The 72,089-nt window shown below is 39.4% G+C and overlaps 1 long non-coding RNA gene across 1 annotated transcript; it reads left to right on the top strand.

Moving 5' to 3' along the window:
* Positions 1–1,859: 1,859 nt before the first annotated feature.
* On the top strand, positions 1,860–28,000 carry LOC129146820 (uncharacterized). The gene is made up of 3 exons (XR_008554083.1): positions 1,860–2,032; positions 2,346–2,406; positions 27,753–28,000. It is a non-coding gene; the product is annotated as an uncharacterized LOC129146820 (long non-coding RNA).
* Positions 28,001–72,089: the final 44,089 nt, after the last annotated feature.

Here is a 72,089-nt window from a genome sequence, read left to right on the forward strand (position 1 = left end):
TCGGGAACGCCCGGGCGGGGGGCTGAGGACCCATGCAAAACATGTACCTCACGAGGTATGTCTGGAATGCCCAGGGGGCTGAGGACCAATGTATAACACATTGGTCCCGACTTATACATCACGAGGCATGACCGGGAACACCCAGGGGCCCATATGACAAGGGACCCCAGAAGCTGATCAGTGGAGTACCTTGTTGATAAGATTAGCCATGGGGGGGGGGAATAAGGCATGTCATCAAGTAGATAAGAAGTGCCTGGAGGGCAGACTCACAATCCCTAATCTTCTACACCCTTCCCCTTTCTTTAAACTCCTTAATCTCCTTACAATAGATTATGTGTGTCAATAAAAGGGCCAGGATCTTGCTCTTCAGCAGCATCCTGCATTTTGTAGCCTGCTCCACGATTCCCGTTTGTCAGTGTGGTGTTGTCTGACGCAGCAACATGCAAATTAAATTGCCATAGACTTGACCTTGTACCACTGGATTCAAAGTCTAATGTACTAAATGTCACATCATTGTCAGCACACCAAATATTTTAAATAGCAAAGTGAGGCTTTTTACTCATTTTCTTCAGCTTCCTGTACATCCAAGATGATCTTACATGGTGTTGTTCATACAATTTTGAATGGCATTAGGACATGGGCTACATACTAGATCCTTCAGAAATAATCAGAATTCTGGGGAGGATAACAGACCCCAAAATAAAATGTGGCTAATTTAGGTTGATGTTTCTGAAGTCTTATTGATAGCAACAAGAATATATGCTGCAAATCCTCAAGTCATCTTTGCCACAGAGTCTCCTTCCATTGTCTTCTCCAAGAAGCCAGATCCATTCCAGTTAGATTTATCATCCCTTGCCACCAAAAGAACACAACAAATTCCATGCCCTCATGGAATTTAGAAATACATTGTTAAATTAGTATTAAAAATTGCAATTATAAAGACTAGGTATTAATCTTTGGTGATCTTTATGGTCCATAAAAAAATAGTAGGGGGCCTCCCTGGTGGCGCAGTGGTTGAGCGCTGGGTTGTGAAGCTGCCCGCAGCCTCTGGCACGCCAGTTCGTTCCCCTGGCTGCTCCCCAGCCACCGGAGGAGGGTCCCACATGGCGCGCAGACCTCTCCTGCCACCCGCTGCTCCCCTCAGCAGTGTATCTCAGTCCTTCTGCCTGTTTTGCTCCCTGCTCTGGCTCAGGTGAATTCTCTCACCCTCCTGCGCTTCTGACTGTACCCAGTGCTTGTATAAATAAATAAATAAATAAATAAATAAATAAATAAATAAATAAATAAACTTTTTAAAAATTAAAAAAAAAATAGTAGAAAGACAAATTTATCATGCTATTGTATTAGAAGTGTATTATGAAATATTAACAATTGCCCCCAATATTTCCTTTTCTGACTTGACACTTCCCTCTGTTTAAATACCAAATGAGATATTCTTCACCTTGAGAAAAGGTCAGAAGAGCATCGAGCACAGAAAGGTGGTCTTTTCAGTTTTCCTAGCCTAGTTCCTGAGGGTAACAGAAAGAACCCAGGAATAAAAAGATTAGAAAAGGAGCTTTATAGAAGCACAGAGTGCAGAGACCTTGCTGGGTGCCAGAAGTCACTGGAGGAAGACCCCACTCTACAGGCAGAACTCTAGAAGTACGGCAAGACCCAGAGAAGATATGGCAGCATGGCAAGCCCTGCAGAGCTCCCGTGGCATGGGAGTGGAACAGTGATCCTCCCACACCTAAGACTGGCACTGAGGGCACCCTGATTTCACACAGGGCACATGGTCAGTCACAATGGGGTTTCATCAGTGTTGGCATCAAAGAGTACTCAAGGGAAAATCAAGGTAATGTGCTTCTCAGCAGATACCAGTGTGGCTAGACATAGAGAATCCAACACAAGTCCCCTAGAACACAGAGGCAGCAAAGGAGAAAGGGGGAGAGTCATGGAAAATTGACTGCAATTCTGTTTTGCCACACTTAGAAGAATGGAATTAAAAACATAAATCTAATATATTGAATCAGAGAAAAGTAAAGAAAGTGAGGTAGCTTCTGCATTTTAGGACTAAATTTCATATCTACTAACCTGTGATTTCAACTATAAGTGAGAGCTGTGAAGTAATATTTAAAAATGAGGAAATTCATGATTGCTCTGAATATTTGCTTCTTCAGCTTCAGAGGGGAATAACGAAAATGTCTATAACCTAGAACTAGTATGCATATCAAAAATAAAAAAGTACTATCAAATGATACTATAGATTATTGCCAAAGTAATAATTTGTTGGGGTTGTTGTATTATGAATTCTTCTTTTATTTCATTTTTATTTCTCATGTTTATGGGATTTCTTGTTGTCCTAGGGTTTTAAGAAATAAAGATGAAGAAAGAGCAAAAGAGAAAAGGAAAGAAAGAAAAAAGGAGGTAAGAAAAGGACCTTTAAGTAGTATTAGATAGTTCAAACATGGGGCCAGTGGTAAAAGATAAAGTGAGAAATGTTGGGGGAAATTTTAGAAGACTTAAATCTCAGTTTACAATATTAACTCTGTATCTGGAACCAGTAAGGAGTCACAAAAGGTATAAAATCTGAGAGTAACCTGGTCAAATCTAGGTGTTAAAAAAATGCCCTGGTAGTTTGGGGTTGGGGTTCCTAAGAACAGAGGTAGGGAAATCAATTCTTGAACTATTTATTGCAATCATCTACACATGGACCATAGGGGAAAAGCCCAGACAGAGGCAGGAGGAATAGAAAAGCAGAGGCAGAAGAAAGAGCTATTTAGGAGGGAGTAATTAAGTGAACAATTGTTCTGACAAAAATCATTGCCGAGAATGACGTTGAGCTATTGAATCTTCAACCTTATCTTAAAGAAACAGTTTGAAGGAGAAGTTGAGCAGCTTGGGTGTCATTTTGAAATTGGACTGAACTGAAGCCTGCTCAGGAATCTACTTAGTGACTGCAGCGTTAGCAACTTTAACCCACAGCTTAGACGTTCTATGCTGGGGCCCTTGGCCTCCTATCCCCCCACCTTAACCCAAGCTGCCTCTTAGAGGAGGGTTAATGTCTGCAACTAGATCAAAAACAGGCAGTGAAGCCCAGGTCCTCAGTGAGGGTAGGGGGTGGAGCGGAGGATACACTCTCAACTAGGAAAAGAAAAACGTAGGAGAGCTGCATGGAGAGCGCCTTCCCCTCTTCTTGTTACATATATCTTCACCTTAAAGTTTCTCTTTACATGGCTTTCTAGGTTGTGGCACGTGGTTTTTGCCAAAAAGGGCTGTAGATCTCTTCCCTTTTTGCCGCACAAGAAGCTCCAAATGAAGCCATTATGTCAAAATAAGACTGTACTGAAGGCTTGGGGATAATAGATAGTAAATATATTTGGAGAAAAACATGATCCCTCAGTCATAAGCTACAGCTTACTCTCCTAGATCACAAAGTCCATGTCATTCTCTTGAGCCCCAAGACAGAAAAATGAACCCCCTGCACACACCATCATCGGCCTCAAACTCCTTCCTTTGGTAGACACTATCTCTAACTCCCCCACCCCAAATCACAGCATTCGGCAGAAGGGATTTGTATAGGGAATTTATTGTTTTGTTCACAGCTCTTCTTAGTCCCCAAGAATCCTGAAAACATAGTTGTATCATTTTGATTATATTTTAAATTTAGAAGTAATAAAACAACCTAAAAAAAGATAAAATTTGGAAAAAAAATTAAACTGCTCATACATTTTAAAAACCTTCAGAAAACATCAAGGATTCGTGTTTTGTATATTTTCTTCAAGTATGTATACATTTCTAGATAGTTTTAATCATATGTGTATACATATATCTGCTTTTTGTTAGACTTAGGGTATCATGCTTAGGTTTTCATTTTGAGTTTTATGCTCTTTATTGTATCTCTTTTAACGATTCTGAAAGGACCACAGTTAGGCATTTCTCTAGTTGGGACTATTAGATTGCTTCCATTATAAAATTATTTTGAAGTAATTACTTATTTTAAGTAACTATTTTCTGATTAAACATACTAACTGTAAAAATTTGGATTATAAGGAAAATAATAACACATTAAATAATAAAAAATCACCTGCACATGAAATTGTGATATACAAATGGACACCTTTGATTTCAACTTGTCCCACTTACTTCAGCCTTGAATATACGGGTTATATGGTCATCAGGATTTACCCTTATATGGTTATTCCTCATACAGGAAATGTATTCTAAGGTTATTGTAAATCATTTGAGTCCGTTGAGGCTCTTGGCTCAGCACAACATCCCAGGCTCTCTTTCCCTCACGGAGCTCAGCCTGAACCTGTTTCTAGACAGCACAATTGCCCTCCCAATGGCCTGACCCCTAGGCACAATTCTCCCCACCCCCTTCTTTAGAAGAAACAGGTTCTAGGAGACTTCTACCCCTCTTGCGAGACCCACAGTATCTCCAATAACATGTTCTCCCTGGAGCTGGTTAGCTGTGGCACAGGAACCCCAATCTGAAATGCCCTTAATGCTGGAGGAAGGAAAATGCAGATTTAACAACAGAGGTCGGAAGTGTGAGAGCAGGCTGATGAAGAAACCTTTCTACGTTATTTTTCACATTGCTGAATGTTTTATAATTGCTTTCCTCAGCAAGCCTGGGAAATATGTAAGTAGTCATCAGTTTTACAGATGTGGGAATTAAGGTTCGGAAAGGTTAAATGACTTGCCTTAAATAGTCACAAAATTATATCATTAGAGAGTCAAATGAGAACTCTCTTTTCTATCAAAATTACACTCTTCTTGGGGCAAAGATAAATGATACTATAATAAAGTACATGTGTTGACCTAAAAAAGGGTGGGGAGTTAAATAGCAGAGAGAACAAGCTGAGAGAAGAGTAGAAGAGCAGAGAGATCCAAGTAAAGCCAAAGGTTATAGGGGGGAAAAATTGTAGTCCTAACAGCTTAAAAATGCTTACTGTGTGTTTTGTGGGGAGCATGGTGGTTCCTGATTTGATACACGTGTTTGCCGCTTAGTTGGCTCACCTCCTTTCTTGAACAGCAAGATGGAGCCCTCCCACGCCTCTCTCCTTCAAGGATCACTTTTCAGTTGTACAATTGGAGACGTGGACATTGGTCTCACGTCAGATTAGTGTCAGTGCCCATCGCAATCTGTGGCTGCCTTACACTCTTAATGGCTTCTCCATGCCCTGTGCTGGTCTTCTGTTCACCCTGGCACTTGTCCTGTCTCATCCTCCTGCAGAGCTCGCTCTCTCTCCTCACCCACACCATGCTGCCACCACAAGCTGGCTTCAGAGGAAGCAGAGGGCCAGGAGGCCACACTCTACTTCCAGCCTCAACTCTCTGTCAGAGTGTCACTAAACAAGGCCCTGAGTATTAGATGCCCTAATCAAGGTTTGAGGCTGATTAGAGGAAATGTCTCTGGGTGACTGAGGGGGAACGGGAGAATTCCTTTCACTATATACCTTTACAAAGTTTTTAAAGGGTGTGTTCAGTGTATTTATTACCTACTCAAAAGTAAAAACTAAAACAAAGCCACAAATGTTCTATATAATTGTCTCCAGAATTCAAGGGAATACAAGAAACCTCTTGTAGAGTTCCACCCACGGCATACCTCAGTTCCTGGTCAAGTTTTATTGTTAGAGGGTTATCTCTCTACTCCCCCCTTCTCCCAGTAAGAGTCACATTTCAGTTCTTCACAGTATGAATTTCCATCCATTTAAAGAAACACCAACCGCCTGGACAAGGTGGGATGCCTTGCCCTACAGCCTGAACCAGCAACTGTAGCAATCTATAGACACAATAATTTACAAGAGTCTAGTTGGCAAAATCTGAATATTTTAATCTAGAATAAACATTAAAGAATTATTTATCCACAAAAATAATAATTGTTTATCTACCACAATAATCTAGTGTGGCCTCTGCAAATCCATTTCCTAATCATTGGGAGGTCAGGGAGAATGAGTTCTATCAGGTCAAGTGGAATCGTGACCCCTCCTTCTCATTGTGGTTTTCTGACCTTGATTCTGTGCACCCTGTAGGTAAAACACACATCCACACATTTCTGAAAGAATAAATAATAATGTCTAATCAAAAAAAATCTTCCTAAAAGCTCTGACAATCTGTAAAGACTTATCCTGGAATAAACCATGAAAGCAGACCTTTGGATTAGTACCCACGGCCATCATACTTTTCCATTCTTCAAGCCCCAACTTCGGATTGTAGGCAAAGGTCATACAGGTAACAAAGACATTGTCCATCACAAGTCCTGCTCAAACAAAGATTTACCCCAAGCTTGATCCTTAACTACATTGAAAAAATAAAATAAACTGACAGACACATTGAATCACAAGTTTATACTCATGCCAACCTGAAATTTTAGGCAGGGATTTCTAGCACATCAACTATGTATGCAAGTAGAATGTAATCTGTAGATCATTTTCTTACCCTTCCCTGCCCACCACCCAGAGAAAGCTCCTAGCAACCATGGTTTGGGTTTTGTTTTCATTTTCCATTTCGTTATATGAATTGGAAGATAAGTATGGGCCTATTGTAAAGAATAAGTATGAAACCTCCAGTTGTTGCTTTTTTTCCCCTATACCACTTTAAAATAAAATTGGGATTCTATTGCACAGATTATTGCAGGACTATTTCTTATGGAAAGAATGTTCCTGAGTACATTTCCAAAACACCATCCAGATGCTCATTTTTACTTTAATTCAAATATAACTCACATACCATAAAATTTACCCTTTTACAGTATAAAATTCAGTGGTTCTTAGTATATTCATAAATTTGTACAACTATTATATTTACTTTCATTTGATATTTCTAATTCCATTACAAACAGTTCATTAGAACCATTGAATTCTTTTAGAGCATAGAATTCCTTTGGAAATATTTTCATTATCTGAAAAGAAATCCCATACCATGAATAGTCCTGCCCTCTGCTCTCAGGCCCTGGCAGCCACTAAACTGCTTTCAGTCTCCATGCATTCGTCTATTTATGATATATTATATAAATAAGATATGTACATGAAATCTGCAAGGTTTGAGCTTCCATGACTGCTTTATTTCACTGACCATGTTTTCAAAATTCAACCATATTGTAGCATTCATCAATACTTCATTCCTTTTTATGACTGAATAATACTCTATAGTATAGATATGGGCATTTTGTTTATTCATTAGTTGATGATCATTTGTGTTGTTTCCAATTTGGGGCTTTTATGAACTATGCTGCTAAGAACATTTGTGTAGAAGTGAACATGTTCTCATTTTGTTTGGATGCATAGCTAAAAGTAGAATTACTGGATCCTATTATAACTTTATATTTAATTATTTAAGGAAATGACAAGCTGTTCTTCTAAGCAGCTGCATTATTTCATGGAGTTTCTAATAATTTCAGATTCTTGTTAACACTTGTAAATGTCTGTCTTTTTTACATAACCATCCTAATGGGTTTCATAGTATAATCATTCATTGTGGGTTTGCTTTGCATTTCCCTACTGCTAATGATAAGCATCTTTTCATGTACTTATTAACCATTTATATATCTGCTTTGGAGAGTATCTACTCAGACACTACTCATTTTTTAATTGGGTAATTCTTTTTTATTGTTGACTTTTAAGGGTTTTTAAAAATATATTCTGAACATCAGACTAATCAGATATATGATTTGCAAATATTTTCTCCTATTCTGTGTGCTATCTTTGCTCTTCCTTCATAATATTCTTTAAATCATAAAGTTTGATTTTTAAAAAGAAACTTTTTAAAAATTTTTAAAAAGAAAAAGTTTTCTTTTTCACAAGTGTCAATTCAATCAATTGTTTTGTTTTTCTTTGTGATTTTTGGTGTGATATCTAAGAAGCCATTTCCTAACCAAAGGTTAAGAAGATATATACCTATGATTTCTGCTTAGTTTGATAGCTCTTATTTCTGTCTTTAATCATTTTTTAAAAACAGCTTAATTATGTATAGTTGAAATACAAAAATTGTACATGTTTAATGATTTCAGTTCTATGAGTTTGGATATAAGCATAAACACATTAAATAATCACAAAAATCAAGGGAATAGACATGTTCATCACCTCCAGAAGTTTCCTGTAGTAACTTTGGCATTTTTATTTTCTTTAATCCATTTTGAGTTGATTTCTGTATATGGTATAATGCAAGAATCCCACTTTGTTGTCTTACATATAGATTTCTACTTGTCCCAACACCATTTATTGAAAAGATTTCACTTTCATCACTGAATTGTCTTGCCTCACTAGCAAAAAATCAATTAATCATAAATATAATGGTTTATTTCTGAATTTTCAGTTCTATTCCATTGATCTACTACCCTATACCAGTAAAACAGCTTTTTTTTTTTTAAAGAAAAAAGAGATGACTACTATTTGTTAGGGATTGCATTGTGTCTATAGATCAATTTGAATTGTCATAAAAAGATTGTTATTTTTTAAATCCAGGTACACAGTGTATTTTCCCATTTATTTAGACCTTTAATTTCTTTCAATAATGTTTTGTAGTTCTTACTGTACAAGTCTTTGCTTCTCCTCTCTTGAGTATTTTATGTGTTTGATGCTATTATAAATGGAATTACATTCTTAATTTTATATTCACATTGCTCATTGCCAGTGTATAGAAATAAAATTATTTTTGTTTTTCACAGATATGTGTATGTGTGTGTTTGTGCGTATCCTCTCTCTCTCTCTCTCTCTCTCTCTCTCTCTCTCTCTCTATATATATATATATATATATATAATTTACACACACGCGCGCACACATACACACACTCTAAATCACCCATGCCCCATTTCATCTGCCTCCATCCTTTCCCCTATTCCCTCTAGTAACCACTATTTTCTTTTTGCCAAGTTCAAATTTTTATTTCTTCTATTGTTTGTATGTAATTTGGATTTTTTTTTATATTTCTATTCCACAGATGAGTGAGACTAGCCAAAATCTCACTTTTTGACTGAATTTACTCAGCATAATCACCTCAAGATTTTTCCATTTTGTCCCAAATGCCACCATTTCATTTTATTTCACTGCTGTGTAATATTCTCTTGAATTATGCTCCATAGTTTATGCATTCATCTATTGAAGGGAGCTTGGATTGGTTACATGATTTGGTGATTGTAAACAGTGCTGCTTTATGAAAAAATGTTCAACATCACTTATTAGAAGAAAAATACAAATTAAAACTATACTGAGATACAACCTCACCCCTGTGAAATAGCGCATGTAAAAAAAGAATGGAATTAACAAATGTTGGAAAGGTTGCAGTGAAAAAGGACCTCTCCTCCACTGTTGATGGGAATGCAAGCTGGTACAGCCCCTGTGAAAAACAGTATGAAGATTTCTCAAGAAAATAAAAATGGAAATTCTGTTTGACCAAGCAATACTGTTATTAGGCATTTATCCAAATAACATGGAAAATCTGATATGAAAAGATCACCTACTCCTATATAAATTATGTGTACATTGATCTGCCCTGAAACATTGCTAGTCTTATTTACTGACACTAGTAGGTGTTTTTATGACTCCTGTAGGATTTTTCTATATACATGGTGATGTCATCTGTAAATAGAGACTTTACTTCCTTTCTACCCTGGATTCCTGTTTTTTTTCTTTCTTTGTTTTTTTAAAGATTTATTTATTTATGAATACAAGAACTGGGGTACAAGCCAGAGGTGTGGGGAGGTGAGAGGATTCACCAGAGACAGAGTGGGGAACAGAACAGGCAGGTTGACTGAAATACACTGAGGGGAGCAGCGGGCAAGACAGGAGAGGTCTGCTGCACCATGTGGGTCAACTTCCTGGCTGGGGATCAAACTATTGTGCTGCAGTGGCAGCAGATAGCTTCACAGGTTTCATCTTAACCCATGCGCCACCAGAGAGCCCTACCTATTTTCTTTTTTTTAATTGCTTAGTTCCCCTAGCTACAACCTCAAGCATAATGTTGAATAGAAGTGGTAAGAGCAAGTATTTTATTTTGTTCCTGATCTTTGGAAGGAACTTCTCAGTCTTTTGCTTTTAAAGTAAAGTATGATAGCTTGTGGGTATTGTGCAAATGTCCTTTATTAAGTTGAGGAAGTTCCCATCCATTCCTATTTTATTAAGTTTTTTTATCATGAAATCTGTATTAGGTTTTTGTCAAACACTTTTTCTCCATCTATTATAATGATCATGTTGTTTCTTTCTTTTATTATTCTATTAATGTGGTATAGTACATTAATTGATTTTCACATGTTGAGCCAACCTTACATTCCTGAGACAAAACTGACTTGGTCACGCTGTACAATCATTTCCATATGCGACTGGATTTGGTTTGTTCATATTTTTGTTGAAGATTTCATATAATTTATAAAGGATATTGGTCTTCAAATTTCTTACCTTCTAATGTCTTTGTCTATATTTAGTGCCAGAGTAATACTGGCCGCATAGAATGAGTTGGGAAGTGGTCCTTTCTTTTATATTTTTGTAATGTGTTTGCTAAAGATTCATGTTAATTCTTCTCTAAACATTTAGTAGAATTCACCAAACAAGTCATCTGGGCCTGAGGTTTTCTTTGTAGGAAGTTTTTATTTTTATTATTATTATTATTACAAATGATTAATTATTTGCTTTGTTGAATCTATTTAAAATTTCTATTTCTTCTTGAACATGATTCAGTACTTTGTTAATTTCTAGGAATTTTTCAGTTTCATCTAGTATCTAACATCATATTAACATCATATTAAATGTTCACTGTATTCCTTCATATTTTATGTAAGATTAGTAGTATTTTCACCTCTTTTGTTCCTGATTTTAGTAAATTGAGTCTTTTCTCCTTTTTTGTGGTCATTGCTGTTTTAACAATATAGAATGATTCATGCTTTCTCAGAACTCCACTTCACCTCAACTATTCATCTAAGATTGAGTATAAGGATTATTGTGGAAGAGGTTGAATATTATTTGTTCATTGGCCTCTAAGTTAATTTCTAACTCCTTTTGGTGCTTTTTCCAAATGAGAATTTTTAATTTATCTAACAAAGAGAGTCAAGGACATGGGTAACAATAAGAAAATGAGAACTGCACCATCAAACATAGCTCAATTTAGAAATTTTTTTCCAGTATGATTTGCCAAAAAAATTATATATAATATTTATAAATGCAAAGACCTATTTACTTTGAATCCTCATTGATAAATATTATTAAAATTTTAATCTAGGAAGTTGTAAAAAGTAATCATGGATACATATCTGTGCTAAAAGAATAAAAGTATGCATGGGAGGAATACAAATAGAGTATGAGCTATTTCTAGAGAGAGTGAGAAAGGATTGCAGGTGAGATTTTAGTTGTATAAAGATTTGGTTTTCTTTTTAAAGAAAGGAACACAGAAATCAAAAGCAATATGGTATTTATATTAACATGTCACATCTGGGCAGAGAATTTTGAATGTCTAGTTCTTTTTGTTTTTTTTTTTTAAAGATTTATTTATTTTTATACAAGAGCCGGGGTACAGGCCAGATGTGTGGGAGTGTGAGGACTCACCAGAGACAGAGCAGGGAACAGAACAGGCAGACTGATGAAATACACTGCTGAGCAGAGCAGCGGGCGAGACAGGAGAGGTCTGCCATGCCATGTGGGACCCTCACCTGCTGCCCAGGATCGAACCCACGCTGCAGAGGCTGCGGACAGCTTCACAGCGCTGCGCTCAACCGCCTGTGCCACTAGGGGAGGTCCTGAATGTCTAGTTTTGATGGACAAATAAAAATGGAGTATTTAAATAAAGGGAACATTGAAGTTTTATAGTGTGCTTTTATGTTTAATGTTAAGTTATAATAATGCAAAGGAAATGAGCAAATAACAAAAGAGAAAATGAAATTGCCCCACCCAGATTATCCTTCTGGACTGAGGGTTTTACTCCCAAAACTCAGGAACTGCTTTGACAGAAGAGAGCTGTTTACCCTACAGACATGTTCCCTTTACTTTCTTACAACTACTGGTCAACAAACAAGGGTCATAAATACTTGTTTTTCTCATCTCAACTTGAGACAATTCTAAAGAAACATCAAAGCTTTAGAATTCCCTATGGTTCACCTGGATATTTGTGGAGACTGCCCCTCAGCCCAACACCTCCCAGTGTCCAGTCCTGCTTTCTTCCCTTCCCCCACAGGGAGCGACCCCAAGGTTTTCCCTATTGACAAATCTCCATGCGTCCTGGAAAACTCTATATGCCAAATGTATGTATATCTATAAATACAAAATCTCACTAATATCAAAAAATCACAAATTTAAACCCAGGAAACATTAATTAAAGTGAGAATAAAATAGTAGCTATTTCAATGTGATAGAGTCTGGTAGTTTTCTTCTTTTTTTAAAGATTTATTTATTTATTTATTTATACAAGAACAGGGTGCAGGCCAGATGTGTAAGAGGGTGAGAGAATTCACCAGAGACAAAGTGGGGAACAGAACAGGCAGACTGACGAAACACACTGTTGAGGGGAGCAGCGGGAGAGACAGGAGAGGTCTGCGCACCATGTGGGACCCTCCCCGGCTGCCCGGGATCGAACCTGCGCTGCAGAGGCTGCGGACAGTTTCACAGGGCTGTGCTCAACAACCTGCGCCACCAGGGGAGGTCCTGATAGTTTTTTATCATGTCTATATCTTCCTTTTCCTTAGCAACAGAATCCTGATTTTATTTGAGTCAGCAGTATGCCCTAATGAAGGGATATATTTTCCAGCCTCCCTTGTAGGTGGTGTGGCTATCTGGCTAAGATATAGCCAACGAGAAATGAAAATGTTGCTGGACTTCTAAAAAGGATCCTTTAGGAAAGCAGACTTAGTGTGTATTCCTCTTTGGACATACTTGTTCTTCCTTCCTGTTACCTGGAATGGGAATACAATGACTACAGGTCTAGTAATCACATCGTAACCCTGAAGATGGCAGCCATGACAGACCATACAAAGATGAGTGCCTATTGATTTCATAAAGCATAACATCATACTGTATTGCTTCCTCTGGACTTAACTTAAATAAAAGAATTTTTGGGTCTTTATATGAAATTTAGTCAACCCTAGGTATTTTAGCCACTGTTAGTTTTTACTTTTATATTATAAGCTACTAGATTTAATTATAATTGAAGCAGATGGGGATTTTATGCTGTGCTGATGAATGGAAATGAAAAATATTTTAGAAAACAATTAAGTTTTGGGCTTGCAAATGTTCTTATAGAATAATTCTATTTTCAGAAATAAATACTAAGAAATCTAAACAAACGTGTGTGTGAAGTTTTAAAAACAAAGACATTTACATTGTGACAAAAGTAGAAACTACCTAAATAAATAGTAACAAAATGGAATGGATAAAAAAATATGACATTTCCAATGAATTAAGGAATTTAAAAAAAAACAAGGGATATTTTTAATTTTAAAAGCATTTTTGTGGTAACATTTGAAATAATACAGAAATTTATAAATTAAATGTAATAGTTTCCCTCTCCTACCATAACCCCCTGTTTGCAAAGAGATTATTTTTCTTTTGCCTATATAAAGATGTGCTCATACATAAAGAGATATTTAAAAATTGGATTTAAAAGCTTTGTAAAAGAAAAATTATCAGTAACACGAGGCAATGCTCATAGTCCAGTAAGTTTTATAAATAATAAATAAAATTTAATATATAGAATGATCTCAATTACATTTTTAAAAACACCTTATAGGGCCTCCCCTGGTGGCGCAGCAGTTGAGTGCTGGGCTGCGAGGCTGCCCACAGCCCCTGCAGCGCCGGTTCGTTCCCCGGGCTCCGGCAAGGGTCCCACAAAAAAAATAAATAAAAAATAAATAAAAATAAAAAATAAAAACACCTTATAAAAGGAGTGTGTAAATGTAATGGGTCTAGACTGCAATGATATAATGAACAAATGTGTACATAAATAAGTATTAAGTGCCAATATTAACATAAATAATGTTTACTATTAATAATAAATATCTTCTCCTAGAAATAAGACAAAGTTTTCTACACAATCCCCACAAGGATGAAAGTAAAAACATCTCATTGCATTTCAAGGGAAATAAGGGAGGCTGAGAGCACATATTTGAACCACCTGCTTCCCAGGCCCATCTGAAATGACCTAGAAAATTTTAAAATATGTAAAATCCTAAATCAGTACTGGAAGCTAAGGAAGGATACCATCCAAATGCCAGAAACTTCAAAGACTTTCTTCTAAATCCGTGGAGTTGGGGCCAGATTTTTAAAGGACATGCAGGACCAATTTGCCAATAACAAAAGGATCTGCTTGAGCTGAAGGTATGAGGACTGGAGGCCAAGGGCAGAATCCACTTCCCACCCCCCTACCATGATTATTTTGACTCTTGAAAATTGTGTGTGTTTGATGGTAGCAGAGGTGGCAATCCATGGTGAATGTTTCAAACACAAAACCCTGTGGCACTAAGTTGTGCTATTGGACAGTTTTCCCAAACTCTGAATTATGTCACTGCCTGGATGGAGCTGAGTACGAAGGCAAACTAAACTGGCTTCCCCAAGCTGAACTTTTTCACTGGCAGTTATGCAATTTATGAGATGTACAATAGACTTCTGTTAAAAAGAGGAACGAGAGTTGGAGATGAAGTTTCCCTTCCAGGATTGCACATGCCCCTGACTCTGAGGTTGTTAGATTAAGGAACAAGCCATACCACTCCTTTTCAGTTATTTAAAAAAAAACAACAAAAAAACAAAAAAAAAAAAACCAAGAGTGAAGAGATTTTATATTTTAACTGGTTTCTGGGGGAAATAACTAAAAATAATTCTCACAATTTAAGTATAAGAAAAAAGAAAACTCAGCTCAAGTAAGACTAGTTTTGGCTCTGAGAGAAAACTCAAAATAATAGTAAGAGAGGGTAGAATTTCTTTCCGCATCACCTGAGTGTCCAGGGGTAGACAGGGTAGGCTGATGTCATGCTGCTTGGTGCTTCCAAGTATCTGGGCTCTTCTGTTTACTGTTCTGTTATCCTTGGCTCCTGATTTTTACCTCACTGTCTAAGAGTGCTATTTGAACTATGGTCCACATTATAAGAAAATATAAAGTTGTACTCTTTTTCCATTTAGAGATACTTCCCAGAAGTTGCAAATAGCACTGGGTGGAACTTGGTTTTATGAACACAGTTAGCTGCAAGGGAGTCTGAAAAGCTGAGTTCTATTATGAGGGACAAAGGGACAACAGATATTGGGGAACATCTAGAAGACCGTCATAACACCACAGAATAATTTGTAGTAGAAAGGAAAGAAAACATAGCATTAGGAAAGTAGAGTAAGATCATTCTGGAGAAAACTATTTAAGAACAGAAAATTTTAGATGCCTCTGTATTGTAATTTAATTTTAAAAAATATGTTTATACTCTGAAATGAGTAATCAAAGGTAAACTTGTCACACAAACTTGAGAAGGCGGTTAGCTGAGACTTGGAAAGAGGGTGGAACTGGGTGACTAAGGAAAGAACATTTTGACATTGATCATGCAGTTGTGAAATTTTGTACTGTATTAAGAGAACAATTGGCAAATTGTTCTTGCAGAAAATATTTCAACTTTAATATTATTGAAAGCTTGATGAATAAGAAAATGAAAACAGAGCAGAGAGATGGTATTGAAGAGAGAAAGATGGTAATACCAACAACTTTCACATGGATAATGGTGGTTTTGAAGAAGAGATCTAAAGATAAATGTAATAAGAGCACATTTAAGACCACAAAGAAAATATTTATAAACTGTAGGTAATCTGTAACCTGCACATCAACATAACTTCCTAGATACTAGGGGGGAAAGTAAATGAAAAAAATCTGTATCTCAGCACTAGTGTGATGTAAGTTTGCATGTCAAGGTAAAATAAAGGCTCCCATAAGAAGCCAGACAGAAAAAATATTGATTACCTATAAAAAAAGGAAAATAATTTTCTCAAATTTCTCCCTTACCAAATTATATGTTTAAATTATATCCTGGAGCAACATCTATGGAGTGAAAAGGTGAGAGGTTGGAAAAAGTAAGTTCCCTAGTCATAGTATTAGAATCAGAGTATGGATATTGTGTACTAATTTTTTTTTTTTTTAAGATTTATTTATTTATTTATACAAGCACTGGGGTACAGTCAGAAGCGTGGGAGGGTGAGAGAATTCACCAGAGCCAGAGCGGGGAACAGAACAGGCAGACTGAGGAAGTACACTGCTGAGGGGAGCAGTGGGCATGACAGGAGAGGTCTGCGCACATGTTGGACCCTCGCCTGGCTGCCAGGGATCAAACTGGCACTGAGGAGGCTGCGGGCAGCCAGAGCTCAACCACTGCACCACTGGGAGGCCCTGTATACTAGTTTTTTAAAGGATAATGCTCCTTTTCTTGATAGAACTATTAAAATTTACATTTCTAAGTAAAAACTTAAAGATAAGAAAATGCGGGTACTTGTGAAGAAATCCAAGTGATTTCTGCTAGCTATTATATAGCTGAATAAACAAGTAATTGGAATAAATAACAGACACCTTGTCACAACAGCACTGGAAATTTTTAACTCAAAAAAGTTTCATCAGGGCCTCCCTGGTGGCACAAGGGGTTAAGATGCTAGGAAGCTATCCGCAGTCTCTGCAGCACGAGTTCAATCCCTGGCCAGGGAACTACGCACATGGCACAGCAGACCTCTCCTGACTCGACTGCTGCTCTCCTCAGCAGTGTGTTTCAGTCAGTCTGCCTGTTCTGTTCCCCACTCTGTTTCTGGTGAGTACTCTTGCTCCCCACACCTCTGGCCTGTACCCCCAGTTCTTGTATGCATAAATAAATAAATCTTAAAAAAAATTTCATCAAAACAAGTCTAGAAGAATGGAAGTACTACTGTTTCATATGAACTTAAAAGATATGCTCAAGGATACGCACTCAGTTCCTGAGCCAACCTCTCCCACCTGCTGTTTAATTATAAGTCAATATTGAACAAGGGTGGAACTTTGTCTAGACCAGGATGGGGGTCCATACATTCATTTAGAGCTCCTAAGATTTAAAGGGTTGGTCGTATGCCTATTGGCCATTTGCATTTCCTCTTTAGAGAAGTGTCTTTTAAGTTCTTCTGCCCATTTTTTAACTGGATTGTTTACTTAGTTTTTGTTCAGTCATGGGAGTTCTGTGTATATCTTTGTGATCAGTCCCTTATCAGCCATATGGAAGAAAAATTTTCTCTCAATCAGTAGGGTGTCCTTTTGTTTTGGTTACTGTCTTTTTTGCTGTACAGAAGCTTTTTAGTTTGATGTAATCTCAGTTGTTCATCTTTTCCTTCACTTTCTTTATTTTGGGGAATGAATCATTAGAGATATTGGTGGTGGAAACTCAGTGGGGACTACACCTGCGAAAAGAAAGCAAACATTGTACAAAAATGAACAATGATGTAAAATATATATCAATAAATTATTTAAAAATAAAAAAATTGGCCTCCCTGGTGGCACAAGGGATTGAGCACCGCACTGTGGGGCAGTCCGCAGCCTCTGCAGCATGAGTTTGATCCCCGGCCAGCCAGGGAGCAGCCCACATGTCGTAGCAGGCCTCTCCTGTCTTGCCCCCTGCTCCCCTCAGCAGTATACTTTGGTCAGTCTGCCTGTTCTGTTCCCCACAATGTCTCTGGTGGATCCTCTCACCCCCCATACCTCTGGCCTGTGCCACAGCTCTTGTATGCATATATAAATGAATCTTTTAAAAAAATTTTTTTAAAAAATAAAAAAAAAATTTAAAAAATTAAAACCTTTACATTAAAAAAAATGAAGGGCTGGTCAATGAATTTATAACAAATTTTTTGATGCAACCATGTTTTTGAGAATAGGATATAATTTCAATCAATTTCTCAAAAGAGTCTATGACCCCGAAAAGACCTAAGAACTAATATTGAGTGTTTGGTAAAAATATGTCAATTAAAGAAGTTGTAGTATTAAAAGCGAAAAAAGGCAGACTTCATTCAGGGAATCTACTACAGCAGGATCTTTAAGTAAGGAAGAGAGATTGGGTTCAACTTTGTCTACAAGAAAAAGTGGAGATTTCTAGTCAAAGGAGCAGGGTAGGAGTCAGTAGATGGAAAATAACTAGGAGGAAACAGAGGTAGGAGAGGAATATTAACCTTTGTAGCCAACCTAATGTGATTCTTGCTGAAGGCAGGCCAGGGCGGTCAGATATCACCTGGGGGCAACTGGAGTAGGAGGAATCCAATCAGATATCAAGGCTGGGGCAATCTTGCTAAACTGACTGAGTAGGATTCTTGTATAAAATGAACAATGCAGAGGGGAGACAACAAAGTCCAAAGGTCAGGGCTCATTGAGAAGAGAGGTCAGAGGCACTTGATGAAAGTTTGGTCAAGGAGAGATTCTATCAAACATAAATGAATCCAACATAATGCAGTAAAATGCACACATCCGCCTGAAAAGTCAGTGAAAATGTCTTCTGACAATAATAGGAAGAAATTTAAGGGAATTTCTCATTTATAGTCTCAAAAAAATTATTTTTATTTATAAAATTAGAACATGCAAAAAAGAAACATCTTGAAATTTAAAATAAAGGAATTGTCTGGAAATGAGAAACACAACCACGGAATTACACTGTCAAAGGCAATAGAGAGTAGATTGGATCACATAGAAAATAAAATTAATGAATAAGAGTATAAATAAAAAATTCACTCTGACATCACAAGATAGTGATAAAATGATGGAGATGTGAGGGACAGATCTAGGAAATCCAATCAACATGTCCTAAGAATCCAAGAAAGAGAAAATAGAAATGGATTTGGTGGAAGCAATATTCAAAGGAATATTAAGCAAAATTGCTGAGCTTATAGAATTAAAGGTTATTACTTAGTAATGAAGAAGCATGGGCACCTAGGCATGTCATTTTGAATGTATCAAAATTTAAGTAGAAGAAAAATACCTCTACAAGCATCCAGGCAAGAGAAAACAGCTAATTTTTGGTGGTGCAAGGGGTTAAGAACAGCACCATGAAGCTATCAGCAGCCTCTGCAGCATGAGTTCAAGCCCTGGTCCACCAGAGAGCTACCCACATGACACAGCAAACCTCTCCCTCCTGTCTTGCCTGCTGCTCTCCTCAACCATGTATTTCAGTCTGCATGTTCTGTTCCCCACTCTGTCTCTGGTGAATCCTCTCCTGAATGAATCCTGGTGAATCCTGCACCTCTGGCCTGTACCCCAGTTCTTGTATGATTAAATAAATAAATCTGTGGAAAAAAATCACTGGGTAACCCTTTAAAAATTACTAGTATTTGGACCCTAGCCTTAAGGTTCTGATTTAATTAATCTGGAATGGAAGCTAGATTTTGACATTTTTAAAAATCTCCCCCCAGTAATTTGAATGTGCAGCTAGTGTTGAGAACCACTATTTCAAGGAAAGAAAACTATTGACTTCTCCATAAAACTAAATAACAGCCAACCAAATAAATGGATTGAAAGCCAAGAGAGGGAGAAAAAATATGATGCACTTAGTCAAGAGGTCATGTGTAGAAAAAACAAAATTCTTCTATAACACAGTGCACAGAAAGTATTACACTCACAGTTTACAATCCAGATATAATCTAAACAATCCAGATACAATCCAGACAATGTAGGGATGGATCAAAAATTTTAAAACACATCGAGAAAGATGGCAGAATGCATCTGCCATCTGGAAAATGCGCTTGCAACTGTAAAAAAGTTAAATTAATATGGCTATGAAACAAATAAAAACAATCTCCAAAGAACAATTAATAATGTAAAATAGTAATAATTGATATCTAAATCCCAGAGATAATCAATCAAAATATGAAGTGGAAAGAGATAGCAAAAACCTGCAGGATTTTTTTATTTTATACAGATGATAATTAATAGATTTAGTTACATTCTTGACCTTGATAAGGGCTATAAAATATTTCAAAATGTTTTTTAATAAAAAGATAATTAATAGAAAAAATGCAATTCTATCTTCCAAACTACCAGAAAATTAGGAGCTAACAATATAGCAGTGAAAATATAACAGGACAAAAATCTACTAAACATTATCTTATTTCACTATATGTATGTATAATATGTGCAGAACAACACAAAAATGAAACCTCCGCAAATTACAATAGTGAATGACTCTAAGGGGTTGGGATTCTGGGTTTTGTGGTTTGTTTTCTAATTAATATATTTCAACATTTACTAAATATTCTATAATTAGATTGCCATTTTTTGTAATTCAAAAAATCAAATAAACACCACATTGTTAATACTCTTTCTCTCTATTATATACATTTCCATGGTACTTATTTACTACAAAGAATAAACGTTGTTTCCTAATGTGCTAATTTTAGCAATTATAGGATTTTTTTAATCTGGTCCACATATTTTTAAAGACTAAATACCTTTGAATACTATAAAAGTATTTCTACTAACTTTTTTTTTAACTAAGTTACTTTCTAGAAGTAACATGTTTATATAAAATCTTACCAAAAGCAAGAACATTAAAATGTGTTCTATATTAAGAAGGAATCCACATCATAAGTATATTAGCAGTTAATAAGATTTGTGAGTAAAAAACATGAAACCAGAAGAACTTGGGAAAATGCGCTTGCAACTGTAAATTCTGTAATTAATTTGCATCACAAGCTTTTTAAAGATGCTAGGTCAACAGTTGACATCTTGGATTTACTTTTTATTCATTCTAAGTATATAAAAATATACATGCCTCAAGACCAGATTGTGGTCTAAGTATATTTTTCATCCAACTATCCAGTTTTGATATGAAAGAAAAAAAAATACACAAAGTCATGTTGTTCATTAATTTCACTTCAGGTATTCCTTATTTCTTCCCCAGCACAGAACTCAGGATTTGATTTAATCTGTGTTTCCCCGGTTTTCACAGCATGACAGTAGTAATGGCTTCGCGATAATGGTTAAGAGTCCCAATTCCATAGCCCTCACTCTGCCTGCTTCTGCAGGACCTCAGTTGCCTGTTCTCCTCAAGTGGAGCCCCTGAATGTAGACAGCATATTCCCAAAGAGGGGTCACCTTGTCAGCTGCGTTTCTGCTATGCCATCCCCCACTGGCAACCCCTGCTTGCCACCATGTCTGGGGGGTCCAATTTCTTCTACCATCTTGGAGGCAACAGAACCCTGTTCTAAAGTTGCTCTTGGTTTTTATTTCTGATAGCCCTGTTCTTTTTCTATTGGACTCAGATAAAATTCCAGTGTGGTTTGGGCCCTTGAGTAAGTCTAAGTGATAACCATCACATTGCTGTTCTCAACAGATCCCCTCCCCTCCAACATCTGAAGTTTCTTGCTTAATTCCTTCTTTTCTTATGCTGAGTTATCTCCCAGGACACTTCTATGTTCACTTTCATGTGGATTTTCAGTGGATTCTTTGTACCAGTTGGCCAAACATGTCTACTTCGAAACACATGCAACTCCTATTGCACTTACATTCCAAAGAGTCTATAAATAAAGGAATGTTTGATGATTTTAGTATTAAACTGAGATTATTTTAATGGATTTTTTTGGAATAAAAACAAATCTGTCTTTTAAAAAAGGTTTGTTATCTATCCATTGATTCAATCATTATCAGTCTTAAGAGGTTATCTGAAATAGGTTAAGCTAATTGATATCACCACAAATTACTTTTACATAAGACTAACTCAGGGGAAGTTACTATTAAGAATTTAAGAACACAGGTTGTTATTGAGGAACAAGTTTTAAAAGCCTTGGGAGAAATCTCTTTTAGGAAAAAAAATCATTTTGTTTGAGGGAAAAGTTGGATTCTTCTAGAAAAGTGTTGCCTTAGAAGCAGATTTCCTTCTGGAAATAAAAACATTGGTGTCCAAGGAACTCAAAGAGCAGGCAAACACAATATTCAAGACCTTGTGAGGTTGGGGGTATGGGAATAGGGAGAGTCTATGACCCTCTACAGAGCAGCGAGTGATGATGAAATATTAATGTCAATATGGAAAGTTCATGAGGATTTCTATTAATTAGAAGGCAAATTAAAAAGCATGTGGTTAAGAAAGAACAGGATCATTATTTTTAATCCACATAATTTACAATACTTTGTTGAAGGTGTTTGGGAACCAAGTTCTTCCCTCACACTTTCTAAAAGTTTTTTGGTTTGTTTCTCTATTTTGGCAGTGCGGGGGTGGGAGAGAGAGAGAGAGAGAGATGAGATAAGAAGAACTACTTAACTAACAAAGTTACTGCAGTGTATCTTTACCGCAGCATGTTTATCCCCTGCTGTTTCAGGCTTGCTGTACTCGACAAGGTAGCAATTTTCTCCAAAATGACAGTCAACAGAGAATAGAGCTGAGTTCAGAGAAAAAAACAAAACAAAACAAAACAAAAAACCACAAATAACTCCCAGGAATGGAAACAAGGCTATTTTCCTACAACCACAATGAGAAATACTCTCACACCTGTTTTGATATCTGTTATTAAAAAGAGAGAGAGAGAGAGCAAGTATTGGCGAGGATGTGGAGAAAGCAAGCCCTTGTGAGTGTTGGTGGGAATGGAAATTGGTGCACTCTGGAAAACAGTATGGAGATTTTTCAAAAAGTTAATAATAGGACTACCATATGATCCAGCAATTCCATACAGGGTATGCAGCTGAAGAAAACAAAATCACAAATCTCAAGAGATATCTGCACCACCATTTTTCTTTTAACATCATTTAGCTGGCCAAAACACAGAAACAACCTTTCTGTCAATGCATGAACACATAAGGAAAATGGAAAATATATAATATTATTCATAAAAAAGAAGGAAAACCTACCACTTGCAACTTCATGGATTAAACATGAAGGCATTCTGCTAAGTGAAGTAAGTCAGAGAGAGGACAGCAAAAGCTGTATGTACTCATATATGTAGAATCTAAAAAATTTTATTGTCGTTCCTAGGATGAGAGCTTTAAAAAACATAAGATGTTTTTAGTTTGTAGAGTGAAAAACCAGGGAAACTATAAATTTTAAATTGTATTTGTTCATCCAAATTCTTATTAACACCTGTTATTTTCTGGGCACCAGTCTAGAGAGTGTGAATATTGTAAGGTATGAGATGCCGCCCAGGGCCTCAGGAGCTGTCTATTGGGGACTTGTAATGTGCTCTGTGTAGAGAGACCTCTTTCCTTCCTCTACCATACTGAGCTCAGTCTTTCCCTGAGGACTCGTCATTCATCCGTAGTCCTGTGTATAGATTTTCTCTCATCATGCTTTTGGACTCTACTCAAATATCACCTCCCTCAGAGGGGTTTTACCTGATTTCTACTCATTCATATACCATCAACACTCTCAAATCAACATTTCACCATATATATTCACCATGAATAGCTCTATCACATTTTTATGTGGAAAATAAAATTTCATCTATTCATTGATTCCACTAGAATCAACTTCCACTAGAATATAAGCTCCATGAGAGCAGGAGTTTTGCCTGGCTTATTTGTAAGTGTATGTATTTGTAGCATTAAAAAGAATGCCTAATATGCGCATGATTAAAAATTTTAAATCAGACAGTGAAACAACTGAAGTGGGATGAATGAATCTAGCAATTAACTCTTTACAATCCAATACAATTATTGCTTTGGTGGAAAAAAAGATCTGGGTATGTCCTGCTATCTAACAAACAAGGAGTTAGTAAACCATCCTAGGAGAAGACAAGGACTACTTCACTATTTCCTAGCGCAAATGAAAACATAAATTTGATGTGGACAAGAAAACTGCAACTTGTTCTAGAATTTCATGTAGTTCAGCACATCCAGAGGAAAAAAGAAGAAAGGATGATGTGGAAAAAGTTGGAGGAGAAAATGGGCAGAAAGCAAGGAACCCCATCTGAAGAAGCCAGGGAGTCCCATTAGGGAGGTCAGCCTTTTTCCAGAGGGCAGTGAGGAACAGTGGTGAGGATAGATAGACCCTGAACAATGGCCAATGGGGGAGGGCCAGGGATTTGGAAGAGATCTATCTTGTACAATGCTCACTTCAGAAGCACTATAAGCCAGGTTACTGAGTAATTCACTCAAGAAATGATGAGGGGCCTCCCTAGTGGTGCAAGGGGTTAAGACACAGCCTATGAAGCTATCCGCAGCCACTGCAGCATGACTTCAGTCCCCAGCCAGAGAGCTATCCACGAGGCATGGCAGACCTCTCCTGACCCCTCAGCAGTGTATTTCAGTCTATTCGCCTGTTCTGTTCCCCACTGTCTCTGGTGAATCCTCTCACCCCCACACCTCTGGCCTGTACCCCAGTTCTTGTATGCATAAATAATCTTAAAAAAAAAAGAAATGATGAGAAACTAAACTAAAGCTAGAGATAAGTAAGCATAGCAGAGGAAAAGGTCTGGAAAACCATCAAAGGTAAACAGTAAGCTCAATAGTAGGTGTCAAATTCAATTCCGCAAGTGGTGCAATTCCTTAGCCCAGGTCTTCATTTTCTTTCAAGCTGTCCCTAGAGCTGCAGTTATAGTCTCTGGAGAATGTACAGAAGCTAAGACCCAGCTTGTAGACCAACCTTATGGCCAGGAGTCTGGGAAGACACCCTTGGAGGCCAACCACTCCTACTGGAAGCAGAAAAATTGAAACATGCTCTTTGGGCAGACAGGTCAGCATCAGAGTGGACCACTTATATTCTAATATATATGGTAGAGTAAGATGTCAGATATTCTCCTTGCTGATTAAAAGCTATTTTAGATAAGATTACCTATTCACTTATACACTTACCTATTTAGTATATTCACTTAAGTAGTTTTTGAAGACCTACTTTATGCTATACACTGGGAACAGATCCTTAAGCAATCTGTGATTTAGTGAAGGAAACAAATAAAAAGACAATTTAAAAGATCTGTGATCAGTATTGAACACAAGTGGGCCTCCCCTGGTGGTGTGGCAGTTGAGCACTGGGCTGCGAGGCTGCCCACAGTCTCTGCAGTGCCGGTTCGTTCCCTGGCCGCCGGCAAGGGTCCCACAAGTGAAAAAAAAAAAGTATTGAACATAAGTACTCAAGCCAAAAAAAGCACATAGCAGAACCCCATACTCTAAAGATGAGTTTGAGAGTGGAAAGTCTTAGATCAGTAAGAGAAAAGAACTGCTCCCCAAAGAGAAAAGCAACTTCACACTAAAGGAAGATAAATGCTTATTTGAAAAAAGAAAAAAGTCAACTTAGATATAAATACAGTGCATCAAAAACATCCCAAGTTGGGCCTCCAGAGTGGTATAAGGGGTTAAGTCTCAGCACTATGAAGCTATCTGCAGCCACTGCAGCACAAATTCAATCCCCCACCAGGGAGCTACCCACATGGCATAGCAGACCTCTCCCAACTTGCCCACTGCTCCCCTCAGCAGCGTATTTCAGTAGATCTGCCTGTTCTGCTCACCACTCTGTCTCTGGTGCATCCTCTTACTGCCCCCCTGCACCTCTGGCCTCTATCCCAGTTCTTGTATGCATACATAAATAAATGTTTAAAAAATTACATAAAAATTAAAGAAAATCACAAGTTAATAATATAATATTTATTGAGTGTATAAAATGTGCCAGGATCTATGAGTTTTATACATTTTTTTCTCCTTTCGACCTCACACCAAACTTATGAGATAGTAACAATGTTTTTCTTACTTCATAAGTAAACATTGAGATTCAGATTAGTTAAATACTTTTTGCAGGTCACACAATGGTGACAGAGTTGGGTGTCAGTGTGAGTGCAGAGCTCTTCATTGGAGTTGGGGCCCTGACCTCTGTGGTTAATGCCCTGTCTACCCTTGCTACTCACAGCGTTTAAGAGACTTGCTGCTAGCCACAGACAGTGAGGGTGGATATTCAATCCTGTGTTGGTTGAGCCTCAGAGTTTCAGCCCTTTATCCAGCTACATCTTAAGGCTAGATACCAGGGTGTGGGGGAGGGGATAAGGAAATACACGAAAAGAAAATGTTCTTTTCCTTGTCTCATTTCTCTAAGGGATGAGTCAGGCAAGTCCTACCTCCCACCTAGGTGTCTAGGTTCTACAGGGGACTTTGTCAGAAGTGATTAGTCCTGGGTCAGGAGAGGGCTGGCTGCTGGGCTTGACTCATCCCCACCCACTACTTCCATCACTCCCATTGCTTACTGAGAAAGCTCAAAATGCCTCATAGACAGTTATTCTCAACGAATATTTGCCTGTAAATTCTATACTGGGTAGACAAACACTTTTTTCAAAGACAGTAATTTAAAGTATAATTATTATATTATTCTTGAAAAACTGAAATGCTAGTGAATAGGGCTCCAGGACCTAATTCCAACATGAGTGTATGTGGAAATTTCCCCACCTCACAGAAAACAGGGTGTCTGAGAATTCAATTCAATTTTCACATTATCTACCCAGAGATAGTCTCAGATGCCACAGGTAAGGACTGTCACCCAGGATTGCTCGCCTCTTCAAAGCCAGTTGCAGATCCAGGCCTGACCTTCTGATCAATTGAGTATAGACTGAAGATGCTCATAACCCCCTCCTCAGACCTCAGGCACCAATTGAAAGCCCAGGTTATTATCTGTGCTTCTGACCAACTGGGCTGTAAATTGGAGAGTCCCACACCCCCACCTCTAGATGGATTAATTTGCTAGAACAGTTCACAACTTAGGAAATCTCTTCACTCACCAAATCACCAATCTATTGCAAAGGTTATATCTCAGGAACAGTCAAATGGAAGAGATACAGAGAGCAAGGTATAGGGGAAAGACACATCCTCTTGACTTTTTAATAGAGGCTTCATTACTTAGGCAGAATTGATTAAATTATTGGTTATTGGCAATTGAACTCAGTCTCTAGTTCCTCTCCCTTCCCAGAGGTTGAACCTAATGTCCCAACCCTCTAATCGCATGGTTGGCTCTCCTGGCAACAAGCCCCCATCATTAGGTGCTTCCAAAAAGTCACCTCATTCACATAACAGAAGACTCCTGTATAAATTTGGCATCTGACCAAAATGACCATTGACCATATGACCAAATACATATTTCTTATAAAACACAATATGGCAGTTAGCCAAAATTTATGTTGATATTTTCAATTTTCAATAATTTTACATCAGTATCCCAAGAATTTCATGCAAAAGAGGTGATATTTCCAATGATAGTCATGTTTCACCAGCTCCTTCTTGAATAAGTATTAGACCCTAATTTTTTCCTTGCCTGAAAGATGTCCCAAGTTATTTCAGTGGGCAACTGGAGGAGTCTCAAGTAACCCCCTACAGTTATTTTTCTCCACATTTCCCAGAATTCAGTCTCTGCTTCTACTCCACAGGGTGAGAGCTGCTTTTCTGCTCCTCCCTGCTGCTTCCCTAAAAGGCACATGTGAGCTTGTCTCCCTCGGCAAGCAGACTGGCTCTTTTCTATCAAAATCAGTATATGCCTTTCTCTACAACTCTCCCTTAAACCTTCCTAGCTGGGCCCCGAACCAGTATTTGCAAGTGACTTGCAAAAACAATAGCTTCAAAATCTGCCGTTTCTCCATGGAGCTCAGACTGGGAAGAAATCCCAGGAGTCTTTTCCCTTCCAGCCACCTGCACCCAGAGGACGATTCTGGCCTCATGTCTAACAACTTGCCCAAAATGGAAACCCCCAGCAGCTCATATCACCCCATCTAACTACTGGTCTTGGCCACGGCGCTATCTTCTTGAATAAATACAGTCACATAAAAATGATTGAGGAGCTCTTGGAATCCTGCGGTGAGAAAGACAAATGAAATAACACTGAAAAAGATATGATCTTTTTTACAAACTTACCTAAGAGTGGCTCTTTCTACTTCAGAAAATGGAGTCCAAGAAAGAAGTTTCCTCACACCTTCCTGGAGAGTTTGCTTGGCCCTGAGCAGCCTGCCTAGACTGAAGCAGAAGAAGATGCCAGGTCAGGTATTCACAGAGGCTGCGGGGCTGACGATGAGCCCCAACAGGTGGAACAAAAAGTCACAAGTCTTATCAATTACCCTGCAACCTGAATAAGCCACAGAATCTGAAGCTTGTGTTTGTTTCTATGCAAAATGGGGATAATTAAACCATCTTGACTGGATTTTTGAGGTTGATCATACATTTTTAAAATGCAAGAACCAGAAAACTTTTTTCATCATAACATTGCTAGCAAGGAAGGACAAGAGCCAAAGTTTAGAAGAGGGTAGGGGTGGAGAAAGGTGAAGGAGGAAGAAGTTTGAAGAGGAGATGGGACAAAGATTATGGGACAAAGAAGGAGTAGCAGGCTAGGGAGTTTCCTCAGGAGAGAACTAAAAGCCCAAGGAGACAGAAAGAGACAGAAGTAGCCAAAGGGGCCAAAGACACTATCTAGATTGAGGTCTACTCAGGAGTCATAGACACTCTTTCAAATATTTCACTGTCATCTCTGACTTAAAACGTAAGTAGTTTTGGGCCTCCCCTTGTGGCGCAGCGGTTGAGCCCTGGGCTGTGAAGCTGCCCATAGCCTCTGCGCGCAGGTTCAATCCCCGGCCACCAGCGAGGGTCCCACATGGTACGACAGACCTCTCCTGCCGCACCGGGTGCTCCCCTCAGCAGTGTATTTCATCAGTCTGCCTGCTCTGTTCCCCACTCTGGCTCTGGTGAATTCTCTCACCCTCCCACGCTTCTGACTGTACCCAGTGCTTGTATTAGTAAATAAATAAATCTTAAAAAAAAAAAAAAGTAGGTAGTTTCTGCCTAGAATACTGCAGAAACTTCAGGTAAGGAGTCTTGTAAGCTGAAAAGTGAGCAACAAGTGTGAATTAATGCCACTCAGACTTCCTGGCCTGAGATTCTTAGGGGGTGGGGAGAGTGTATGCAAAGGTGTGTATACCTTTCTCACACATGTAGGCCTCAACCCTAAGTGTGAGTTAGAGAAAATTGACAATGTGAAGGCTACCAACTTCCCTCCAAGTGCTGTTCTCTTTTCTGCAGCTCTTTAAATTGCAGGTGATTCAGTGTTTCACCTCTCAGAATTGGGAGAATATGTAAAAATTCCTTCTTAGAGGGCCAGTGATTCCAGCAACAAAACCTAGGTAAGGGTATGAGGATGTGGTCACTGAGACTTGTAACACAAATGAGTGGTTTTGTAGGGATGGTTAAAATTATGTTTGATGGGAATTGAATATTCAAGGTAATGAATTATTTTTTTAAGATTTATTTATTTATTTATACAAGAACCGGGGTACAGGCTAGATTTGCGGGAGGGTGAGAGGATTCACCAGAGACAGAGTGGGGAACAGAACAGGCAGACTGACGAAACACACTGCTGAGGGGAGCAGTGGGCGAGACAGGGGAGGTCTGCCTCGCCATGTGGGACACTCGCCGGCTGGCCAGGATCGAACCGGCACTGCAGAGGCTGCGGACAGCTTCACAGTGTGGCACTCAACCGCCTGTGCCACCACGGGAGGCCCAATTTAATGAATTATTAAGTGTAGTTTTGAGATGATGCAATAAATGTTTCTGTTGCGGTTTCTGTTAGAAGTTTTGGGCCTCACCTCAGGAAGAATTTAAGAGAATAAAGTCTTTTCATTGTATAGGTTGCAAGAGAGGACATTTAACATATGCAGAGTGACTGACACCATCTCAAACCTCAGGTGCAACTCTGTCCCTAACTGATAAGGCAACTGTTGATATCCGGAAACCTCCACACAAGAAGTGGTTTTGACCCAAAGTAGGAACAACTACTTCGATAATCTTGAGTTCCAGTTGTGGCAGTGGAGCAATGGGGAATCCCAGGTGAGTCCACTCTCACAGTCCGAAAGCAGGCAGCACAAAAAACTAGCTGTCCAATCTCTGTCCCTCGCTCTCGGCCTCACCTCATGTTGTGTAAATACATTTCACACACACCGGACCCCAGCCCAACACACACACACACACACACACACACAAACACTTTCAGAAGTAAGAAGGAGGAGGGGGTAGCAGCAATCAAGAGTATATATGGTTAATCTCACATTTTCTCATTAGAATCATTACTTTAGGGGTTCTTGAGTAGGAAAGCACCTCAAGTTTTAATATGTCATGGATAAAGGCCTACAATGCCCTAACCTCCTGGGGTTCATTAACATTTTTTTAAACATTTATTTATTTATGCATACAAGAACTGGGGTACAGGCCAGAGGTGTGGGGGGTGGTGAGAGGATTCACTAGAGACAGAGTGGGGAGCAGAACAGGCAGATCAACTGAAATACACTGCTGAGGGGAGCAGCGGGTGAGTCAGGAGAGGTCTTTTGAGCCATGTGGGTAGCTCCCTGATCGGGGATTGAATTCTTGCTGCAATGGCTGTGAATAGCTTCATAGGTTGTGTCTTAACCCTTGTGCCACCAGGGAGGCCTAGGTTCATTTACATTTTTAGGAAACTTTAGAGTGTATATAATTCTTACTTTAAAACAATGAACCAATAATAGTTGAATCTTAGGCATTCAGACAGTCTGAGAAACTTTGGGATGATTTTCTGCTTTCACACAGCTAACAATGGCTGACACACAAGTCTAGCCTCTGTACCTGGAGATGTGTGTCTAGCATGTAGCAGAACATTTGCTCTGTCTGTTCTTGGAGGGGTCCAGGGAGGTCTGAGTGGCCAGTGAAGGCACTACCTCCCTTGCCATCTTAGCAGCTCTAAGAGGGTGGAGTATTTTTCTTTGAGGCCAAGGTTGGCACAGAGAACTTCCTCACTGAAATTTTCTGCCAGGCTGAGTTGTTTTCTTGCATAATTCTGCCCCCTACCCCCACCCCACCCCACTGGCCTTTGGTCAAGTTTCTGGGATTTTGGCGTATGTCTGTGGGGTTGTATCTATTCCTTCCTGGTGCAATGGAGTGAAGATATGTTTTCTCTTGGGTGAAATTTACAAGCACGTTTTCCTCCTTGACAGGAACAAAGAGCCACAAACATTTCCTTTGGGGAGAAAAAAGCTTCCAGATGCAGGGCTCCAAATGTGAGGGTTTTTTTTTCCTTTTCTTTTGGCTTTTTTTTTAAGCTTAATAATTACACTGGACATATTTATACTGAAGAAGGCCCACAGTTTTCATCCTAACAGGGACTTCACTAAAATCTCCAAGTCAGAAATACATCTGTGTGTCTGTTGCTTGGGCTTCACGCCACTGATCTCTCTCTTAAAGCAGTCACCACGGAGACCTTGAGTTTCAACCCTGTCTAGAGACTGAAGAAGATAGGAGAAGGCCCTTTTTTCTTCTTATTTTCCTTAGCTATGTTGGCACAGACTGCAATTTTTTTTTTAATCTAAACTCTTGAACTGTTAGAGAACTACTTTCAAATTGTCTCTAGTTAAAGAAGGAATTAAAATGTTGAGAAAACCCTCCAACAAATTTTCATAACCACAAGTTTTTATAGGTTGAAAACTAATTAAGGCATTCTAATTGGTATCATTGTCTATTTTAGAATAGTATTTTCCAAGACTAAAAAAAAAAAATAAACAGTTTATAAAACTGATAATCTAAGTTTTGTTCTCACCATCATCTGAATAATTGCAGAAGATAATTAGCTCACATGTGCAAAATCATTGTTACCTAGGAGTTTTTGAAAGTTTGAAGAAATAAGCTACTTATACTTAATTAGAAAAATTTTTCTCTTTTCAGTGTTGGCAAAGAATAGGCTAAGACCTAAGAAATCTCTTTGGTTATGGTAGGGTAAATGAAGATTGCTCAGGCTTTTGTGCTGTTGGCCAATGTAGCTATCACCTGTGCCCTTGAATGCAGGAGGCACTTGGGAGCATGGGCTCTGATACGCGTGCCTGATAGTGGACACCTGGGTAGGGTGTGGGCATGCATAGTGGGCATGCCTGAGCCTGAAGGCTGAGCGTATAAGAGCTGCATCACAGAAGGCAGAGGGGTAGAGAGACCACGAGACAGTGCCAGAGAGGCCAGAGAGAGTAAAGATTAACCACGGGCTGGGAGGCCTGCCAACCTCCTGGCCCCTGAACCCTCGACCCCCCTGCCTGCCCTGCACCTGGTTGCCTCACTACAAATGATATGGAAAGATCATTAAAAGGCTGAAAAAGGCACTGAGGGCTCCCGGACTCTCCATTATCCGACTTCCCAGATCCATAGAGAAGCTGCCCTGTGCCTTGCAGGCACTACACTTATACACCTTATAAGCAAACATGGAGATATTTAACGGCAGTAAAAGGTTTTAGCCCATTTTTATTCTAACAGGGATGAAACTCACATGCATATGAATCAAATCCTGCTTCAGTGGGTCTGGGGCTGAAGCAATACTCTGCAGCTCCCTGGAGATGCAGACTGTTCTGCTCCACAGTGCACACCTTGCAGGTATGGTGTAGAGGACAGTGCTTCTCCCTTCCCTTTCCCACTCAAGGGGGAGACATATAAATAGCAGAGTCAGAGGGCACCAAGTAAATGCAGGGCAGGGTCTTCTAGAGAGTTTAGAGATTGCTGGGTATGTTCTTACAGTGAGTTGTAGTCTAATCTGTGCTATTCAAAAAATAGGAGAATCCCTCCTAAATTCAAAGCCCTAGGTTAAGCTACTATATAACATGATATAATAGAAACAATAATCTCATTAAATTTAACATCTGTGCTTTTTTAAGGATAGAAAAATTCCCCATTGCTAATTTTTTCCCCTCTTTGTTTTTATTTTGGAAGTTTTCAAACCTACAGAAAAGTTAAAAAATTGATATAACAAACAACTTCAAGCCTAGATTTACCAACCCGTAACTTGCTGACATAGTTTTGTCTCTGTTTATGTCTGTGTGTGTGCAGACATATGCACACAAAAGATAAACATCTATTTAACTTATTTTAATATTTTTGGCCAAATCATTTGAAAATGACTTGCAGATTTCCATTGTTCTTTATCAAATTGCTATTGTTTGTCTTCAGCAAACACAGCTACAAACTGGCATGTTGACCGAGAGCTCTGTGTGTGCAGGAAGCCAAGGCCACTTGGAGTTTCTCAGACTTTCTAGGATTGGGCTTACAAGGAGAAAGAAGCAGATGGTGGAGACCTTCACTCCTACTTAAAATCCTTCAGCTAATCTAGTTACCTCACTTTATATTGTCTTTAAGAAGCCATAGAATAATCATGCTGGAGGCCACCAAAATACAGGGATTCTAAACTGGGAAGCAAATAAGAATAACTTGTTTTGGGCCATCCTGGTGGCACAAGGAGACACAACCTACGAAGCTATCCACAGCTACTGCAGCACGAGTGCAATCCCTGGCCAGGAAGCTGCCCATGAGGCACAGCAGACCTCTCCTGTCTCGCCCGCTGCTCCCCTCAGCAGTGTATTTCAGTCAATCTGCCTGTTCTGCTCCCCACTCTGTCTCTGGTGAATCCTCTCACCATTCTCCTCAGAAGAATGTGCACCCCATTTCTGCATATGGACTAGCTCTTGGGCCCAGTTGTAGGGTAAATGATTGTCAGGCTTTTCTGCCCTCCTGCCATTAGGATTGATGATGGATCCCAGTGGTCCTAAATGCATGCCTGATGGCAGGCACCTGGAGTAGGGTGTGGGCATATGTAGGTGGGTACACATGGGCTGAGATGGGGCTTATAAGGAGCTTATAAGGGTGGCATTGCGGAATGGAACAAGTGAGAGACTGGAAGAGAACCAGCAGAGAAGTAGAGGCCACGAGAGAAGGCCAGAGAGCCCAGAAAGAGTGAAGACTTGCAGGGGGCTAAAAAACCTGCAAAACTACTGAGGACTCTGACTCCTCCTTTACCCGGTCTGCATGGGATCAGGAAAACCTGCCCTGTGTCTGTTCCTGCCCTTACAAGGACCCTCCTTTACCCATCTGCACAGGTTCATAGAGAACCTGCTCTGTGCCATCCTGCCACTACACCAGGTAACTCAATCTCAGAGGTATCGGTATATAACCCCAAGTCCACGATGGGGGTTGAACCAAGAGCATTTCAGTTCTTTCACATATTTTTGTTTTTTCTTCCAGTATGAGATTAGGTCTGTTCAGCCTTCCTGACAATCCAACCCTGATTCCACAGCTCTAGTCACTGCTAAAATAAAAAAAATCAGAAAAAAATGTTTATGAATAAACATTTATTTTTGAGATGTGAAAGAGTCTACATTCAGATATTGGTTTTTAAATAAATCTCAAACTATATGGGATAGAGTCTTACTGATACACCCAATTTATATTCCAAAACAAAATATTACATTGTTTCTTCTCAAGACTTCGTGTGTGGGGGGAGGGGCTAATTTTCCTATTTAGTTCTCAAAGGGCAAATCTCTGCTTGACTGAAAAGGATCACAAAGTCCAGTTGCCACCCCGTAACGTGCCACCTGCAAAACAGCAACCCAGCTGCCTCAAAAATACAAGATCCTGGGGCCTCCCTCGTGGCACAAGGGGTTAAGCACCGCACTATGAAGCAATCTGCAGCCTCTGCAGCACAAGTTCCATCCCCGGCCACCCAGGGAGCAACCCACATGGCGCAGCAGACCTCTCCTGTCTCTCGGACTGCTCCCCTCAGCAGTGTATTTCAGTCAGTCCGCCTGTTCTGCTCCCCACTCTTTCTCTGGTGGATCCTCTCACCCCACCTCCCGACATCTCTGGCCTGTACCCCAGCTCTTGTATGCATAAATAAATAAATCTTTTAAAAAAACAACTCACAATCCTGAACCTTCTGAGTGATTCATTGTATTCATGCAGCTATTACAGGTCTCTAATGCTCTGCAGTGGTTGTTTCCTAAATTCCACTCTTCAGAAATCGAATATGGCCATAGAATCAGTATTTCACAATTATTTTAAAGGAATTGCCAGAAAAGAAAACCTTATTTCAAATAAAAGAATAGTAACTTTTTTACCTTGTTGAATTTTACTTAAGAAAACCACACTGTCAAATAGGTAATTAATACCTATGACTAAAATCTGGGAAAGCTTTTTAACAGACATTTTACGAGTATATAACAGCAATTACTTTATACATAAAAAATTTGTTTTGATGATGCAGAATTTGAAAGTTTTTAAAACTTGAAAAATAAAACTCACTATAATTTGGAAAAACAGATACGCAAAATTTGCAGAGGATCAGATCTTTTTATGTTGGATCGTTACATATGCTAAATAATTCCGGCCATGGTCTTATTGATGAGAATATGTGTCAAGATAATGTTGTAATTTCAGTGATGCCTTCTTTTCAACTGACTTGATCAACACAATAGTATAGTTGTCTATAAATTTGTGATGAACTAGGACAATGCATTTATGAATGGCTTAGCGACAGCTGCTTGACTAAATGTTTTGTAGAATTCATTGACTTTTGCTAAATGGAAAGGGGTGTTTTTATTTTGTTTATAGTCACCAAACCAGTCATCTAGTGCTGCTGAGGCAGCTGTCAAGGTCTGTTGGCCAAAAGAAACTAACCTGATTGTTTCCAGCTAACCGGCAGAAATAAACAATTCAAGGGGGAAGAAATGAGGATATTTCTGAAGTGATATCTTAAAATTCCAAGTTGCAGTCCACTCATGGTCATGAAAACAATCTAGCATTTTTTGAAAAACTGAAATAGAGTAAAAAATCTTAAGCACAATAATAGCATTGTGAAATGTTTACATTTTGTTTATATATATGCTCATATATAAATCACACAACATATGTATATATGTAATATATGCATAATATATAAGCATATATATATGCCTGTGTGTGTATTTGTGTGTGTGTGTGTGTGTGAATGGATAGATTGATACCATACACACCACGGTTACTTTCAGACAATATACTTCTTACTGTATGTCATAGTCAAAATAATTGAAAAGTCACTGTCCTAGTAGTAGTGGGGAAAAACATAAACATCAAATCTTTCTGACCAATGGAAAACATTTAAATAAATCCAAGCATCCATTTCATTGATCCTGGGATTGCCTTTCTAATACATTACTTTCTTTAATAGATCATGAAAACCTCACCAGGAAACTGTCTGCAAAACATTAGTGTCAACTCAAGTGCACCATGTCTCAACCCTTTTACCTCTAGAGCACACGTGACATGTAATGTTCACACGTGAACATGTATCTGAATCACACAACCCTTTGACCATATCCACATTTCAGATCTGTGGCAAAGATAAAACCTTGATTATATGAAATACCTACAGACCTTTCTGTCCCTTTCTCTCTCTTATCCATGAAAGCACAAGGTGATAGAAATTAGTTACAGAGGTCAGGATCAATTTGGAGCCACTCTAATACTTTTTTTAAAGAAAGAAATGGAAACATTTGCAAATTTCAATTTATCATAACTGTTACAAGTAACAACGATCTGAGACATACCTCACAATAATGTCATTGAGACATGTAGTTGAGAGTTGTTGTAATGAATTGAGAGTATATACATATATCTCTCTACATTCCAGAATTACACAGTTTTACGTACAATGGACCCATTCGGTGTCTTTCGCAAGGACATCCGAGGTACCAAACTCAATGTAGAATGTCTAAAGAGTAGTACAGAATCTCATTTTATCATGCATCACTTTATTGTGCTTTGCAGATACTACATTTTTTTTAAAAGTATGTTTAAAGTTTATAGAAATCCTCCATGAAGCACCAAAACCATTTTTTTGCAATGGCATGTGCTCACTTTGTGTCTTTGTGTCACATTTTGGTAATTCGCAAAATATTTCAAACTTTTTTATTATTAAATCTGTTATGGTGACCTGTGATCTGTGATCTATAATGTTACTATTGTCATTATTTGGGGGCCCCACAAACCACAATCATACAAGACAGTTGTTATGGCAATTTTCCCAGAGCAATCCGGCGGCACTCAGAGAGGTGGAGAGAGATTTATTCTCACACCGGCGGGCCCAGTGGGATAGCTCCCAAAAGTCTGAGCCGCGAAGAGCAGAAATGGCAGGGTTTTATACAGTTTGCATGCAGAAGCTTGTCACCCCATCCATCATAGACTTTTCTTTATTGTTTGGGAAGGGGGTCAAGGTAGCCGGGGCTACTACTGCGGGCAAGCAGCTCCCCACAGCAACTTTCCACTCCAGCAAGCAGCAGACTCCAAGCAGCAGACTTAGCAACTTCCTGCTTCACAGTAACTGTTCCACTGACTGCCATAACAACTTTCTCTCTTCTATCTCAGGCCTCCCTAGTCCCTGAGATGCAACACTAATGAAATTAGCAGGTAAATAATCTTGTAATAGCCTCGAAGTGTTCAAGTGAAAGGAAGAATTGGGCATCTCTCACTTTCCATCAAAAGCTAGACATGATTAGGTTAGTGAGGAAGACATGTCAAAATGAGCTAGGCTAAAAGTTAGGCCTCCTATGCCACTTAAGTAACTTGTGAATTCCAAGGAGAAGTTCTTAAAGGAAATTAGAAGGATCCTTTAGTAAACACATGGAATATAATAAAGCAAAACAACCTTTTGCTGATATGGAGAAAGTTTGAGTTATCTAGATAGGAGGTCAAGCCAGTCACAACATTGCATTAAGTCAAAGCCTAATCCAGAATCAGGCCCTCATACTCCAATTCTATGAAGGCTGAAAGAAGTCAGGGAGCTGCAGAAGAAAATCTGAAGCAAGTCGAAGCTGATTCATGAGGTTTAAGGAAAGAAAACATCTTTGTAACGTAAAATGGAAGGGTTGGTGATGCTAGAGATACAAGTAATAGATCATGGTAGCTGAAAAATTTCTATATTTCAGAACTTAAACCGTGTCTAGGGGGTTTCTGTCTTTCATGGGAAAAGGAAATTAAGAGTTGAGGGACTTGCCGAAAGGCATGAGGCTTCCTCCTGGCAGGACAGGGAAACCCTCCTAGCACTGAGATTCCCCCCATTCTAGTAGCATTTCTCCTGGGATGCAGTAGGCTCCAGGCTGTGTGACTTATTAGGAACTCTTCCAACTGATAGCAGCTGTGCTTCCCAGAGTGAAGAGTGGCAGTCCTGGTGGCTACATTTGCAGAAGAGATAACAAAGGGAAAATTTTGACACTAAGGAAGTGCTACTTAATGTATTCATTTAATTAACAATCATTTTAATCACAGGTACATAGAACATGAAGGTGGACAAGCCCTATCCTGCTCTTATAGTGTATAATGTAGCACAGAAAAAGATTACATGGTGTAGGGTAAGTGATTATCAGGCTTTTCTGCCCTCCTGCCATTAGAATTAATGATGGATCCCTGCGTGAATGCATGCCTGATGGAGGGCACCTGGAGTGGGGTGTGGGCATATATAGGGAGGTTCACCTGGGCTGAGACTGGTTTTATAAGAGTGGAGTCACAGGGAAACACCAGCAAAGGAGGAGGGAAAGAGAAGAAGAGAGAGAATGAGACCACGAGAGAAGGCCGGGGAGCCCAAGAAGAGTGAAGATTTGCCAGGGGCTGGGAGGCCTGCAGGCCTCCTGTCCCTCCAGCACCCTGCCTGCCATGTACCTTGTAAAATCACAACAAAAGCCTGAATAAAGCCACTGAGGGCTCCAGGACTTCTTCATCCATCCGCTCGGATCATAGAGATCCTGTTCCATCCCTTCCTACCTCTCCATATGGCCAATTAATTATGACAATATTGGGAATTTACAACGGTGAAATAAACCAATGTAGTTTATAAAGAGAAGTGGTGATTAGTTTTGCCTGGGGCTTGAACTGCTGAGATGAAGGGATGTTTTTGGGGAATAGGATGTTGGCAATTGATTCAGGAGTCAGGTCAGCCTTGCACATCACTTATGTTAACAGTCTCACCTTGAGAGGACAGGTTGTCTAGTAAAAGATGCTCAGACTTTAATGTGGGAATCTTATTATAATGCAGATCGTTATTCAGTAGGCAGAGGAGTGGTGATGGAGATTCTGCATTGCTAACTAAATCCAGATGACTCCCTTGCTGTTCTTCACAGACCACACGGTGAGGAGCAGAGGCCTAGTAAAATAAGCAAAGATTTTGCATCAGAGAAAAGTAAAATTTTAATCCCAGCTCTGTCTCTTATATGTGGGGATTTTTGGGTAAATTGTACTGAGTCTCAACTTCCTTGTCGATAAAAGTGGTCCTACAGTAGTCCCACCAACATTTCACTTACCAAAGTTCTTGGTTACGCCAGGTCAACCACAGTCCAAAAATATTATGGATAACAAGGTATTTGAAAGAGAGAGAGAGCACATTTACATGACTCATTACAGTATACTGTTATAATTGTTCTATTTTATTTGTAGTTGTTGTTAGTCTCTTACTGTGCCTAATGTATAAATTAAACTTTATCATAGGTATGCATGAATAGGAAAAAACATAGTCCATATAAGGTTTGATGCTATCAGATTTCAGGCAACCTCTGGGGAGCTTGGAACACAAAGAAGGGAATACGCAAACTGTAGGTACCATACAGCTTGTGAAGATTGAATGGGAATGTAAGCACAATGTTCAAAGCAACATAAAAGTTTGATTAAATTAGTTCCTTTTCTATCAATTTGGAATACATAATACATAACTACTTTAGAAATAACTTAGGCTCCAAAGAACAAATTTCACTTAGAAAGCCCTCCCATACAAATTCATTCAAAGTTTCATGACCCTTTTTCAAAATAAATATCCCTGATGTGTATTTGTTTTTACAGAAAATTAAGGCATTAAGATTTTCCCTGAGGCAATAACAAAACAAGGACCAAGCCTCATCCCATAACCTAACCACTAACCCACTTGACCTTGTCGTTAATGAAGTAATGTAATTGATGGGTGACACATGGGAAATTTTGGAACTTCCCAATATAGCCAAGGGAAAAGGACCTGCAATAATGTGGTTTCACAAATCGAAGCTTTCCTTACTAGTTGGAAATAGATAGTCTGAAATAAACAGTAACCACAGTTGCATGGGTTTTACTGTTTCTTATTCATCACGTCATTTGAGCCTCAGGGGGGAAATATCAAGAAATTGAGGCCGGGAGAGGTGAAGTGACTATCTCACTCCACTGCAAGTTAATAAAAAGCCTGTAGGACAGGCAGGCAAGGCAGAGAGCCATGAGGTTCAAGAGGCAACCAAGTCCCCAGTTCTGGATCCCCCAGGACCTCCAGGATCTCCAAGCTCTCTCTCTCTCTCTCTACTTGCCTCTGTGGGCGTTATTCTCCTTCTCAGCCTCCTACTAGTCTCTAGTCTCCCCTTAGAGTGACGCAGCCCTTTTATCCCTGACCTCTCAGCACAGGTGTCCACACTTAGGTTAGTGTTGGGATGACGTAAAAAAGCCCAGTTCATTTACCCCAAACTCAGAGGGCTTGCTCCAAGTAACCCACTGTTTGGTTTTGCCAGGGATGGGAGGTGAGGGTGAGAAGGGGTGGGACCAGGGGAGTTGAGGGGTCTGTTTTGGGCAGCAGGGAAGTCCTGAAAGTGGAAATCTTCCTTTACCTTCCATTCAACTGTGGCTTCAAAGTTGCATGCCTATGTTCTCAGCAACATTGTCAGGCTTGAGTTAAGTAAATTACATTGAAGGAGGGAAAAAAAAAAAATCTAACATTAGATTTTTAAGTGTTTTGGCAAATTCACAAGTAGCTTTTTTGGGATTCACCCAATTTTTTTCTTGACTTCAATATGCCTTTTTTTGGCTTCAATTTTTTCCTGTTTTCTGGTTTTTTTCCCTGATAAAATTCCAATTTAAGGAAGTTGGTAAATTATTATAAAACACTGTATGAAAATCAGATTTCCTCTTTCCTGTCTATATTTCAGTATTTATGAATATCTGGGAAAGATAATGTTACTTTAATGAAGAATATTTAGGTAATGAGATTGTTGTTTTATGTTGAAGTACTATTTTGTACACCAGGACAAGTCATTTGATTGACTTTTTCTTCAGATGAAATTTAAATGTTCTACTGAAATTGAAAGATAAATTACATTTAAAAAAAAGTGTATGAAATACTTTAGAAATGTAACTGCATATACCACTGGAAAATAAACGAGTTTATTTGACATCTCACCATCCAGGGATCTTTAATCATTAATTTTAGACTCAGTGATCAAAGATGTTTATAAAAAAGACAGGAAGGGACAAGAAGTTTCATTTAACAAATACTCTTAATGAATGTTCACTGGGCACAACTGAAACGCTGATAAAGAAGGTCCTGCCCTTAAGGGACGGACATTCCAGTTCTTTCCCAATTATGTTCTAATCATAAAATAGTCTGTTTATATGTCTAGAATTGAGAATTTTACTGAATTTTAATTTTTAAAATTAGCAGTTGATTATAATATGGTAACTGTATCCTTTATTATGTATTATAGTCCTTGAAGCCAGAAACTATATATAGTTCAAGCATCCTTTTATATTTCTATAATGACCACCAGAAAGCTTTGCTTATCAGAGTGACTCCATAAACATTTGTAAACTCAAGTTTTTGGATGAAATTATTCAGAGTTTGGTGAGCTGTGTTAAATAGTAGAATTTATTATATAAAGATATTTTTCATCTCAGGACCAAATACAAGATTTGGGTGAATAGCAAATTGGTCTCTTTAAAAGCATATGTCTAAGTCCTCGCCCAGGTTTAAAAAGTAAAGAAAATGTTATTTCAACTTCTTTGTTCGTATGACAGCTCTGACCCCCAGTCAATAGTTCATGGTTGTTACAAAACAATAAAACCTGGTTAAAAATATATAGGTATCTATGGGTCAGCACATGTCAATATCCAATTCCCAAATAGATTGTAAGTGACATCAGGCTGAATTTACATAAGTGATGACATTAAGGAATTCCCTATAATCACAAATATGCATGAAGCACTCACTAATACCTTGAGTGCTTAAAATGAAATTACCTATTTAAAGAGCATCAAATATCTAGATCATGGAAGGGCTGATACCTTCTCCAATAAAAATAACTGTCTTCATGGAAATGTGTAATATACATCTGTTCTAAATATGAAGACTTTAGCAAAATATTTGCTTCAGTTACTTGTCTGTTTCTTCCAAGACCCTATAAGGATCTGACAAACTACATGACTTCTTGAAGCAAGTAATACCAGGATCATATCTTACAACAGTACTGACCTTATAAACTTTCTTATCTTCTTTACTCAGAGATTTGCCATCTATTTTGTCAACACTGCCTGCATAATTTAGTAATTAAACTGGATTATCTGGAACCCAATAAAATGTAAGCAACAGAACAAGCTTTTTGCCTTGCCCATTGTACAGAGGACTGATTAGTTGTAACAACCACATTTCTTATTAAGGAAAGAACAGGTGGTGGCAATAGGAATCTACTCATCCAATGTATCTAAAGTATCTGCTGTAACCAGTGATGTGCTGGTAAATGTTTAACAATCAACTCTGGGAAAAGAAAAGAAGAAGAATTCTGGTTTATAGTGTTTGTTGATTTCATGGTATAAATACTCCTACCATTATGGTTTTCAAACTGCAATGTGAAGTCGCTGAACTCAGGAAAGAGGTGCCACAGTGGGCTCTCAAGACTTGTTAGGCATCACATGACCCCATATGCAATGCACAAAGTAGGATCACCTTTTCACAAAACTGCTCCAAAATGTTCTAGGTCTGATCTGATGTAAGGATTGCCTTTCAGAAGAAAGGAATTCCAAGACATGTCTACAGGAATATAAAGACCTTGTAGAATAGGGGTGACATTTCACAGACTTTGGAAAATACAAACATCAGTTTAAGGCCTCAGCTTTGGTAACACAGGTAGATGTTATCGTTATTTTTCTTTTTCAAGATATTATAATTTACTATAATGTTTTGATGGATCAGCATTCACTAGAACTCTTTAGACAGATTTATTATTGTCAAGAATAAGTATTTTACAGGAGCTTTTTTTTAAATAACTGAAGTTTATGCCTCTAATCGAAACATGTTTAAATATTCTAATCATATGGTATGAAAATTTTAGGAAGATATAGCCATTCTCTGACTTCTTAGAATTGTATAACGGATGCCATTACATTCCAGGTTCTTCTTTCAGGACCTTAAAAAAATCTTTAGACTGATCTGTAAAACACTGCAGTCACTGAGGAGCTATTTAAATAAATTGAGCTGTGGGGGTTCCCCACTTACTGTTGTCTGCTCAAGTATTTAGGTTGGCTTTTTATATTTCTTCTTTCTGCCCGCTGTGAGCTGTCACTGCTGTGTGAGTGAAGGCCCTTGGCTATTTCACTGCCTCTCTCCATTTCTAATTTGCCCTTCTAACCTGCTGAAAACAAAGCTGCAAGTCTACCTTCTTTGCCTTATATATAAAATAAACTCTGAACAAGGGTCTGGGAGAATTAAAGGCCAATGATTTCAATCCATCCGTTTGGCTTCTAGTTTCCCTACTAGAACTTAATCTGTATGTTTCCCTAAACAAGGAGAAAAGGTACCAACGTGGCCATAGAATTAAAGGCTGTGATCTATATTGACCAGAAATTGACAAATTGTCTCTCATGTTACACCACCTTGAAATATGAAGAGTGACTTTTTCCTTTCTCACTTTATCTCAAAAAATAGACCTACCCTCCTATTCAGGCTTAGATTCCTGCCATGAAATCTGTTACCTTTCCCCCATCGATCCAAAGTTTTCTCTTCTTGTCATCTGTCATCACACAGAGAAAGACAGTTCTGCTTATAATTTGGGATTTTTCTTTCCTACGCTTTCCCTTTAACCTTCACCTTAGGTAAAACTTATGCACAAAACATACAGATCTTAAAAGTAAAATTCAATGACTTTTGGTCAATGTATACACCTAAATATCCATTGCCCCAGTCACAATATTAAATATTCTATCATCCAGAGAGTTGTTTCATGACCCTTCCAATCAATGTCTATTCTGATTATCTATTTCTGTATTGTGCCTCTGTCTGACTTCTTTGGCTGAACACAGTTTTTAGATTTAGCCATCTTGTTGTACATATCAGTGATTTACTCCTTTTTATGGCTGCATAGCACTCCTAGGTATAAATGTGTCACAATTTACATATTCATAGTCCCTTGATGGAAAATTGGTGTTTCTGGTTTAGACTATTATGAATAATTCTGCTGTAAACATTCTTGAATAAGTCTCTGTGAGTATGTAGTTCTGCATTTCTTTTGGGTAAATAGGAGTGAAAATGCTAAGTCATGGTGTACATAAGATATTCAACTTTATCCTTTCCTTTCAACATTTTTTTAAAAATGTTCAAACATACAGAAAAAGTGGAAAGAGCTGTACATTCAACAATCATTAAGCCCATGCCACCACCTAAATTTTACAACTAGCATCTTTATGTGCTTTGTCACATATTTCTCTATTCATCCGTTAATCCATCACATTTTTAATGCATTCAAAGTAAGTCATTGATATGAGTATGTTTTACTCCTAAACACTTCATCATGCATATCAGTAATTACAGTTCAGTATTTGCTTACAGATGTTTTAGATAAAATTTATATACAGTAACATGCACAAATCCTCAGTGTACTTCTGATGAATTTGGGTGAATATAACCCAAACTTCTGCCAAGATACAGAACATTTTCATCATGCCAGAAAGTTCCTTCAAGCTCCTTTCCAGTTAGTCCCATCCATCCCCACTCACTGCATGCAACCATTATTATGAATTCTTTTTACATAAATTATTTTTGCCTGTTCTAAAATTTTATGTAAATGAAGCCAAAAATGTACAGATGTACTCATTGATCTAAGACCTCTTTAGCTTAACATAATATTCCTCACATTAATCCACATGTTACATGTTCAAATAATTTGTTACTTTTTTTTTTTTTTTTTTTGCCAAGTGGTAGTCCATTGAATGGATGTATCACAGCTGTTTAGTCATTGTCCCATTCATGGACTCCTTGGGATGTTCTCAGTCTTGGAATATAAGGAATAAAGCTTCTAGGGCCTCCCCTAGTGGCGCAGCAGTTGAGCACTGGGCTGCGAGGCTGCCCACAGCCTCTGCAGTGATGGTTCGATCCCCGGCCTCTGGCGAGGGTCCCACGTGGCGCAACAGACCTCTCCTGCTGCCCGCTGCTCCCCTCAGCAGTGTATTTCATCGGTCTGCCTGTTCTGTTCCCTGCTCTGGCTCTGGTGAATTCTCTCACCCTCCCGTGCTTCTGACTGTACCCAGTGCTTGTATAAATAAAAAAATAAATCTTTAAAAAAAAAAAAAGGAATAAAGCTTCTATACATATTCTTATACAAATATTTTTGGTTTTATTTCTCTTAGGAAGGAAAATACCTACAAATGGGGTTGCTTGTGTCTTAGGCTAGGTGTATGCTTAGTTTTACACAAAATCATCAAACTGATTGTTCTACCTTGCAAACCTACCAGCAATGTATGAGATTCCTAATTCTTCTACATTCTCACCAACACCTGGTATAGCCAGTCTTTTAAAATTTATCTATTTTAATGTGAAATGGCATTTTATTATGCTTTTATTTACAATTTCTTGACAATTGATGACATTGAGCAGCTTTTCTTCTCCTTTTTGGCCCACCATGTATCTTCCTTTGTAAAATGTTTTTTCACGTCTATTATGCATTTTAAAAATTCAGATATACTTTTATTGCCAGATTGTAAGAATTTCTTTATGTACTCTGTCAGACATCTACATTGAAATGTTGTCTCCTAGTCTGACTTGCATTTTCTTTTCTTTTTTTTTTACGATTTATTTATTTATACAAGCACTGGGGTATAAGCCAGAGGCGCGGGTGGGTGAGAGAATTTACCAGAGACAGAACAGGGAGCAGAACAGGCAGAAGGTCTGCCGCATCATGTGGGAATCTCCCTGGCAGGCCGGGAATCAAACCGGCACTGCAAAGGCTGCAGACAGCTTCACAGCGCTGCGCTCGACCCGCTGCACCACCAGGGAGGTCTGCATTTTATTTTCTTAGCAGTATCTATTGATGAGTGAGATTTTTATTTTGATTAAGTCCAGTTTATTACTTTTAAAAATGGTCAGTGTTTTCATAGTCATATTTAAGAATAATTCCAAGGTCACAAAGATATTCTGTATTTTCTTTTGAAGGCATTATGGTTTTAGCTTTTACACTGAACACCTGATTTTATTTTATATATTTTTTATTTCTTTTAAAGATTTATTTTTTTATTTATACATGCACTGGGTACATTCAGAAGCACTGGAGGGTGAGAGAATTCACCAGAGCCAGAGTGGGGAGCACAGCAGGCAGAAGGACCGAAGTACACTGCTGAGGGGAGCAGCGGGCGGCAGGAGAGGTCTGCACGCCCTGTGGGACCCTCCGGTGGCCGGGGAGCAGCCGGGGATTGAACCGGCGCTGCAGAGGCTGCGGGCAGCTTCGCAACCCAGCGCTCAACCGCTGCACCACCGGGGAGGCCTGAACACCTGATTTTAAAAGTACTTTCTGAAGACACTGCTCATCTGTGCATTGGTATATATATGTATATGTATACACACACACACACACACACACACACACACAAAAGTGAGAATCGACAGGTAAATTCATTATCTTAATTTGAAATCTTTTCTCCTTTCTTTTGAACTATTTGCTTGTATGTCTAAACTCGACACAAACTGTTATTATAAATGACAAGAAAGAATTAGCTTATTCTCATTCCTAGCACCAGGGGGAAAAATCCATTCAAGCTCTTGTTGGTCTGTCAAATGAATGTTTTCTACTTTGTGAGCTGAGAGTAGTGGTCCCCTCAGCCTGGCCACAGTGCCCAGGGCGACCCACAGTGCTCTCAGAGATGTGATAATTTAGGCACAGTGTGTAAAAAGCGTTGTGTGACTAATTTGCCTACTTTGAATAGCAGAAGCTTGACTGAAATTGTGACTCAATGACTCCTGGATCAACTATGCATCCTTAAAACAAGTCTTACATTTCAGAAGCTTATGCAGTTTTATTAACTGAGAATGATGACAACACCCAAGGAATATGTTTAGTAAACTGTGTGTGTGTGTGTGTGTGTGCGTGTGTGAAAGAGAGTGACAGAGAGAGATAGAGAGACAGAGACAGAGAGACAATGCATGTCTCCATAAAGTCTCCAGCTCTCCTTGATGACAAATTATGAATGACCTTTAAGAGTCTCAGAGAATTTTCTCTCTGGCAGATTTTTCCCTTTCCCATCATGCCAGTCCTTCATTGCCTTTGGTCCTTTTCTTGGGATCATGTACTAGTTGGTGCAGGAACAATGGATTCCTTGCATTCTGTAATTTAACACCAATTACAGAAAAGGTTCTGGTCATGCACAGGTACACAAAGCTCAGGATATTTGGTTTGTTGGTTCTGGTTTTTGTTTTTGTTTTTTTTTTTTTGACTCTTCACCATCTTCTTTTCCCTATATCTAGTAAACCTTGTGCTAATCTTTTTTTTTTTAAGATTTATTTATTTATTTACTTACTTATTTATTTATACAAGAGCAGGGGTACAGGCCAGATGTGTGGGAGGGTGACAGGATTCACCAGAGATAGAGGGGGAACAGAACAGGCAGACTGACGAAATACACTGCTGAGGGGAGCAGCAGGCAAGACACGAGAGGTCTGCTTACTATGTGGGTTGCTCCGAGACCGGGGGGATCGAATCAGTGCTGCAGAGGCTGCAGACAGCTTCACAATGCTGCGCTTAACTGCCTGTGCCACCAGGGAGGCCCACCTTGTGCTAATCTTACAGAGCAAAGGAGGTTTGCTCTGCTTCCAGCACATTTCATATAATTGCTGACACTGCTTATTTTCTTTTTTGACCCACAGAAAACAGCTAGGTTCTTGAGTGAGGTTGCAGCCTACAACCCATGACAGTGTGAAGGGTCACATCAAAGGTTGCCTTGCTCTGACCTTTGTTAGAAGAGAGTTTCTAGAGATCCTGATTGAATGTGGTTTGAGAGTCAAACATTGGTGTTACTGGGCATCACTTTTTTTTTAAAGATTTACTTACTTATACATGAATTGGCATATAGGCCAGAGGTGCAGGAGGGTGAGAGAATTCACCAGAGACCGAGCAGGGAGCAGAACAGGCAGACAGATCAAGAGCACTGCTGAGGGGAGCAGTGGGCAAGATAGGAGATGTCTCCCGCACCATGTGGGTATCTCCCTGGCCAGCCAGGAACTGAACCTGTGCTGCAGAGGCTGTGGACAGCTTCACAGCACTGTGTTCAATCTGCTGCACCACTGGGGAGGCCCTGGGCATCACTTTTAAAACCCTTTGATTTTAGTGACTTTGCCCTTCCTAGTGCTCCAGTTAGTTCCTAGTATACAGTGTGTGCAGAGTAGTATGATTTGCTTAAAATCAGATAAAATTTTAATTAAAAGTATGGTTCCACATTTTTAAGAAATGAGGTAGACAGGATGTTGAATAATCAACTTAATTAATATTTCACTTTTAAACAGTTGTTTTGGCTTATTACCATCATAACCATTGTTGAAATGCTTACCCCTTTCATTTGTGCAAGTTAGTAATTCTCACTCTACAACTGGTTTACTCGAAATATATGGACATTTAATTATAAAAAAAAGCGAATACAATAGTCTTTTTGCATGAGAATTTCTGGGAAAACATTTAACCACCTAAAATATCATTCATTTAAAACTAATTACATAAAATAAAATTTGGCAAATTCCTACCCTCAAGACAAATAGTTCATATTTTTCTTAATTTCTTCATGTAGTTGCCATGGAGACAGTAAAGTCAAAACACACCAGCTAGGGCATTGTTCAGCCCTGCACTTCCTACCAGAGATTTGATTAAGTAATTTCGACCTCGTTTTGAGAAAGTAGCATTGCTTCTTTAGTAAAAATGTGGTCAATGTTCAGGTATGATCAATAAGGCAATAAGAATTAAATTTTACTTGTAATCTTTGCTTTTTCTAATGTGATAAAATAAAAAGAGGGAAATCGCTCCTTTTAATTGGTTATTTTTCTGTGGTAAATATAATACAGCTAATTCATTCCTCAGAGCAGCAGGGCTTGAACTTGTAAAAGGATTGGGAAAAAGTGCTTATTTGGTAAATGAAGTCGGTATCCTTTTTGACTAAAGGACCGAGCAGGGAAGTTGGGGGCTCATTTCCTTTGCAGACGCCTTGACTATTACTCTCCATCTTTCTGTCTTACAGAATAGTTAGAACAGTAGGATACTGCACCTTTTTCAATGGAATATATCTGTGATCTTGTCATTTTTACCTTTGCAAGACTCATTCCTGATACGTTTTCTCATCAGAATGATGCTTTTATCCCTGCTGGATTTCATCTAGAAAGTCCAATGGTTACTATTTCTGTATTCTATGTTCTGTTTGTTTTGATCTCAAGACTGGCAGAAGAGCTAATGCTTTAATATAGTTGATTTTAAGAAGGACAGTGTTATCAGTGGCTAGAAAAGGAAGATTGTGCATGTGTGAGAACACTTTCCCCCACACTTGATTAGAGCATGAACAGAGAAATGTCTTAAATTTGTTTTTTGTTTTTAATGAATTGTCTGAATCCCAGAAAACAGTCAGCGACCAAAACATCTGCCCTCTACCCATCACCAGCAAAACAAAAGTGGTTCTTTTTAAGGAATCTCCATAGTGTGTGTTTCCAAACACTCCCATGGAATTTTGTGAGTGACGAATAGTAAAAATTCGGCTGCCAAGCAAGGATTTTATTCAGCAATGGTCAAGTCACTCCAGCAGCTAAATAATTTCAATCCTTGTGTAAAAAATGTCCCTGCTGCAGCAAACAATGAAATTATTTCATTGCAAGTATAGAAAAGACTAACTAGGTTTTCCTACTTGACTCTACATGGAAAATATTTCAACCAGTTTGTTAAGGTATTTCTTCCCAGTGATGAAAACATGAATATTTAACCATATTATCACATTTGATTTCAATAGAGATATTAATCGTATGACTTCTATACTGATCTTATAATATGGAATCCTTTACAACCTCAGAGATGACAATTCTTTCATATCACTTGGAGCAGATACCACATGTCTATGGAATACATCTACGCTCAGTTCATCTATAAATACCAACTTTGAGAGTGAGCTAATGGGGAAGGAACTATCACTTTGAATCTGCCCAATAAAAGGTCTGTTGGAGAGCTCAGAAATGGAATTGGCTCCTTCCCCATCTTTGCTGGTTTGGAGGTGGAGGTAGGGGGACTGTTCCTCGCCTGTGGGACACCTCCGCCCTCCCCTCTGAGGAGAGTCAGGACAGATGGGCAGTGTATTTGACAAGGAACCCCTGCATCCTAGCTTCAACGCCCTTCTATCCTACTTTAAAAGCAGTACTGTATTTTTTAAGTGTTGGAACTGGCAGCTCTGCTGGTCACTGGCTACAGCTGAACAATCCCCCATTCAAATCAAGCCTCCCAAACCCAGATTCAGTGGAAAGTTGTGACGGAGTGCACAGAGGGAGGCCTCTCTGCCCTCCTCCCTGCGGAGGGTGAGGGTTATGTCAGGCGCCCCGAAGATTCCAGAGGGGAGAATTCAGATGAGTGCTCATACAGCATCTATTATACCAATTTCACAAGGAGGATTTACGAACTGAGGGAAAAAGTTTACCTTAGTTGGCTTCCTTTCACTGGTGCCACCAGGATCTGAGCCTCCCCAAATTTCCTTCAAGCTGGAGCCTTCAGTCTCTCTCCTTCACTCTGAGGCCTCTTCAATCACACCCGATTTTGTAGCACTAACATTTCTAAGTAAACATCAGAATAAAATGTCCCTTTTAAAGGAGCCAGTGCAGGGTTAGAGAGAAGAGGTGAGGGAGGGTTTTTGAGTTGTAGCAAGGCAAGACAAGAAATAATGAAATGGGAAAAAGAGTAGGTAAAATCTGCAAATGATTTTAAGTCATTTGTGACAAATGGCATCTGCTTCGTTTCCTAGGCATTTATACATTACTTGCCCATGATGTAAATTACCTTCTAACCACACACACACACACACACACACACACACGCACACACACGCACACACATACTGCTCAAAGCAGCTCAGAATAGCTCAGCTGAGATCTTGTATATTTCCCAGGCCATAGCAAAGTCCCAGATATTGAGTGACTTAAAACAACAGAAATATCTTGTCTCACATTTCTGGACACTAGAAATGGGAAATCAAGTCATTGGCTAGATAATGCTTTCTCTGTCAGCTCTAGGGAAGAACCTTCACTTGCTTCTTCTAGTTGCTGGTGTTTGCCAACAATCCTTGGCATTCCTCGATGCAGATACGCCACTCCAGTTACATGACTGTCTTCTCTGTGCGTCTTTACATCATCTTCCTCCTGTTGATTTCTGTCTCTATGTCCAAATTTCCCCTCTTTATAAGCACACCAAGCCTGTGACTTTATTTTAACTTAGTTACCTCTGTAATGGCACTATTTCCAAATAAAGCCACATTCTCAGGTATGGGGGTTAGAATTTCAATGTTTTTTAGATGAAACGTCATTTCTTCAGGACTCCCTGTGCACCAGGTCTGTGCCAGGTACTTTCACATGATCTCAAGCCTAAAAAGATAGTCTTGGTGGCTTAAGGGTTAATTCTCAGTACTTACCACTACAATGGCCTGAGTTCGATCCGGCCAGGAAGCTAACCTGCATATGGCACAGCAGACCTCTCCTGTCTTGCCCGCTGTTCCCTGTAGCAGTGTATTTTAGTAAATCCGCCTGTTCTCCTTCCCACTCTGTCTCTGGTGAATCCTCTCACTCCCTGCATCTCTGACCTACACCCCAGTTCTTCTATGTATAAACAAACAAACAAATAAATAAATGGATAGGTCAGCCTAGTTGCTTTTCACTTTGCTTTTTCTTCAAATCTCTGTAAAGGATTTTTGCCCCAGAGGCGATAATGGATATGCTCTAGAAAATAACATCACCTAAACCAAATTCTTCATTTTTTGATGAGGAAACTGAGGGTCAGAGAGACCAAGTAATTTCTGCAAGGATGCACAGCTATATAATGTTAGAGTTAGAGCTAGAATCCATGTTTATTGACTCCCACTCCAGCAGTCTTTGTTTCAATGTTGCCTTCTTATTTGACTTGACATGATTTGCAGAAGGGACATAAATTTAGCTTTAGTTAACCCCTAGCCTTCCGGGGAGATAAAATCTTAAGTGGAGTAAGCAGGAAAGCTAGCAGGCCCTGATACTCTCCCTCTCTGGTCACTTTCCAGTTGTTTGTCCGTAGAATAGGAGCAAATTGTATATGCAAATTGCATGTGACTAGCATATAATTTATATGTCTTGCACCAAAATAACTCCGCTCTTGCCAGGGCCTGTATGGAGGATGGGAGTTCAGAAAAAAAATAATACAGTTCAGACAGCAAAGGATATTCCTGCCTTCAAAGAGCTCATAGTCTTGTGGAGATACAGAGTTACAAGAAATTAACCCCAATTTAATGGAATAAGTATCACAATAAAAATTTTAAGTAGGAATGGAGAGAGCTAGGTGATGCCTGGCTGTTGAATGAGCCCCAAGGATGGGTTTAGCCAGGCATTATCTGTGGAGCAAGTGGGTCCAGAAAGAGCATGCCCTGATGACCAGGGTGCTAGAGATGACACTTATTGTAGGGTCCTTAGGGCAAATGAGACATGAATGTCAAAACAGGAGACTAGGAAGGTAAGTCAGTGGCAGTTCTTAAGACTTTTGCAATATAAACTAAATATGTAGACTTTGTGGGTAATAAAGGCCCAAATTTGATTTCAAAGCAGGGGAATGAGAAGAATTGCATTTCTCTCTCAGGAGATAGGGAAAGGGAGTGACTGAGGCCTGGAAACCCTAAGAAGTACCCAAGTGAACATCCCGCATCAATGCCCAACACCAGCGGGCCTTCTACCTACAGAAGCCCTTATCAGATGATACCGCTGCCACCCCCCACTGGGTTCCATATCACAGCCTAGGGCTTTCCCAAAAGGCAGGAGCTAATGCTGAATACAGAGTTTACCTGTGGGAAAATCCAGCTCCAGCACCACAGAGAAAAGCCTCTGACAAGTTGTTGGCAAGGAATCAGCGGGAGGGAGCCCCTGACATTTCTGAAATCCCTTTTTCCCTCTCTTTGTCCTTCTCAGTCTGTGTCATTAATTTCCAGGCTGTCTCCATAGCAGAGTTCAAAGAGCACCTCGGTATGTGTGGGAGGGTGTTATCTGACAGAGTCCTTTTGAGCCATAGGTGTTTTGAGCTTGATACCCAAGTAAACTGCGTGGTCAATGAAGCCGCTTTTCCCCAAAGGTTGAAAGTAATAAGACTTTCTTTGTGCCTTTGTGGTCTGACTTTTCACAGGCTATTATGAAGGTGGGGGAGGGCTGCTTTCCATATAATTTGCATGTTAATGTTTGTTCTAAAAATATTCACTGAGAAAGGAAAAAACACACTTTAAAATATGCTACCAGGGAACAGTGTCTCAATTCTTATGATTCAAGTGCCCAGTAGTAAGAAAGATATCAACTCAATTCAAATTTACTCTACTATAAATGTTCAGGTATCAATAGAGTTTGTATAAAACACCTTATTTATATGCTTATTAAACTCAGAACAGATTTTAAATTTCAAGGAGAGAGTCCTTCAAAACTTTCCATTTCTCTTTTCCATCACAAACAGGCTTCAACCACTTCTTGGGGGGCCCAGACTGTGGTGGGTCTCAACTTGTAGCACCCCAATATCTTATCAGGAATTGAAATAAAGTTGGGATGTGCTCACCGTCAATCGGTATCATAATAAAAGAAAGGGAAGCTGTACTGCAGTGATCAAATTCATAAGGAATTTTCTGAGTTATGTGAATCAATATATAAAATTTTCTTCTAAAGGGGTAAACAGAAAATTCATCTTGAGGTAAATATTGTGGACTGCTAGGAGTTTGCTCTCTCTCCTCTAAAACGTGTCTGAAAGGGGGAATTTTATGGGCAGTTTTGAAGGTGGCTTAAGAGGAACAATTACCTGCTGAATCACCCTCCCCACATCCTGGTCTCCTGCCTGCTCCCTGGGGGGTGGGGGTGGGGGGTCTGTCCTTTCAGTAGTGGCCACATTTGCTCAGAGAAGAATGAGCTCACCACCTGCGTGGGGTTCAGGGATAGCCAGAGAACAGCCTCTTCAGACAAAGTCTGTCCACCCTCCGGAAGTCGGGAGACTACCCTTTCCTGTGTACTTAACCTACTCTGTGCAAATAATGAATAAAACTTAGAGGCTCTTCACAGCTTCTTCACAATTTCCATTCCCTTAATGTCTTTTGACAAGAAAACTTTTCATGTCTCTTAAAACTTTGGTGGAAGAGGTGTGTTAGTGCATGAAACTTGGACAATAACAATATCTTAAAAATATAGTGCGATTGAAAACTAGTGGGAAACGTTGGTGAGAAAATCTGGATTCTGGGTTTAATTTTTGTCCTCCTGTGTGAACTGGCCACAACAGTTGACTATTCTGTAAAGTCCTTCTTCCTGGGGATGGTGTGTTAATCCATAGGGACAAGTAGTTAATATGTTAAAAAAAAAAAAAAAAAAAGAAGGAACTAAAATATTTTTGTTAGCAGACACAGAAATGGACTAGGGAAAAGGCAGAGGCTAGGTGGTAGAGAATGAGGTCTTCACCAGAGCAGAAGAGTGTGCAGATGATAAAAGCAACTATCAGCTCAGAACTAAAGGTTGAAAGTCCGATTCTGTTTTGCTTCAGCTTCATCCAGAACCAAAATAAGCAATATTCTTCTGCTTCTGGATCAAAGTATGAAAGAAAACAAAGCATTTTTGCATAGAAACGGTTTTCTTCAAGGATCCACTAGGATGGCATAATAGCAAATTTTTTCAAGTCATATTAATACATGCTCGTTCAAATAAATCGACTCTTCACTTGTAGATTTGTCTGCTGAGAACACATGCCAATCCAAAGTGCACACTAACCCACAGGTCCCCTTGAGCTAAAGATATTAATGTATGTTAGATTTTCACCTCAAGAAGCAATGAAAAGTGATGAGCTTGTTTTCATTTATCCCTGTTTCAAAGTAATGTGCATTGCTGTTCTCATCTGGGGTTAAGAGTTTTGTGTACATGTCAAATATGACAGTGACAAATATTCAATGTACAGTGATTGAATAGGTCTTAAGTTTTAGGCAGTTCTTGGACACACAAAGAAAAATAAGCCATGGGACCTGGCTCAACAAAGAGGTAGACGTATTAATAAATAAACTATAACCCAGCATCCTCAATGCCCTGACGTACTAGGGCCAGAGCAGGAAGGAGGAGGAAGTGATTAACTTCTTCTGGAAAGGCTTCAATGAGGTACAAAAGATGGGGGGAGAGGAGATTGTATTACACTGACTCTTAAATTATTTATAGCGTATTATTTTTTCAAATACAAGGAGGGGAGGGGTTTATAATCAAATTATTTAAACAGGCCCTTAATTGGAAAATTTACTTTTACTGTTAAAGGTGTTATCTTAGGCAAGTTACTTAATCTTTGCATACTTCTATTGTCTCATCTATATAATGGCAATAGTGAAACACACCTTATGTCATTATTGTGGCAAATGGCAAGACATATTTTCCCCTGTAGACATAGACATGCATACATACACACACACACATACACACACACCCTCTCTATTAAGTGGTAGAAACTATGCTGATGCACCTGGAAAGACCCAGGAACATAATTAGGGTTTGCGTGTGACAAAAAAAAAAAATGTATAAGAACAAAAGATGGCAAAGCAGTGAAGTATGTTGAAATTTCTCATTTTTAAGAGGTAAAGAAGAAATCAGTAGGGAGAAAAGAATATCTTTATGGCCTAAGCCAACTGGAGAAGATATGTTAATAAATATGCATTGATTGAATTGCAGTCTTCTTCAATATCGAATGCAAATAATAAATAGCTCCGTGTGTATGATGGTTGGTGACTGGGGATAAACCAGTGACACTTCACCAGACCTTCGATGCTGGGTATGATGAAGGGCTTAGCAGTGGGACAGTTCTTTTTTTTTTTTTTTTAAAGATTTATTTGTTTGTTTGTTTGTTTGTTTATGCAAGCACTGGGTACAGTCAGAAGAGCGGGAGGGTGAGAGAATTCACCAGAGCCAGAGCGGGGAGCAGAGCAGGCAGAAGGACCGAAGTACACTGCTGAGGGGAGCAGCGGGCGGCAGGAGAGGTATGCGCGCCATGTGGGACCCTCCTCCGGTGGCCGGGGAGCAGCCTGGGATCGAACCGGCGCTGCAGAGGCTGCGGGCAGCTTCGCAACCCAGCGCTCAACCGCTGCGCCACCGGGGAGGTCCGGGACAGTTCATTTTTGTTTTGTATATAATGGAATATAAAAATACAAAAACGAGAACAGTTGACTGTGCTTTGTAGAAATATTCTTGAGAAAACTAAGGATAAAATGCCATCAAATATTTGGAAATGAAATGCTGCTATTTCTAATAGGCAAACATGAGTCTGCTCTAGATGAGATTTTAATATTAATATTGATAACTTCCATTTCCTGGAAACATACAAGTTCAGAACATTGGCTTCATGGACGCATAAGCCCAGAAGTTCATATTTCAACTTTTGCTCTTGCAGGTACATGATTCTGGATGAGTTGCTCTTTCTGCCTGTGCCCTCATCTATAAAATGCAAGAAATAATAAAACTAACCAAAAAAGCATTTAATGAACTGACATGTGTAAAGCCCTTAACATATTACCTAACATTCACAAAGTCTGCAAACATACCTGTTCATATAATTACTGTACCATATATCCCTGTAAGAACAGAGAAAAAGGTTTATTCTTCCCAGAAGAAGAGTCATCTTCTTCTGAAGAGATGGATTCGCAGAAGAAAATTATATATGGTGGCCACTAGGTTAGCTGCAATTTCTTTTAAAAGAAAAAAATGACAAGATATTGGCAAGAATGTGGAGAAATTGGAATCCTCCTGTAGGCCTTGTGGGCATATAAAATATATAACCATTTGGAAAACAGTTTGGTAGTTTCTCAAAAAGTTAATTATAAAGGGACTATATATGACTCTATGACCCAGTAATTCCATTCTTAGGTACACACCCAAGAAAGTTGAAAGTATATATCCAAAATAAAACTAGAACATGGTACTAACAATGTTATTCTTAATAGCTCCAAAGTGGAAACAACCCAAATGTCCATTAATTAATGAAAGTATAAACAACATGTGACATATCCACAGAATAGAATATTATTCAAACATAAAAATGAAAAAAATTGATAAAACAGTACTTTGGATGACCTTTGAAAAAATTATACCAAGTAAAGCAAGTCAGTCACAAAAGACTATACATATGGTTCCATGGATATAAATTGTATCAAAATTTACAGGAAAACCTATAAAGAAAGAAAGTAGTGAGAACAGCACACATTGCTTTGAAATGGGGATAAAGAAAAACAAGTTCATCACTTTTCAATGCTTCTTGAGGTAAAAATCTAAAATACATTAATATCTTTAGCTCAAGGGGACCTGTGTGTTAGTGTACACTTTGGATAGTATTCGTCAGGAAGTGGGAGGAGAGAGGAGTAGGGTGTAGCTTCTAGTAGGTACAGTTTTTTTTTTTCTTATACCCAAGAATGTTCTGGAAATGAGTAGTGGTGATGGTTGCACAATATTGTAGATGTACTAAAAACCACTGAATTTAACACATTAAAATGGTGAACATTGTGTCATTAAATTATTTCTCAAAAACAAATTTAAAATGGGCCTTCAAAGATAAATAGTGAGTGCTCAGTCACAGCAAGGGGAATAGGAAAGAGGACACTCAGACTGAGAAGACTCCTGAGGTCAAAGGTCAAGGGCAGTAACAACCAAGGTTGTTCAAGAAATGATAAGAATCTGGTGAGGGTATAGCCCTGACTGGACTACTCCAAGTGTGGTCTGTGGCGAGTTGTTTGTTACATTCTATGACGATATACAGAGAAGAGTTGTGAGTACAGTGTGGAAACCTTAGCCACAGCGCATTGCCTGTCAATCTCACATGGAGAATGGCGTGTCACCCAAGCTGTGCACTAGACCTTCACAGTAGGACGACACATCTAACCTTGACAGATGGGAAATGAAAACAACTGGTCTTTCACTTTGTATAGTCTGAAAAGCAGTCATATGGGATACATTAGAAAGAGTAACAGGCTGGAGAAATAGAATAGGAAATACAGAATAGGAAAAACATTATATGTAAAATAGTTTGGGATTGCCTCTTTGTCCAGGACTTTTTAGTGAACTTGCACCTCTTCACACACCCTAGTTGGGACATTGTGGCACTTCTAAGCATGGATTATCTCCTAGAAAATGAGAAAACAATGTGATCAGGCAATTTCAAGGGAAAGAAAACCCTTAAAAATAAAACTAAGCCTTCTGGGAAGCAAGGGCATATCTATTCCATCTTGGAGTCAGCAAAAAGTGTATGAAATAATCAAAAGATGTTAAAAGCAGCACATAGCACACTAATCAGCATTCAATGCTTGTTTTTATTGATTGAATAAGAGAAACCAGAAGAAGCCATTCCAGGAAGAGAAACTGAGTTGAGAGGTAGGTTAATGGCAGAGAGACAGATGAGCAGACAGGAGAGCAGTAGGAAATCTCACAGCTCATTCTCTCCCGCAAAGGGGAAGGGCAAAACGAGTCAGCTCCATGTGTGGGAAAACACAACCTCTCTGAAGAAGCGCCTATATTGATTCCAGACATTGTTATTCCTGCATGCCAGGGGAATGAAGAAAGGAAAGGACACCAAGGCACTGACAGAAAAACCAGTTCGTACTTTCCCAAATGACTTCCACGTCACCATGAAGCAGCTGTGAGACTTCCCCTGTGGTCACGTGTGGACTCATCCATTCCCAAGTCAAGGCCATTTATTTAACACTTAGTTTGGTTAAAGTGGGTGAAACTTTGTTTTAGAATCCAGGGTATTGCTAATATAAATGCTTGTTTGTCCAGAGTTGTGCAGAATGAAGGAAGTTCACGCTCTGCTCAAGTAAAGCAATGTGTCATGTCATGTTGCCAAAGGTTGCATCATTTCTAAACTTTCCGGAAGACTGGATGGATGAGAGGTCATCTATGTTTACTTTGTGAAGTTTGGCCTACCAGGAAATGTGTGGGTACAAGTGATATTTTAGGCCCATGAGATTCTCACTTTAGACACTTAATCCAGCAGCATGTGCTATAAGCTTCAGTCTCGAACTAAATCTTTGAAGAGTGGCAAGTTGTGAAGTATGCAAGGTTTTTTGGCTGCACTAACAGAGCCACGTACAAAATCCTGTTGCCAAACAGAGACTAGAACCAGATGACAAAGACTGAAAACATACGCCATGGATTGACTTTCTCCATAAAATGCTCATTACAATCTAATCCAGTAATTTTCTTTTCTAGGAGAACTGCATAATCACTCACCAATCCATATTAATTAGGTTGTAAATTGACCATGAAAGAAGATTTGTATACAGAATTTTTGTGGGGTTTCTTTAAAATGTAATGGAATTACTTCAACAAGGAAGAAAAACTGTTAAGGAAGTGATTCTTAGCATCCAGTTTACCAGATGTGATCACCAGTGGCCCACCAAAACCATGGTCAAGCCTGCCCTTGGATGCTTTATTTGCGGTCTTCTTCATATTCTCCATAATCCAGAAGATGACAATATCCCTTCGCTAGAAGAAACTGCCTTTCTCTACTTTTTAATGCTTTTTATGTGACAGGCGGGGGCAAAGGAAGACTGTCAAGAAAAGATCACTTGTGAACACACACAGACACTTCTCACCATCACACACACAAGAAATAAGGAAAACCCAGAAAAAGAAGGTAATAATACTAACACAAAGAGAATGGCAATGCCAAGAGCTGGAAAGAGGCCAGCTCCATGCCGAGAACACACAGTAGAGAGCCTATATATCACCTCTATCGTTAAGTTATTGGATAGTGTTTCTCTTATTTGTAGCCAAAAGAATCCTAATACGAAAACCCAGAAAACCCAAGATTTTCATTTTCTAGCAGACAGTACATCGCATTGCATGCTTCCAGGGGATCAGCCTCATATAGCGCATTAGACAATACTGTCTATGTGACTGTCAATCACATTTTCGTAAGCTACTTTTGAGGTGCCTCCCCCCGCCCTGCCCTGCATTGTTCAGTGTGTTTTATGAAGGGATCATAAATCCCCTTTCACCATCAATTTCTCCACACTCACAGTGCTGCTCAGGCTTGGGTAAACCAGCCTCTTCTCGAATTTCCTATCTAGCTATGGTATTCCTAACACTATCACTCCATTTATCATAAAATACTTCTAAGAAAATATTCTTTCACTTTTCTCTTTCCCCTGCAACCTCACAATGCAGGTATCACCTTCTTTAAGGAGCATCTTCTAGATCAAACTCTGGTGGAACAAGGTCACGTCTCATAGAGGGTGAGGGCCAATCACATCTACCCAGTTTCTGGCTCCATAATTCTTGGCCCCAGAAACCCTTGTGTTCACCAATTTCCTACAAATTCATTTCTCAAAAATCAACCTCAAGTCTCATGTCCTTCAATCTTTTCCAGTCCTCTGCTGCAGTTTCTTCTTTGATCTGTCTTCTCCTTCTCTATTGGATTTGAAAAATCATCCTTCTCTCTGCTTTTAATATAACAGTAACTCAGAAAATGTATCACCTCTTATTAAAAGGTATTTTATGTCATGAAAGCAGTATTTATCAATACTAGAAAGTCTCTTCTCATGTAGTAATGTGTAGCCAGCCAAAACCTTCTTTCGTTATTGATAGACAAATCTTTCTGGTTCACTTTACACACCTCCATGGATTCTGATATTTTGTCAATAGAGGGAAGAAGGGATCTCCTCCCTTGATCATACTTTTAATTAAAAAATCAAGACACACTTTGTTGCTATCACTCAATCCAAAATCATAAAATGAAACAAGGCAATGAATAATACTGCCGACAATAAAAAGAGTCATTATAAAAAAAGAGTCATCTCTTAAAGACGCAGATAAGTGCTAAAAAAAGTTGGGATGTGGGAAATTGAGCCTCTGTGTGTCAAACAGAGGTCCCCCTGGTAACTCTCCTCATAGCATCTCAAACCCACCCTCTATTTTGCATCAGTTGTTTGTCAAGTCATATCAATTCTATTTCTATGCTGGTCTTTCATTTACTGTACACATGCATGAGTCCCGGTGCGTCAGAATCACTGTAGGCACCAGCCAAGAAGGTGAGAGACAAGGTCCTGCTCTTGTGGAAGTTTGTCACAGAACGAACAAAAAAGACAAGAACCATCTGAACAAGTGCACAAAATAATTTCAAATTGTAACAGGTGCCACAAAGACAGTAAAGCAGGATCGTCGAATACCTTGACCTACCTTTTATAAGTTCCTACAGCTACTGCCCTTCTTATGATCCTCATTCTTTCTTAGCTGGCTGATTTTAATCACTTCCTAATGGTCTTCACACTTCCTGCCTGCTGTTTGATGCATAACCCCTGCTGTTCTCAACTCCAGAACCTCAAAATGTGCCACAGTGTCAGGCACATCAAATATCAGTAAAGATACTCAGGCAATCTTGAGCCCCCTTTGAAGCCCACCTCCCACCAAGTCCCTTGCATGTTGGGTGTCTTAGGCTACCGGCACAATTCCAGCAGCCCCAATATTCTGCAGGCTTTCCATTCAGTCTCTCCTTGTCGCATACTCAGTTCCATGTGGCTCATCTCAGAGGTCACCTATCTACTGAAATCCTTCCTAACATTCTTCTATTTTTTTCTGAAAATACAAAATAACCTTTTCTTCTTTGGGCCCCCAAAATCTTCATCTGTTCAGTCATGTGTTGCTTAATGACAGGGCTCCATTCTGAGAAATTCATCATTAGCAATTTCACCACGGTGTAACCATCCAAAAATGTAGTTACACAAATCTTGATGGTACAGCCTATCACACACTAGGCTGTGGTGTAGCCTGTGAGGACCGCTGTCCTCTGTGCTGTCTGTCGTTGACTGAAACATCGTAAAGCGACACATGACTGTATTGGCATGTTGGACTTTATCTTCTACTACTCAATCTTAGAGTTACTGCTACCCGATCTAATCATCACTCCTGAGAACAGGGCTGGGGGTTTCATAATTTCTGGATTCTTATAGTTTATCTCTGCTTGATAAACAGTATCTTCTTGAGGGCCTCCCTGGTGGTGCAAGGGGTTAAGACACAGCACTATGAAGCTATCTGCAGCCACTGCAGCATAAATTTAATCCCCGGCCAGAGAGCTACCCACATGGTGCAGCAGACCTCTCCTGACTCACTCACTGCTCCCCTCAGCAGTATATTTCATTTGATCCGCCTATTTTGTTCCCCACTCTGTCTCGCGAATCCCCTCACCCCCCCACACCTCTGACCTGTATCCCACTTCTTGTATGCATAAATGAATAAATATTTAAAAAAATAGTATCTTCTTGATAGTATTTTGAAAATGATTGAATTGAGTGACTAGCAATAATTTTTGATGACTGGAATTATTCCTTCATGTCTGCACATAAAGTTTGAAATAAAGTCATGTGTTTGGTTAAAAGTGAGTCTTACAGAACTTATTCCTAGTGTGCAAGATGCTTCCATTGTACTGGTGGTTCAAGCTAGAAAAAAAAAAACAGGAAATAACGTTATGAGCACCTACTGTGCATCCGATATGCTAGACACATCATATACATCATCTTTCTTCCAGGCAAGGAAACCACTTGCACGGCAAGAAGCCATATCCATCTACACATTTATCTTTTGAAGTTAAGAACAATTTAACCTAAGCCCTAATACACAAATGACACATTCAGTTGTGTATTTTTACACTGTCCACAATCTCCAATTTTTCCCAACTACAGCAAAGAGAGCTGCTAATTCTTCCTTCCTTCCTTCCTTGTTTCTTTCCTTTCCTTCCATCCTTTCTCTCTCCAACCTCTCCCTTTCCTTACTTTCACAAAGTGCTGGGGAGCCAAAGAAGACACTCAAAAAATATTTAATCATCAAATGATTTTGATCTTAATTATTTTTTCATATCCCTGCAGATTCTATCCCAGCAGGTCTTGCCATTGATCCCTGAGAACAAAATGACCATTTTGAACATTTGCATGTGAAGATCCTGTCCTCCTCTGCTGTAAATAAAACTCAAGCATTTCTCCCAAGTGGCCTTGCTTCACAGGTGTACATCCTGAGAACCAGAAACATCTGGGTGAAGAGGGAGGGGGAGAAACTGCAATGTTCCAACCCCACAAAATACTTTTTATACAAGACAAAATGAGAGAAAGCTCTAGAAACAGCCAAATGCTTTTGCAAAAAGAACTCCCTTGGGGAATGATGGAAAAAATTGGAACAGAAGTTTCCCTAGGGCTGGAAGTGTTACTGGCCTCAAGGATCATCAGAACCAACAGCTCTGCTTGTATGTGGCTTCCAAGCTCAGTGCCTGCCAAGTCCAGGTTTTCTCCTCCCCATTCCTGAAGACAAATAGATAGAAATTAGCTTAAATCTGTTGGAGATCTGAAGTGCAAGGGAAAATGCATGTAGCTACAACAAAGAAAGAGTATTTCTATTTCTGTATTAAAACCAGGTTGTTCTTTGGTTGGTCCTTAGATTCTTGCAAACTAATATTTCATTCACTTATGTGTAGATCTTCCTTGCAACTCTTTTTTTTTTTTAAGATTTATTTATTTATTTATACAAGCACTGGGTACAGTCAGAAGCGCGGGAGGGTGAGAGAATTCACCAGAGCCAGAACAGGGAGCAGACCAGGCAGAAGGACCGAAGTACACTGCTGAGGGGAGCAGCGGGCGGCAGGAGAGGTCTGCGCGCCATGTGGGACCCTCTTCCGGTGGCCGGGGAGCAGCCGGGGATCGAACCGGCACTGCAGAGGCTGCGGGCAGCTTCGCAAGCCAGCGCCCAACCGCTGAGCCACCGGGGAGGCCCTTCCTTGCAACTCTTTATTCTTTTCCTCAGTGAATAAGGCAGGTGGGATATGATCACAAGAAAACATATTGATTGGTCTTTTTTTTTTTTAATTTGTGGGATAAAGTAATAAGCCAGTTTGTTTCAAGATATCCATCTAAATGACCATTAAAAATTCTAAAGTGTAAGCATCCCAGGAAACCGCTTCATTTTCCAGAGTAGTTTTTCCTCTTACATTTGAGTCTTTAATTCTTTTCCACCCGAATTAGTAAAAAAAAAACCGGAAAGCAATTCTTTGTCCCATCCTGGCCCACCCTTTGTTTTTAATATCACCTTTGAAATGGCAACACCAAGGTCAACAGTGACTTCTCCAGGTGGCAAATGCTCTCCCCTTACCAAAGGGGAAACTGGATGAGAATATAGGGCCGTCTGGCACACGATTCAAGGGAGAAAAATCTCTTTGATTTTTTATCCTCTTCAAATTCATGTCTTATCTCCCTAATAGTTCCCCCCACCTAATGCTCAAATTCAAGTAATATTTATGTGTGTCCATCATCTACCACTCATGTGATACACATTAACAGCATCATTTATTTCTTCATTTAATATTTACTTATTGAGCTCTTAATGTGCACCATGCACTGCTTCGATTTTAGAGTCAAAATCAGAGAAGAAAGGTCTTTTCCTGAAAGTTTGAGAGGATGAACATTAGAGCATGATTATTGCAATGACAGACGCAAAGATGGGGCATCATAATAGAACATGGGAGGAACATCTAACTCTGTTATAAGAAGGCCATAGACCTCCTGGGTGGTACAAGGGGTTAAGCACAGCACTGTGAAGCTGTCTGCAGCCTCTGCAGCCCAAGTTCAGTCCCCAGCCAGGGAGATATCCACATGGCGCAGCAGACCTCTCCTGTCTCTCTGGCTGCTCCCCTCAGCAGTGTATTTCAGTCAGTCTGCCTGTTCTGTTCCTCACTCTGTCTCCAGTGAATCCTCTCACCCTCCCACCTCTGGCCTGTACCCCAGCTCTTAAATAAATAAATAAATATTTATTAATAATAAATAAATAATTTTTTAAAAAGAAAATAAAGGCCGTAGAAGGCATCACAGAAAAAGGCATGAACAGAAGTTAACTTTCAAAGAGGGAAAGAACACAGAAAAACATGTGCAAAAGTCCAGAAGCAAAATACAGCAGGCCACCTTATAGAATTAAAAATAGTTCAGTTGTTGATGGATAATTGGGGGGAAAAGACCAAACCATGGACATCTTTATATCCTGTAGAGAAGAGGGAGTCAATGAGAATTTTAAACAGGTTTGAGGGAAGGGATGTGATTAGAGATTCAGAAAGTTCCCTGTGTTTCAATGTGAAGACTGAAATCCAAGAGACCTATAGGAAAGCCATGATAGTAATCCAAAAAGTTTTTTTTGGACTGAAATTTTATTTACCATGGCTTAAAAATACTTGTCCTTATAACTTCATATATTATGTTTTAATCTTAAACATTGACCATCTTCACCTTTTCTTTCTTATACTGTTCCCTCATTTACATCTTTATTATCCTAATTTTTTATATATTTATATATATATATTTTTTACATCATTGTTCATTTTTAAACGTTTGTTTCCCCCCCCTAGGTGTAGTCCCCATAGAATTTCCTTCACCCATGCACCTGTGCACCATCACCATAGTCTCCTATGCTCCTCTCTCCCTCCCTCTGATCTCTCTCCCTTCCCATCCCCTGCAGGATGTCTCTGGTTTATAATTGTCTGTTTGTTTTGCTGTGTTGTGCTGTGTTTCGTATTGTTATTATTTCAAAATGAAAAAGATATCCAAACCCATCTGGTGTCAGTGAAAGTAGAGTGAGCCTTTGAGCTGAGAAGTGTTTGGGAGAGATACAATGTTCAAGACCTGTCCACTAACTGGACATCAGGGAGATGGGAGAGTCATGGAAATGCCTACAAGAAGGTACCAGTTCTAGAGGGGAAATGAAGAGCTTAACTGTGGCCCAATTACTTGGAGGTTTCTATGGGGCATCCAGGTGTAAACATCCAGAATACCCCGTAAAACACAGGTCTGAAGTTCAAGAGAGCTGTCTGGGCCAATGTCTGCTTTGCAAATCATTAGAATGCAAATATTCATTGTTGCTATGAGACTGAATGAGATCACCTAGGAAGCATGTGCAGCAGATGGCGAACCAAAACCAGTAATTTGATGACACTGAGTTATAGGGAAGGGCAGAGAAAAGACTGTCAAAATGGAGATTGAGAGGGGGCAGCCAGGGAAGTAGGAGAGAAACTAGGAGAATGTGGTCGAATAGAAAGCAAGGGAAGGAGTCCTCCAACAGAGAAGGGAGTGGTGGCGGATATCAAATGCTGAGTGATCAAGTGAGATAATAAATGAGAGCTGTTTGTGTGATTTTGCAATAAAGAAGCAGTTTGTGACCTGGGTGAAAGTAGCTTCTGGGGAAAGATGTGGGCAGAAGCAGACTGCTGTCAGTTGAGAGAGAAGTAAGATGAGGAAGCTGCGAAGAACACGAACAGTTATTTCAAGAACTTGAGTTATGAGGAGGAGGAGAATAGGAGAAAATCGTGGGACAGGTGAGGGGAGGGAAGCTTTGGAGGGAAGTTTTTTTTTTTTTTTTAAGATGAAAGAGACTTGAGCGTACTTAAATGGGATGGAACAAGTGAAAATTATTATGCTAAATATAGAAAAGAGAGGATAGTTTGGGATAGAAGTCCCTAAGGAGGCCCAGGGGAAAGTTAGCTTAGGTATAAGGCAGGAGTCAGTGTTAGGGGAAGGTGTACACTGGTATAGGGACAGGGGAGATGGTAGAGAGAGGATGGCAAGACATTGTGGTCATTCCTAGCTTTGATTTCTGGGTGTGTGTGTGTGTGTGTGTGTGTGTGTGTGTGTGTGTGTGTTTGAAGTAGCAGGCTTGGGGTGCAGTAGAAAATATAGAGGAGTAAAGTAGAAGGTTTGAGGTAAATGTGAAAAGACATCTAAAAAATAGATTGAAGAAGGAGGTTGTGGAGGTTGAAGAAATGATGATGGTCAGGGAAACAGGAATTCCTGGTCAGTGCTGATGGTCCTGGGGCATGGGAGTGAACTTGTTTACACCCTTCCAAAAAAGTTGGGTGATTTTCTACAATCAGCAGTGTTTCCCAGGCCAGAAGAATGAAGAAGTTCAACCTACATGAGTGAAAGAGTTTTGCTTGAAAGCTTTGATACAACTTGAGAATACTGCAGGGGGAACATAATTTCAACAGTGTGCCAAGTTTCTAGGAAGTAAAGACAGTTGAGAGAGAGGCGGAGGGTAGGTGGGACCCCCCTCCCAAAGGAAAGTGGAAACACACAAAAGGAGAGGAGGGGTGGAGTTTCAGTGAGGAGAAAGGAAACCCAAAACAGGGGAGTAAAGTGGAGGAAATAGTTGTCCTAACTGTGCTACTTCTTGATCTGTGACCAGGGAAGGCAACAAGATGGAGGAAATATGAGCTGAGCTGACAAAGTATCTCCAAAAAACAAAACCCAATACTCATAACTAGGAAAAACTCAGGCCTTTGTGAAGGAGTTAAGCCAGGCTTTCATTCTTTGTCCCATTAAGAGAATCCTGGCCTGTGGGGATGAGCTGGTTCCTGTAACACTCCTGTTGGAGACCATGGTAGTCCTTAGGGCCTGAGCCACTTGAGTATCTCTAGAAGGAATGAGCCCATGTGTGGTTCAGAAGTTATCTCCAATTTATTTAGCTCTCACCTTGTGAGTTAACTTACCTCCCACTCAAGAGAATAAGTGGTTAATAAGTAGTAGAAGTGAAATCAAGCAAATATTTTCTGGCTCCATGTTCACTGCTCCTTCAAACTATAGTCTTCAGTGTCATAGAACTGTTTTCGGTTGGTCTGTCTGCTCCCCACTCTGTCTCTGGTGAATCCTCTCACCCTCCCACAACTCTGGCCTGTACCCCACTTCTTGTATGCATAAATAAATAAAACTTAAAAAAAAACCTGTTAATCCTTTAATTGCTTCAAGCCATATGGGAAGATGCCAGTGTAACACATTTGTGATAACCTTGAAAATAATATATGTATTTTATTCTAATTAACTTATAAAGCGTAGGTCCTCCTAACTCACATACAAGACTGGTCATCAACTAGGGTGAATACTGTCCTTGGAAATTTTACAGGGATCACTTTATAAAGTCCTGCTAGCATTTAATGGATAAAGGTCAGGGATGTCAAATGTCCAACAATGCTTGGGATAGGCCAACCCAACCAACAGTTGTCCCAGCTCACTGGTCAGTGCTGGAGTACTGGCAGAACAATGTGATCTCAGCCTCCATGAGGCCTATCTCCTGATATACACATCCTGGTCTTGTAACTCCCATGTTGTACTGGTTTGGCCAGTAGAATATGGCGGAGTGATAAGTTACTCCTGAGAATAGGTTATGAGAGACTGCAGCCCCTACCTCCCTCTTGGATCACTCCCTCTGAGGACAGTTATATTATATTATGTCCTCCCTCTGAGGAGAGCAATTCTATAGAAAGGATTTCTGGTGAGGAATATTCTTCCAGCAGCCACATGAATGAGCTTGGAAACAAATCCTCTAGTCACAGAGACTATAGTCCTAGGTGAGAGTTTGAGAGCAATCCATCCAACTAAGCAACTTTTGGATTCCTGACCCTCAGAAATTGTGTGAGATTAAAATTACTTGTTCTTTTAGTCTGCTACATTTGGGAGTCATTTAGTTCATAGCAAGACTAGACACTGTAGAATCAGCTAACAGTGCTCTAAAATGAGTTTAGGGAATGATAGCTCAAGCTATAACATAAAGGAAGTTTGTATCTACACAATCAGAAGGGCAAAGGAGGAGCTGTTTGTGGAAGAAGTGAGAAGAGAAGATGAAGAAAAGGAATCATTTAGATATTTCAATCCTAGCTTCTGACTCCAGGACCACAGTAAGTGTGCATTTTGTACAGTGCACTTGGGTATCTGGCCAAGAAGACAAATAGGGGATGGATACCCATGTCTTGTTCCATTCACCAAGCTTTGCCACCTGGTGCAAGGGTATATCCACCTAAGGGATATCATTTTCTAATTTTCACAAAGGGCTTTTCACAGGGGCTGGTAGTCTCCATCACTGCTTTTGGGTCCAAATAATCAGAAAGGGAGCATTCAGATGTGGTTAAAGATTTTCAGACCAAGGGACCTTTCCTAACTTCCCTGGGCACACATTGCAACTATTTCAAGTCACTCAGAGGACTTTGGGATGGCACTGCCCAAGCTGATTGAAAATGGTTGAGGGGCAGATCCAAGTGGAGAGAAGTCCACAGGAGAGAATGTCCACAAGGCCACATGGAAACCAAGAAGTCCGTGTCCTTCCATGGTTTCCATGTTGGAGTAAATGGAACCCTGAAGTTCCTTCATGGTCCTTGTTGAGAATGACTGAGTAGACCCAGGGTGCTTGCCACAGGGCAGCTGAGCATGGGGTAAGGATGAAATTTTCCACCTATGTTGGTTCTGACTGTACCCAGAGGACCAGTAGCACCAGCAATAATCTAGGTCTTGGCTGAATCAAGATAATGGGTACAGGCTTCAGAATCACAGATTTCAGTAGCAGGTTCCCTGCAGCCAGAAGTGATAAGGGACATTGTTTTCAAGGCCATTGGGGGCTTGAAAAAACTCAAGGACCAGCACTACCTCTCTTAGCCCCACCTCCAGGACCATTAAGAGAAGAGCTGAGTGGGGAGAGGGGATCCATAAATGCTGAATATTTACACAAAATAAACAAATTACCCAAAAAGTTCATTTTAAACTGAAAGTTATAAAAATCTTTTTAACTGTCAAGTTTATGTCCCATCCAAGCTGCCCATGGAGCTGACCATTTATTTGCCTTTAAATTAAATCCCTAATGCATTCAGTCACCCCAATGGGTATTATGTCAGAGTGAATATGTACAATATTTTATATTATAGACTTCAAATAACTTGACCATTGACCATTGTTGATCTCTAAAAAAAATGTTTCTTAATAAAATATAAGAAAGATCTCAAAGATTAGTAATACATAAAATAGTGGGACTCAAGGCTCTAAGTGCTTACAAAATTGTCTCCCTTTCCATAGTATAATGCAAACAAGAGAAGGAACAGAAAAACTAGGAAGGAGGGCAACCCCACTTCTTAGCATTCATCTTCATTTTAATATTATCTCCACATCTCTATTTCTATATTACATTCTCTATTTCTATATTACACTTATAAGTCAAGTAGTAATCTTTCTCAATCCAAAGTCAATAAACTTAAGGTTTTCAGTTTGTGCATGGTGCTAACTCTTTAGAGAAGGGGGAAATGTGGTAGAGGACCAATGAACAACCAAAGAAAAATAAATTTATGTGTAGGAACTTCAAGAAAACCCCAAAGATGATTAGCCCCTCTTCCTACACAACTCGGAGTCACATTAAGAGAATGTCTGCCTTTATGGCCTCTGTGACACTGCAGGAGAGCTCAACATGCTTTGACTCAGAGTTCTCATCCAGAAATGGAATTTTTTTTAAAGATTTATTTATTTATTTATACAAGCACTGGGTACAGTCAGAAGTGTGGGAGGGTGAGAGAATTCACCAGAGCCAGAGTGGAGAACAGAACAGGCAGACCGACGAAGTACACTGCTGAGGGGAGCAGTGGGCGTGGCAGGAGAGGTCTGTGCTCCTGTGGGACCCTCGCAGGCAGCCGGGGATAGAACTGGTGCTGCAGAGGCTGCGGGCAGCTTCGCAGCCCAGCGCTCAAACAATAGGCCACCAGGGGAGGCCCCAGAAATGGAAATTTTAATATTAATACTGCCTACATCACTGAGTTGCTATTAGAATCCAAAGAAATAACACATATGAGACTTACACTATTTGAGAAAACAGTCCCTTGCCACCACTAATACCACACAGAAAGTGTCACAGTGCCGGGCAGCTTATATATAAGACAAGAAGTAATTCTTGCACCTCTCCCAACTGTCTACCCTTCCCCCTAGCAAAACAAAACAAACAACAACAACAACAACAACAAAAACCCCTGAGGCATGAGAGAATGCAGTTGCCAGAACCAGCATCCAAATGGTGCACAAATTAGCTACCAGCAGCTGTTCCCAGGGTTAACAAGTGAATACTAAGGACTCTATGTCATCAGAAACAAAGCCTTGCAGCAAACACAGACACCCGGGAGAGGACAGATCACAGGAAGAGACTAGAGGCCAGAAGCCCACTAGCTGAGGTTTATTAACAGTTCCTTAATGAGAAGAAACTGAAGGGTGATTAACAAAAGTTTTGTTACAAAACCCTATTCCCTTTAGCCCCTAGCTGCTCCAAGTGAAAGCCATAGACCTGCCACAGAAGTGGCCCCTTAGTTTGTTAGAAATGCAGCATCTCAAGCTTTGCCTCAGATACAGTGAACCAGAACCTTCATTTTAACATGATTTCTAGGGTGGATCGTTTGCACATTATAGTCTGAAAAGCTCTATTTTGGAGTTCACTGAAGAGAAGCATACAAGATAAAGTATATATAGTTGCCAACATGTATTTTTGAGCATTTTTAAGATTTCCTATTGAAGAACCCCTGTAGGTATTGTTGCTTATAGAAATCTTATCCCAGTGAACCACACCTGGCCATTATGGCCAAGATATGCAGATGAACAAAAATGTATAAACACACCTTTGCAGATGGTTGTCAATGAATGCTTATCTGTGTGTGGGGGCTGCTGCATGCTACAAGAGCACCTATTAAATGCTCCACTGAGAATTCTATTATCTATGTTGAGTATTATCTATGTTGAGTACTCATCCAATAATCACTGTTTGCGTCTCAATTCCTACAAGAATAACCAAACCAACTACAGCACACCATAAGTCCAGATCTACACATAATTGAAAAGTTTTGAAATTAAGAAAATTGTTATTATACTTCTACTCTTCTGTCCTTAAAGTTATTCATAAGAAAATCACATTTTTAACTATTGGAAACCATAAACTATACACTTGAAATACATTTTCTGGTCAGTTCATGTGAACAACCTGGGATCAGGAAAGGAAGAAAAACACACAAAACAAGGAAGTAGAGAGGTTCAAAAAAATTAGATGTATGAGATAGTGAGAGGTGAATAGAGGAGACACAGACACAGGTAGGTTGAGGTAGACACAGGTGTGATGGTGTGAGAGGTAGTAGGCAAGTTAGGGGTGCCTTTTCCACACCTGACATTCATTTGACCTCATGGTAAGTGACCATTTCCTGCAATTTCCCTTTGGAAAATTCTATGGCTCTTCACCTGTTCTTATCAAATATTGCTGACTCTAACTTTGAGGGGCTGTGACAGCCCTTTTGTGCTTGGAGCTACTTGGGTATTGCTTCCAATTGTACAAGGGTGAATAACTAATTAGCAACAAGGATAATTTGTGGAG

Source organism: Talpa occidentalis, unplaced genomic scaffold (genome assembly GCF_014898055.3).
Source record: "Talpa occidentalis isolate TD23 unplaced genomic scaffold, MPIMG_talOcc4v2.1 talOcc4.4, whole genome shotgun sequence".
NCBI classification, from domain to species: Eukaryota; Metazoa; Chordata; class Mammalia; order Eulipotyphla; family Talpidae; genus Talpa; species Talpa occidentalis.